Source organism: Cornus florida, unplaced genomic scaffold (assembly GCF_030987335.1).
Source record: "Cornus florida cultivar Cherokee Brave unplaced genomic scaffold, ASM3098733v1 CherokeeBrave_3.0.0_Hap2_Chr07, whole genome shotgun sequence".
Lineage (NCBI taxonomy): Eukaryota > Viridiplantae > Streptophyta > Magnoliopsida > Cornales > Cornaceae > Cornus > Cornus florida.
The window spans coordinates 6,943,829-7,015,917 of record NW_026775577.1 but is presented as its reverse complement, the minus strand read 5'-3'; the positions used below and the strand labels follow the sequence as shown (position 1 = coordinate 7,015,917).

General features: G+C 35.2%; 3 protein-coding genes and 1 long non-coding RNA gene across 5 annotated transcripts; 2 read left to right on the top strand and 2 right to left on the bottom strand.

Annotated features, from left to right (window-relative positions):
* The first annotated feature begins 7,747 nt into the window (after positions 1-7,747).
* On the top strand, positions 7,748-12,562 carry LOC132315929 (phosphate transporter PHO1 homolog 9-like). Its single transcript, XM_059814379.1, has 13 exons — positions 7,748-8,518; positions 8,850-9,189; positions 9,289-9,337; positions 9,423-9,494; positions 9,592-9,721; positions 9,988-10,108; positions 10,266-10,524; positions 10,647-10,751; positions 10,833-10,877; positions 11,187-11,345; positions 11,497-11,775; positions 11,875-12,014; positions 12,217-12,562. The coding sequence occupies exons 1-13, from the start codon at positions 7,933-7,935 to the stop codon at positions 12,311-12,313; spliced, it is 2,382 nt and encodes a 793-aa protein (XP_059670362.1). The 5' UTR covers positions 7,748-7,932; the 3' UTR covers positions 12,314-12,562.
* Positions 12,563-52,704: 40,142 nt separating this feature from the next.
* On the bottom strand, positions 52,705-57,434 carry LOC132315928 (cystathionine gamma-synthase 1, chloroplastic-like). Its single transcript, XM_059814378.1, has 11 exons — positions 56,881-57,434; positions 56,025-56,128; positions 55,745-55,818; positions 55,482-55,650; positions 54,535-54,594; positions 54,225-54,428; positions 54,029-54,115; positions 53,675-53,782; positions 53,346-53,441; positions 53,114-53,232; positions 52,705-53,010 (listed from the first exon to the last, which is right to left on the bottom strand). Exons 1-11 carry the CDS (start codon positions 57,350-57,352, stop codon positions 52,887-52,889), a joined length of 1,617 nt encoding a protein of 538 aa, XP_059670361.1. The 5' UTR covers positions 57,353-57,434; the 3' UTR covers positions 52,705-52,886.
* A 6,896-nt stretch (positions 57,435-64,330) lies between these two features.
* LOC132315927 (uncharacterized) lies at positions 64,331-67,728 on the top strand. 2 transcript variants are annotated; one of them, XR_009483878.1, is made up of 4 exons: positions 64,331-64,423; positions 65,852-65,918; positions 66,620-66,775; positions 67,614-67,728. It is a non-coding gene; the product is annotated as an uncharacterized LOC132315927 (long non-coding RNA). The 2 variants fall into 2 exon arrangements; XR_009483879.1 differs by lacking the exon at positions 65,852-65,918.
* A 1,063-nt stretch (positions 67,729-68,791) lies between these two features.
* On the bottom strand, positions 68,792-71,220 carry LOC132315926 (transcription factor MYB16-like). Its single transcript, XM_059814377.1, has 3 exons — positions 70,938-71,220; positions 70,724-70,853; positions 68,792-69,921 (listed from the first exon to the last, which is right to left on the bottom strand). The coding sequence occupies exons 1-3, from the start codon at positions 71,068-71,070 to the stop codon at positions 68,997-68,999; spliced, it is 1,188 nt and encodes a 395-aa protein (XP_059670360.1). The 5' UTR covers positions 71,071-71,220; the 3' UTR covers positions 68,792-68,996.
* Positions 71,221-72,089: the final 869 nt, after the last annotated feature.

Sequence of the window (72,089 nt, the reverse complement as noted above, 5' to 3'; positions counted from 1 at the left end):
TTATATATTGATATATATAGGTATATGTAATCTATTTATACTAATGGTTATATATGGAAGGTAATATATATATATATATATATATATATATATATATATATATATATATTTATATTAAAATATATGTATGTATATATATTATTTAAAAGATAAATGTTATTTATTTTATATGATAATAATCCTAATGGGAAAAGGATGTAGGTTTTTGGATGTGTATAAATAGACACATAAGACTTTAGGGTTAGGAGTTTTTCCACGTTAGAAAAATAAGAGAATTAAAGAGAGAAGAAGAAGGGCTAACGAAGAGGAGGCCGGATCAAAGAACGTAAGAGGAGACCGAATTTGGAAAAGAAAAGGCAAGTTCTTTTCTACTTCTCCTCTTAGGGCTCATAAGCCTATCACCTTCATTATCAAAATTATAGTTTTATTTTATTTTGTGGAATCAAAATAAATTAGTAATCAGATTATTGGGATCACATTTATTGTTGGCATATATATAGCTTTAATCTTTTATATACATGTATGTGCTATTAGGATTTTCTAATTTTAATTTCTGAAATTTTTAAAGGTTGATTTAATGATGGGTAGCATGATTAGTTATATTATATGGTGGTTAAATTATTATATATGTTAATGTTGGCCTTAAAATATTACATATAGTATTTGAGTGCTTCTGAAATTTTCTGGATATTTTATACATATGAGTCGTATTATTTGTTTTAGTTTTTTTTCCCCTTTGATAAAATTGTTGGTAAAATATATACACTATTATGTATAATTTTTGGTTATATATATATATATACTGGCAACATACAAATCGGCGCATGCACAAAAAGGGGTTGGATTTGGTGCGGCGCAACACACAGTCTTTCTTGTGCGCCCAAATCAGGACCATCATTTGGTCCTGATAACAAGAGAATAATCCAATGTGGATGATTACATGAGAAACGGTTGCTCTCGCTAGGTTGGGCCGTTAGATGAAGATAAGGGGTGTAGGATGATTCAGTGTGTTGCGGTTGTATAAAATTTGTGTGCGCATTAAATCTGGACCATAGATGTGGTCCAGTCAACAGGAAAATGATCCAGTGCAAGCAAATACACTAGAACGCTGGCCAATAGGAACAAGCCACACACGCGCCGAGAGTGGCTCAGGCGCGTGAGGGCGCGTGCAGGCGCGTGGACGCGCCTGCCGGTAAGGGGAAGCGCGTGAAGGCGCGTGGGAGTAGTCTAGGGGTATGTGGTGGCGCGTGGAGGCGCGTGGGGATGCGTGTGAGGTCCTGGAAAGTTGCTTGAGACTCCGGTGAATTTCCAGTATTTATCTTAAGCGTGTCAGGGTTAAAATTAATCATTAAAGGGTGTGTTCTTTATGTTCGGAGAACCTCAGAGTGTTACTAAGATACCTAGTAGTATTTAGGGGTATAAATACACTTAATTAAATATTTTTGCAATGAAAGGAGGTGTATATATGTATATATATATATGTAGATATGATTTTAAATAGTTAACGATTGGTATGGAATGTATGATACACACATATATATATATTATAAAATATATGTGTATATATATTATTTAAGATTATTAAATATTATAAATCTTGTTTGGTATGACTTGATTCGTGGATGGTATGGTTGATTTAAAATCATAATAGATACACGGTTATTAGATTAAGGACATGCTTATTATATGCATGTGAAGTCTATAAGTTTAAAGTTAGTACATGGTTGAATTGTAGGCATGGATGAGTTGCCAAAGGCTTTGATATACTGCCTTATTGGTTATGAATAAATTTCATATATGGGAAGCATGGTTGAATTGCTAATTAATTGCAAAAGTAAATATACGGAAGGAAGCATGGTTGAATTGCTAATATATAAATAAATATATTTATAAAAGGCATGGTTGATTTGCCGGTGCATATTTAAATTGCTATATGTTTAGATGACTAAATTACTGTTTAGGATGGAGTTAAGGTGAGTGGGGTTTACTTTATGAGAAAATTATAAAAGGGGGGGCTTGGTCTAAGTATGTCTGATAATTAATTATCGGTGAGTGGTTTTGACAATTTAATGCCCTATTAACTGGTAGGATTCTTGCACTATATATATAAGTATTTATATATATTTGTAGCGTCGTATATTAACGTTAAAGCTTAATTAGGGATGGTTTTGGTAAAGATGATCTGTTTATTGGTTTTCAGAGGCTTGGTAGAGAGAACTTGCTCGTAGGGTTTAACCCGCGATTTATTTTTCAGGTTGTAGAAGGTTAAGTCTCAAGGTTGAGGATCCGCAGCTGGAGGACTTATCCATTCCTTCTATTTACTTAAAAGTAGGATATTAGTTTTGTTTCAGTTGATATTAGTACTTATTTGGTTGACATTCTAAATAGTAACTTTTGGTTAAGGGGTCCTTGAGTTACAGGATTCCCGAATTGTAACCATTTGGAAGTTATTAATGGATTTACTATTAATTGGTTTTCTTCAGCGTTTTATTTTATTCTTTATTTCATTTTGTAATCCGTGCTTGTTTAAATACTTTAATTGGTTTGATATCCCCTGATTTTGTGCGCGGACTTGATCAACCCGTGTTCCGAGATTAGGGGGTATTACAGTTGGTATCAGAGCACTCCAGGTTCAAGTGTCCCTAGGGTGTCTTTCGTTATGTGAATTCCGCTTTGTGTACTCGTTTCTTTAGAGCTTAAGTTTAGGATACATTGTATTCCTTTACGGTCCGTTAAAATCGTACTGATGTCTGTCGTTCTATGTTAACAGCATGGTTAACACTGGAAGAGGACAGAATCTGAACCGTCGACAGAGGAGAGCTGCACGTAGGCAGCAAGAACACCTGCAACGTCAGCAAATGGAGGAAGAGCAGCAACGACTTGGGTTTCAGGATGAGGGTCAGCTTCAGGAGGAGCAAGAGGAAGTTCAGGCTCCGGCTCAGGGCAGGGATCCAGAGTATCCTCCTCACATCAATGACCTCATTGCTCGGGCTATAGAAGCTGGGGTAGCAGCTGTACTTCGGAATCAGCCTCAGGTACAGCCGGCACCGTTACCAGCACCGGTTGTTCAGACTGATACTTGGGAGAAGGCCAGGAGTTCTTTCACAAAAGGGAGTCCACCTGAGTTCACGGGCTCCACGGATGCGAGAGCAGCTCACCAGTGGAAACAGGACATTGAGCGACATCTTCGCTTGGTTCAGTTCACGGAGGTTCAGAAGCAGATGCTTGCTACCTTCAAGCTAGTTGGGGATGCACTGCAGTGGTGGGAGTCAGTTACCACCATAGAGGAGAGGATGGCATTGACTTATGATGAGTTCAGTGCACGCTTTGAAGAAAAGTATTTCCCTTATGCAGTTAGGGCAGCCATGAAGACTGAGTTTCTTAATCTGCAGCAAGGGAACATGACAGTGGCGGAGTATGAACAGCAGTTCACACGCTTATCTCTCTTTGCACCGGAGGAGGTGGATACAGAGGAGAAGAAGCGCAACAGTTTTGTCAAGGGACTGATGTGGTCTATCAAGAGAGCTATTACTGGTAGTCCAGCCTACACTACTTATGCTCAAGTGGTGGACGCAGCTTTGCAGCTTTATCAGCTGAATGAGGATTTCAGACAGACTAGGGCTGAGAAGCGGGGTGGCAAAGACTTTGCTAATCAGCCAGCTACGAAAGTGAATGATAATGGGAACCGACAGAATGACAAGGGCAGATTCCAGGGCCAGCAGCCTTGGAAGAAGCACAAGGGTAATTCGGAAGTTCAGAGAGAGGGAGTTTCCACTCAGCAGACTGGAGCACCTCAGACTGGACTGGGACAGCTACAGGGTAATCACCAGGAGGGGCAGTCAAGTATATTTAGGGGTCATTGCTATAAGTGTGGAGATTATGGGCATTCAGCCAAACGGTGTCCTGGGTTGGCTCAGAAACAGCATGGGCAACAGGGACAGTGGCAACCATTACCTACTCCACAGATTCCACGTGTGCAGGCTCAGACATTTCCGGCCTTACCAGCACCACCGCCACCGCAGGGACAGCCTATACAGCAGTTGCATCAGGGTATGGTGTACAATGCCACACCTTGCAATGCATGCGTACCTCAGAAGAATTGAGGTATGTTTTTTTTATTTCAAGGTAGATGTAGAAATGACTTAGTAGATATAAGTGCATCATGTTCATTAGTATCTGGATGGTTTTGGCTTATGATGGTGATATATATTTATACATATATATACAAATCATTGACTGTTAGTATATTACACCACTAAGTGTTTAAGTAATTTACACAAGTGTGAGCATTTTATTATAGATATTTACATATTAAATATCTTACATGGCAAACAGTGGAATAAGGGAAAATGAAAGTTTGGGACAAATAATCAAAATTTCATTTCATGGATTCGTGAATTCCGAGGACGAAATTCCTTTTATTAGGGGGGAAGAATGTAATACCCCGATATTTTAAAAAGGATTTATTAATTAAATTAATTTATATTATATTATTATTATTATTTTTAAGTGATTTGTTTTATTTAATTAGGTGCTTGATAGTTGTGATTTGTTTTATTTAATTAAGTGCGTAGGTAAATTGTATTGTTTTAATTAAATTATATATTTTGTAATTTTATTTGTTAAATTTATATGGTGTTTGATTTGTGGAATGCTAGTTAGTGAAGTGTTTATTTAATTTGCGTGATTTTATGTTGGTGTAACTTTATTGTTAATTATTGGTAGCTATTAAATTTAATTTCATTATTTTAGGTATTTAAGTTATTTGGATTGGGATTAAAGGAAGTTGGACCAACGGATGTGGTATTGGGCTTGAAGGAAGCCTTGTTGGGTTAATTGGTAAAGGCCCGTGGTTGGGAGGATATTTAATAATTATCTTTGCATAATTATACCTATATAATTACATGTGTATATTAATTCATTATTAAATCATGAGGAGGGATATATATGTCAATATAATTATATATTGATATATATAGGTATATGTAATCTATTTATACTAATGGTTATATATGGAAGGTAATATATATATATATATATATATATATATATTTATATTAAAATATATGTATGTATATATATTATTTAAAAGATAAATGTTATTTATTTTATATGATAATAATCCTAATGGGAAAAGGATGTAGGTTTTTGGATGTGTATAAATAGACACATAAGACTTTAGGGTTAGGAGTTTTTCCACGTTAGAAAAATAAGAGAATTAAAGAGAGAAGAAGAAGGGCTAACGAAGAGGAGGCCGGATCAAAGAACGTAAGAGGAGACCGGATTTGGAAAAGAAAAGGCAAGTTCTTTTCTACTTCTCCTCTTAGGGCTCATAAGCCTATCACCTTCATTATCAAAATTATAGTTTTATTTTATTTTGTGGAATCAAAATAAATTAGTAATCAGATTATTGGGATCACATTTATTGTTGGCATATATATAGCTTTAATCTTTTATATACATGTATGTGCTATTAGGATTTTCTAATTTTAATTTCTGAAATTTTTAAAGGTTGATTTAATGATGGGTAGCATGATTAGTTATATTATATGGTGGTTAAATTATTATATATGTTAATGTTGGCCTTAAAATATTACATATAGTATTTGAGTGCTTCTGAAATTTTCTGGATATTTTATACATATGAGTCGTAATATTTGTTTTAGTTTTTTTTCCCCTTTGATAAAATTGTTGGTAAAATATATACACTATTATGTATAATTTTTGGTTATATATATATATATATATATATTTATATATACTAGCAACATACAAATCGGCGCATGCACAAAAAGGGGTTGGATTTGGTGCGGCGCAACACACAGTCTTTCTTGTGCGCCCAAATCAGGACCATCATTTGGTCCTGATAACAAGAGAATAATCCAATGTGGATGATTACATGAGAAACGGTTGCTCTCGCTAGGTTGGGCCGTTAGATGAAGATAAGGGGTGTAGGATGATTCAGTGTGTTGCGGTTGTATAAAATTTGTGTGCGCATTAAATCTGGACCATAGATGTGGTCCAGTCAACAGGAAAATGATCCAGTGCAAGCAAATACACTAGAACGCAGAAGGCTGGCCAATAGGAACAAGCCACACACGCGCCGAGAGTGGCTCAGGCGCGTGAGGGCGCGTGCAGGCGCGTGGACGCGCCTGCCGGTAAGGGGAAGCGCGTGAAGGCGCGTGGGAGTAGTCTAGGGGTATGTGGTGGCGCGTGGAGGCGCGTGGGGATGCGTGTGAGGTCCTGGAAAGTTGCTTGAGACTCCGGTGAATTTCCAGTATTTATCTTAAGCGTGTCAGGGTTAAAATTAATCATTAAAGGGTGTGTTCTTCATGTTCGGAGAGCCTCAGAGTGTTACTAAGATACCTAGTAGTATTTAGGGGTATAAATACACTTAATTAAATATTTTTGCAATGAAAGGAGGTGTATATATGTATATATATATATATATGTAGATATGATTTTAAATAGTCAACGATTGGTATGGAATGTATGATACACACATATATATATATTATAAAATATATGTGTATATATATTATTTAAGATTATTAAATATTATAAATCTTGTTTGGTATGACTTGATTCGTGGATGGTATGGTTGATTTAAAATCGTAATAGATACACGGTTATTAAATTAAGGACATGCTTATTATATGCATGTGAAGTCTATAAGTTTAAAGTTAGTACATGGTTGAATTGTAGGCATGGATGAGTTGCCAAAGGCTTTGATATACTGCCTTATTGGTTATGAATAAATTTCATATATGGGAAGCATGGTTGAATTGCTAATTAATTGCAAAAGTAAATATACGGAAGGAAGCATGGTTGAATTGCTAATATATAAATAAATATATTTATAAAAGGCATGGTTGATTTGCCGGTGCATATTTAAATTGCTATATGTTTAGATGACTAAATTACTGTTTAGGATGGAGTTAAGGTGAGTGGGGTTTACTTTATGAGAAAATTATAAAAGGGGGGGCTTGGTCTAGGTATGTCTGATAATTAATTATCGGTGAGTGGTTTTGACAATTTAATGCCCTATTAACTGGTAGGATTCTTGCACTATATATATAAGTATTTATATATATTTGTAGCGTCGTATATTAACGTTAAAGCTTAATTAGGGATGGTTTTGGTAAAGATGATCTGTTTATTGGTTTTCAGAGGCTTGGTAGAGAGAACTTGCTCGTAGGGTTTAACCCGCGATTTATTTTTCAGGTTGTAGAAGGTCAAGTCTCAAGGTTGAGGATCCGCAGCTGGAGGACTTATCCATTCCTTCTATTTACTTAAAAGTAGGATATTAGTTTTGTTTCAGTTGATATTAGTACTTATTTGGTTGACATTCTAAATAGTAACTTTTGGTTAAGGGGTCCTTGAGTTACAGGATTCCCGAATTGTAACCATTTGGAAGTTATTAATGGATTTACTATTAATTGGTTTTCTTCAGCGTTTTATTTTATTCTTTATTTCATTTTGTAATCCGTGCTTGTTTAAATACTTTAATTGGTTTGATATTCCCTGATTTTGTGCGCGAACTTGATCAACCCGTGTTCCGAAATTATGGGGTATTACAGTTTCTATCATTGTGAATCATATAATTTCGTTTTTATCTTCAGTGGATGTATATATTTGTATACGTATATATATACCTATACCTATACTCGTGAGTGGAAAGTTAATGTCCCTACATGGTATTTGGTAGTTGAACTGTTCGAAGAAATTAATAAATGATACTAGCGGTCTAAAAAGATGAAAGGGAAAAAGCACAGATGGTCTTACAAAATGCTAAAGCTTACAAAACATAATTGAGTTTCAATCACTACAAAAGAACCACAAACAAGTTTCATAAATTTTTTTTTTTTTTTTTTTTGTTTTGCACCAAACCAAATCTTTCATTTAGATTCCAATTTTACACAGTTGAAGAAAATGAAGTTTGGAAAGGAATTCACTTCCCAGATGGTGCAGGAATGGCAAGGAGCATACATGGACTACAACTCCCTCAAAATCCTCCTCAAAAACGTCTTACAATTCCGACAGCGAAACGCAACAACAACAGTGGCAGCCACACCAAGAGGGTCATTGGCAAGAAGGGTGTCGCTTTACAGAGCCTTCAGTGGACTAACGAGCCGATACAGAGCGTCTCCAAGGAAGGACAATGAAGATGAAGTGATACTAATGCAAGAGGAGAGGTCAGAAGGAAATTTGTACAAGACCATGTTCCTCAGGTCATCAGAGGATGGAGGAGAGTATGAGCTCGTCTTCTTTAGAAGACTTGATGATGAGTTTAATAAAGTGGTCAAGTTTTGTAAGGAGAAAGTGGAAGAAGTGATGGAAGAGGCAGAGGAGTTGGACAAACAAATGGATGCTTTGATTGCTCTGAGGGTCAAGGTTGAAAGACCTGTTTTGGGGTTGAAGGGTGCCCAAAAGATACATATTGCAACACATGGCAGTGCCTCAATATCCCCAGAATCAATTTCTCCTCAGACTCCTCCCATCAATGGAAGAAAACCAGGTATTTGGATTTTTATTTGTGTGGAATTGAAACAATCATGATGATTTTTGCAAGAAATTGAAATTGTGTGTGTGTGTAATCTTCATTCAGAGATAAATGTGAACACGTGTATCAATATTGTAGATTTGATAATAAAGTGATTGTTGGAGTAGTTGAAGGTGGTTGAGGAGTAAGTGACAGGCCCCCATGAAAATTGGGACATTTGCATAGGGCTTGCCGTGATATAGGCTCCATTTGTTTGAGCACAAAATATTTTTAGAGTTTTGAAAATATTTTTTGGAGGAAAATAATTTCAATCTTCTTAAAAATTCACTCTCTTTTAAATGTGAAGGAAAGGCACCCATGGATGCAATTCAAGAAGTTGAGATGAGCAGTGAAGGAACTTTGCAAGCCGAAAAAACACCTACCACTGAACCAAAGAGCATTGACCGTGAGACAGCCGATAAGGAAAAGACGAATATTAAGGGCTTTAGGCCAGTTTCATTACAAGTTTTGGATCATGTAAAGATCAACTTGGCACCAGAAACTCCTGTATCGACTTTGAAACATGTCCTCATGAGATCAACATCCGACTTGTCCTTCAGCAAGGTGGAGTTGAGGAAAGTTGAAGAACAAATGACACAGGCTTTTATTGAATTCCACGGAAGGCTTAGACTTCTGAAAAGTTTCTGGTAACAATTATTCACTCTTCTGTTTTCGAACTCCTAGCAATATTTATTATTTTTTACTCCAATTCGAGCATCACATGCTGTTGCTATTGTCTGCACCAGCTTCTTGAATCTATTGGCATTCTCTAAGATCATGAAGAAGTATGATAAGGTCCTGCAATTTCCTTTTCACGACTAAAATTTTGTTTCTATTTTTTTTGTTCCTTCCCAATTTCATCAATTCCTTATCAGTGCAGATCACTTCAAGAAATGCATCAAAGGCTTACCTAGAAATGGTAGACAAATCTTACCTTGGCAGCTCCGAAGAGGTTTGATATGTACTTAATATTTGAGATATGTTCCACGTCAATATGCTTAATTTTCTTCTTGACGCACAGTTTTCTGGTAATTCTTGTGTTTCCCCAGCTTAATAAACTCATAGAAAGAGTAGAGGCTACCTTCATCAGGCACTTCTCGAATGGAAATCGCAGTAAGGGAATGAATATTTTAAGGCCTAAAGCTAAAAAAGAAAAACACAGGATAACATTTTTCTTGGGTAAGACTTGTGCTGGAAATTGCAGTAGAGGATAATTGTTTTTTCTTGTAATTTAGTTACGGTTGTTTTTTGATTTCTTTTCGAGATTACCCTTTGTTGGATATTATTCATCTCTTAGAGCATTGTAAATGAATAAATGTTTTAGTTTTAATTGTTACTGAAATTTGGAAATTTTAATTGTATTGTTTTGTATTTATAAAACAAATACTTCATGCTTTTCAACAATTATTCAATATAAGCACTCTAGAACTGTTCTCCTCCTACAGGTTTCTTATCTGGCTGCTCAATAGCACTTCTAGTGGCAATTGCTATGGTTATACATGCAAAAGATGTTCTTAAGAGCCCGGAGCGTGGACAGTATATGGAAACTATGTTTCCACTATATAGGTATGCTTCCAGTTTTCACAGCCATCTGCGGCTGGAATGTTTGTTCACTCTTTTGTATGATGTTAGTTTTGAGTTTATTTTCCTTTCTCCTTGGTTTTGTTAACCAAAAAGAGAATGATTTCGGACAAAGTGATCAGTTAGCTGCAACTTTTTACAGCTTGTTTGGATTCACTGTTCTACATATGCTCATGTATGGTGGGAACATATACTTTTGGAAGTGTTATCGGATCAATTATCCCTTTATATTTGGTTTCAAGCAAGGGAGAGGTTTGGGTTACCGAGAAATCTTCCTTCTCAGTTTTGGCCTTGCAGTACTCACAATGGCTGGTGTGCTCTCAAACCTGGACATGCAAATGGACCCTAGAACAAAAAGCTTCAGAGCTGCAAGAGAATTGGTACCTTTGGGACTAGTCACTGTAAGCTATACATTTCTCCAATATGATGTTTTTAATTATACATTGTTATAGGAAAATATGAGGCAATTAACATCATGTCTAGTGAGAGTATAAAGTATAAACTAATGAGATTTAATTTGCAGGTTGTGCTTCTTATAACATTCTGTCCTTTCAACATCATTTACCGTTCAAGTCGCTTCTTCCTTATCACTTGTGTGCTTCATTGTCTTTGTGCTCCTCTTTATAAGGTAGCATGACTCTGAATGTCTATGAATACATGTATGTGAAAGTAGAATTGGATAATCATCTTATTTTCTCTGCTTTTGTAGGTTGTCCTCCCTGATTTCTTCTTGGCAGATCAGCTTACAAGCCAGGTTCGACATTATGCCTATAGTTACATATATTGAAACCTGTCACCCTCTTCGAAATTGTTCCTCTTCTCATTTATCATGGAAGTTCCTAGTTCAAATATGTTTCACTGCTCAATAGGTCATACGTTTTCTCGGATTCTTGATACATAAACTAGTTGCTCAAAACTGTTTTCTTTGATAACTTATCCCAAATGTGTAACAGTGGTTGCACCAGAACCCTAGCCTACAATTTAATTTCTTTTTCTGCCTTAATATTCCGGGATTTGTATGTCCTTTGTTAAAAGAATTAACACTTCACTGTTTATATTTCAGGTGCAGGCTTTCAGAAGTTTGGAGTTTTATATCTGTTATTATGGTTGGGGGGACTTCAAGAAGAGAGAAAATGGAGAAAATATATGCCGTGCAAATGATGTTTATAAAATATTTTATATCATTGTCGCAGTTGTTCCATATTGGATGCGCTTACTTCAGGTATGTTTATCATCTCTCTTCCCGAACTCTGTTAGGGGAAATTTTTTTGTTTTTTTTTTTTTTGTAACTTTCTTGAAAAAAAAAAACAGTATTGACACTGCTAGACTTATAGAATGTTGAAATATAAGGTGATTGCGATCTGAATTTGCAGTGTGTTCGACGCTTGCTTGAAGAGAAAGGTTGTATGCACGTGCTTAATGGGCTCAAATACTTGTCAATAATTGTTGCAGTTGTCTTGAGGACAGGGGATGATCTGAAGTGGGGAATGCTTTGGAAGATTATGGCGGCAGTGAGTTCAGCAGTTGCTACAATTGCTGCTACATACTGGGACATTGTCATAGATTGGGGTCTTCTGCAACGAAATTCGAGAAATCCTTGGTTGAGAGATAAGCTCCTTGTACCAAACAAATACGTATACTTTGTTGCCATTGTAAGTTATCAGCCGTTAAGTGTTCCTAGTAATCTGTTTTTATGTCTCTCAAAGCAACAACATTGTTATAAGTTAACCTTTGTCTGAAACAAATTGCAGGTAGTGAATGTGATACTTAGACTTGCATGGATGCAAACAGTTTTAGGCATTCGTGACACGCCTTTACTCCATGGGAAAGCCTTAGTTGCAATTGTTGCGAGTTTGGAGATCATTCGTCGTGGTATTTGGAATTTCTTCAGGTTTGATATATATATATATATATATACTCTTCTGTGTTTTTTTTTTTTTTTTTCATGCTATCAGACAACCATATGGTAATATAAAATATGTTAATTAGTGCTAATAATTGTCACAATCCCAATAATTGGATTAATAAGTTCACTATTTGTTTTCAAACACTGGTTCTAACTGATGCAATTTTGATTATGTGTAACTGAACAGGTTGGAGAATGAACACTTGAATAATGTCGGAAAATACCGGGCGTTTAAATCAGTACCCTTACCTTTCAACTATGATGATGAAGACAAGGATGTATAATTTATCTACAACAGATAAGAAAGATGATGAAGAAACAGTCGAACAGATGTTAATTTGTTTGTCAGTGAGTTTATACGAGTATAGACAACCAGGAGGACAAATGAAAAGTAAAGATGTCATTGTTGGGATTTATATACCCTAGGGAATTCTTATTTGAATTAAAGTGACATATGTTCATAATATATCTAAAATATTTATACTTTATACAAGTAGTGAATTCAATATATTATATTTCGATTCATTATGGAATTGATAGTGTCCACTTGATTACAAGTTATATTTATATATGTAATGACAATTAATACTCAGTTATAAATTAGTAATTATAAATAGTTCAAAGTCGAAAATTATGGATGGATATTTAATTAACTAAAACTTGAACTGAGTCCACGATAGGTTGAGATATATTGTGAGAGCCATTACTCTCTATCACAGTCATGACTTTTGACTCTCAAGTATGAGAGAAGTATAGACTCTTTTATTAATTAATAATTATTTTGATTTATTCGACGAATACTTCGGGATCCTTATACCGACATTTTAGGTAGTTATGTAATTAATAGTTAGAGGGTTATATTCTCAATATTTGCATCAATGCTACTTGTATTTATTTTGTATTGATTATGGTTGATTACAAATTAAATTCAAAGGTCTTCGTATGTTTTAGATAAAATGTTTTCTATATATATTTATTTAGTAAATTATTATTTTTGTTAAACAAATATTTTATTGTTATCAAGCCGGAAATAATCAAAGGTAGCAAAATAATTATATTAATTATGTTGTCGGATTGATGGTTTTATAATCCGATAAATAATTGTACATAGAGGAGTCAAAGTGCAACATTGACTTAGAAGTTGTTTACTATTTAATTGGAGTGCAATTAATTTCTTTTAGTGGAGTATAAATTAATTTATGAATTAATTGAATTGAATCCATGGTTTAATGGAACAGGCCAATTATTAATTTATAGTAGCCAAGAAAATAGTAAACCCAAATGATTCTCACCCATAGCCCAAGTTGATATTGGAATCCTATTAGAATTGAGATATGTGAATTAGAGATTGAGAAGGATATATTGTCTCATTTCCTTATCTTTATTTTGCCTATATATACATGGGTCCATCTATATTTTAGGAGGAATTTTGGTAAAAAAAAAAGAAGATATTTTCTCTCTAGTTTTTTAGGGTTTGTTTTCTCTTCTAAAGAAGGCTATGTAATGTTACTGATTTTCTTCCATTTTTCTTTTTCTGGAGTTTTCTGATTTTTCGAGGGTATTTTTGTCTTTTCTCGTTTTGCATGCTGGACACTGTGGGGTGTGCCGGGTGTGTGCGAGAGTTGGTTGGAGCATTACATTGAGTTCAGAACTCTTGGAAATGCATCGGTTGCCATTTTGGCATTTTTTCGTTTTTCGAACAGAACAGTCCCATGTGGGACCCGCTACCGGAATTGTTACGTATGGGGTCTATTTGCATTTCATTTATTTTTTATTTAATGTGTTTATGTGGTATTTTATGTGGTTAGTGTATACATATGTTTGTGGTGGGGAAATAAACTGTAATGTTTCAATTATATATATATATATATATATATATATATATATATATATATATATAAAATGTTAATTAAAGAAAAAGATTTTTTTTTTTTATAAATGGTGGGACCCACTTGATATTAAAACACATATAATGGCTTTATAGCCAATACTTCAGCATACCTCATTCTCTCTCTCGGCCAGTCTTCTCTCTCACCAGCTGCTTGTTTTTCTTTCTTTTTCTTTTACAAATTTCAACCTTTGCTTAATTCCTCATCTCTTAATATTTTTAAGTGCCGTTTGCAGCAAATTGAAGCCCACAATGAGGTCTACGAGTTGATCGGAGCCAATCTTCATTTGGCTATCATTTGGGGGATCTCTAATTGTAGGGTTTGAGGTGAAAATTGGGGCTTTTGGCTTATTTAGAGGTAGGGATCTCTAATTAGCATTTTCTTATTCCTTTGTGAATCAATTTTTGCTATTTGATGGCAACATGCTTAATTGAAATTAATTACCTCTAGAATGATTTTTCTTGTGGGTATAGAGTTCATGATTATATGTGTAATTATTGATTTGTATACTAAAAACATGCTTCATTATTAATTTTTTTATGTTATTGTGTTGACAAAATTGCTAGAAATGATACATGGAAGCTTATGAAATTTTTCTTAGAATTATTGTAGAGCTTGCTTAATTTTGGAAGTATTATGGAAATTTTTCTTATTACCTTAGCATTGAATACATGAGACATACGTGCAAATCATAGGGCATGAAGGACGAGAAATGTTTTGAAAATGAATAAAAAGAGGAATTGGGATACCTTTTTGAGAAAATGATTTTTGTGAAAACCCGGACGCCAAGGGGGTACCGAGGGTCCGTGGCGTTAATGTATCCTAGAGGGAATAAGGGAAATCGCCCTAGCGTGGTTGAGCCAACTGGGCCCCAAATGACGCCGCGGGGTTACCAAGGGTCAGGGACAGTGGCTAATCCTTCTCTCGTGTCGCCAAGGGGTTAACGAAGGACATGTTACGTTAACGGTTTGAAAGTGAAGTTTTTGAAGTGAATCTGAAAATGGGGAGTGACATGCATAACATTGAATTCATGGCACGACATTCATTTATTTAGAATTTGCAGATTTACATTGTATTTTCCCCGGTTTAGCATAACCCCGCTCCCTATTATCCAATTCATTATTTGGGTTCACATGGTCACAAGAGGCGCGTCTTAGGCACCACCTACTGGGCTTTTTGCTCATCCCTTTATTTAACATTTTTCAGGGCCAGGAAAAGATGTAATGGATGCCGATCCCTCTCAAGCTTGAAGAGGACTAGAGAACTATTTTGATACCTTTTGTGTGTATTAATTAATCTTTTATGAAGTCTCAAACTATGTAAAAGAGTATTCATTTTTGCAAATCATAGCCTTGTGATATAACTAAGTTACTTGATTATTTTTGTTGTAAACTAAGACTATGTAAATGTTTAAGTTGAATGGGATAACGATGATGGGCCTAACTTGTTGTTGATGTTGTAGTATTGGAGAATGTATTATAAATTTTTTTTTTTATTGTGTCTTGGGGCAGGTTGGATAGGTCTTGAAAGGCCATTGTATTTTTTTCATTTGAGCAGGTTGTTATTGTAGGACCATTTTTAGCAGAAGTCATGCCAATTTTTTTTTTTAAATGGTTTCAGTTTAGGGTCATTACATAAAGTTAAAAGGAAAAAGGAAAAGATATTTTGGTGGTAGGACCCACCACTTTCATTTGTTTTAATAGCCATAAGGCCATTTTGGCCTCAAAATTCTCTCTCTCTCGTAAGCTTTCTCTCTCTCCCTTTTCTTGTTCATTTTTTTTTTTCTTTGCAAGCAAATTTCAATCTTCAATTACTCTCCAACCATTTGAAATTTTTTAGTGCCATTTGTGGCAAAACGGAGAGTTCGGCGAGATTTACGCATTGATAGGAGCAATTGCTTGTTTGTCCACCTATAGGATTTTTGAATTCTAAGGTTTTGGGCTTGGAAATTGGGGCTTTTGCATCCATTAAGGTAGGGGAAGTCTAAATTATGAATCTTATTGTTTTAATGAGTTTTTTTGCATTTGTTACGTAAAAATCTTGATAATGTTAAGTATGCTATTTTTACATGATGAAATGTGAAAGTATGATGCGTATGATTGACTTTATGATTTGGATGTTTTAATAATATGATTATGATGCATATCATGATTTGTATATTAATAATTGGTTGTATGACATACATATTCTTGACAAGGGGGTTAGTTGAGAAGATGAAGGTTGATGGGGAAAAATGGTTCGGAAGTGAGATGAAGGGTTGTGTCGTAAGTCAAGGTGATGGTCATGAAGGTTTTTAGTGGGGTTGGGATGGAAAGAAGAAGGGAGCATTTGCATTTCATGTGTGATGGAATGTTTTTCTTTTATGAAATTGTGAAATTCATATATGTTAAGATGATTTAAAATCCCATCATGCCTTTTCTTGATCTTCTTTTCTTTGGTTGTGGCTCACGGGATTTTTAGGAATGTGGTGTAAGATTTTTTTACTGAGCTGTTGAGCTCACATTATTATCATTAACATTTTTCAGGAAATTCGGAGGCGAGACGGTGAATGATTTGCATCCATGGTTATTAATGAAGTTCAGAAGTTTGTAATTCAAAGTCCATGTATTTATAATCAATGTAATTGAAATTATCTTGATGTACTACGATGTAATTAAATCTCATTATGATGTACGAGTATTATTTTATCAATACAAGCATGTTTATGGGTGTGGTTGGAACAGGTTTAGAACATTTCTTAAAGTCCCTATCCAAAGCCTCTCTTTATTTTTACGTTTTCAGCATTTCCAATAGCTGAAACCCAGTTTGCAGAGCCATTTCGGCCGGCCGAAATGCATGTTTCGGCCGGCCGGTTATTTAAGTAACTTCTTCACTGTTGAAATCACAACCAGCCAACCGAAATGCCTGTTTCGGTCAACCGGTATAGGAGGGGATTCACTTTGGCCGACCGAAGCTCCACTTCGGTTGACCGAAATATTGTTGTTTAGTCTACTTTGCTCCTTTTTCCAGTATAATCCATCCTAAGCCTTGGGAATTTGCATTGAGCCTTTGTAAAGCATAATTATGACCTAAGAATGATACATTGACACTATATATGAAGGGATTGACTTAGGTAACCTCGGGTTCGGGTAAGGACCCAGTCAATGGTTCGGACCGACGGGTTCGGGTCGTTATAGGCTACCACAAGCCTTGCCTCCAAGGTCATTCATCGAGGTATATTGGTGATTCCTAAAGGGAAGATCACTATCAAGAAGAAGGAGAAAAGATCTTGCTAAGGAATCTACACTAAGTGAGAACTATGACGACCCGAACCCGTAGGTCCGAACCGTTAACCGGGTCCTTACCCGAACCCGAGGTTACCTAAGTCTTTCCCGTCATTTCTAATGTCAAAACATCATTTTTAAGTCATGGTTATACTCTACAACGGCTTAATTCAAATCACCAAGGCTTAGGATAGATTACGTCGAAGAAAAGAATATGAAGAATAGAACAGATGCACTTCGGTCGACCGAAATGGGGCTTCGATCGGCAGAAGCAATCTCCTCTGTACCGGTCGACTGAAACAGGCATTTCGGTCGGTCGATTGTGACTTCAACAGTGACTGAAGTCTCTGGATGAACCGGCCGGCTGACCGAAATGCCTCTGCGTGCAACTCCTACTATTGAAAATACTGAAATCCTGAAAATGAATAATGGTCTATAGAAAACTTTACAAATCTGCTTCAAACTTGTTCTAAAAACACTTTAAACAATAAAACTACATACCATGGTTACGATTATCAACATTTTGATATGATACAACATCAATAAACCCATTCAATAAGAAATAATACCTAGGCTTTACAATTTATCCAAATTTACATCAAAATAGGGCTAAAGCTCATAAGTGAATTATAAGGCCATGCTAGCAAGCTTAAATACATTCCAAAATAAAGCTTTTACAAAAGAATGGCTCAAAAGCACAAAAGATAGCAAAAATGGACTCCTAAACACTCATCAAGTTGCGGTGGATTGTCATCCGCTACCTCATTTCCATGACCTGAAAAATGTTAAATATAAGGGGTGAGCAAATTACTCAGTAGGTGGTGCCTAAGACACACCTCTTATGACCCCGTGAATCCATACGATGAATAGACCAATAGGGAACAGGATCATGCTATGTTGGGGAAAATACAACAAATTACTAGGCCAAAATAGACAATGTGATGCTATGTCATGCTATGTCGCTCCCCGTTTTCAAAATCACTTCCATGTTCTACTTTTTAAACCGTTAACATAACCCAGTCCTCAGTGACTCCTCGGCGACACGAGAGAATAATTGGCTACTGTCCCTGACCCTTGGTAATCCCACAGCATCATTTGGGGCCAGATAGCTCAACCAGGCTAGGATGATTTCCTTAGTTCCCTCTAGGTTACATTAACGCCACGGACCCTCGGTACCTCCTTGGCATCCGGGTTTTCTCAATAACCCTTTGTCAAAACTTTTTCCCAAAGCCCCTTTTTCATTTCAAGTCAAATTACTCCCATTTCCTTCCCAATGCTTATGCATGAATGCATCATGCCATGTCAATAATCATCATTCTACAACTAATTCAAACTTAAACTACATAACATACTTTACAAGAAATTCCAATAAAATTACAACATGTTTTCATATAGCGATTCTAGCAAGTTTACAACACAATAGGCATAGAAAATCAACACTTGGGCATGCTTTTCATATAAATCAACTAATACACATTGTTACACATGTCATATACAATATCCAAGAAATTTTTTCAAGATTCTATACAAATTAATCATGCTAGATAACAATATAACGAGAAATAATTCACAAAATAACAAGAAATCATGTATTAGGAACCTTTACCTCAATTTTGTAGAAAAACCCCCAAATTGGTCAAAAAAATTTAAAATCCTAGGGTGCACTAAATGATGAATTGCTTGTACTCACACGTAGATCTCACTGAGCTCTCTGATTTGCTGTAAACGGCACCCAAAAATTCAAAGTGGTTGGAAATGAATCAAAACTTGAAGTTTTGATGCAAAAAGAAAAAGAAAAAAGAAGAGAAAATAAGGGAGATAATGATATTACGGGGAGAGAGAAAATGAGAGGCCAAAATGGCCTTTTAGCCACACCAAATACATTAGTGGTGGGTCCCACCACTAAAATCCCACCTTTTCTTTTTCTTTTAATTATTTTACTACCATTGCACATATATACACACAAACCATATAAAATAGCACACAACCATTTTAAATACACACAAATCATATAAAATAGCACACAACCATTTTAAACTCAATGAAATGCACCAATCAACTCTCAGACACGCTCGGTACACTCCACGGTCTCCGCTATGGAAAACGAGAAAAGACAAAAATGCTCTTACAATGACAAAAATTTTAGAAAATGGAAAATGATGAAAAATGGAAACATTACAAGAACATTCACTTTAGAGGAAATATTTAAAGATTTATTTAAACCTTTGATATAAGTATTCAATCTATTAATTGAATGATCCATCATCTTTTATTTTATTTTTGCATAAAACTTGTCTCTATGTGATGAATCAAGATCTATGTATGAAAATCCCTCAAAAAGTTTTTAAAACTTGTACGTTTCCCAATAGTGGTATCAGAGCATGGTTTGATTCATTACTAGAGATCGTATTTTTTAAATAAAAAAAAAAAATCATCATTCATAGATCCAAATTATATATATATATATATATATATATTTATTAATGTATGTTGATGTATGATTTAATATGTTTATATATATTGATACATGATGAGATGTATTTTTTGGGCTATGGATGAAGCTTATAGGTTTGATGTAATTTTATCTTTGGATGAATGTAATTAAGGCTTTCATTTAGTCATTAGAAAGTTCAATTATGAATTTTAATTATTTTTCATTGTATTTCATATGTATAATTAATTTCAAAGCCATGTAATCTTCATCAATGGGTACTATAAAGCTTCAAGAAGGTCTAAGAGTATTAAGAAGGTCTAAGAGTATACTTAATTTCAAAGCCATGTAATCTTCATCCTTGGAATTTTCTAGAATTTTTTTGAATTTTTCTAGAATTTTTCCAGAATTTTTAGGGCTATATTTAATTTTTTTTCGTATTTTTTGCAATTTTCGACGCAATTCCAGTGACCGGAGATTCGCCGCCGACAATGGATGCACCGGAGGAGGGCTACTGGATCTGGTGCGGCGTGGAACACCTTAGTACCGTGCACCCGGATCCAGAATCGTTGGATCAAGGGAATGGATCCGGTGCGACGCACCTACACATTAGGCACATGGGAACACGCGCTGGATTATGATTGACGCGCCTTCCAGGCGTGTGGAGGCTCGCGCTTACACGTGGAGACACGTGTCACGCGCTACAGCCCGTGCCAGTGCGTATAGGGTCCTCCAGGCGCATTCCAAGCGCTGTTCTGCTTCGCGTACCAGCTTCCTACAGGTGTTTATAAGCCGTTGGCGGACGCCTATACAATAAGAATAGTATTTAAATGTTAAAAACTGATTCCATTGGCCATTTTATTTGTTTTTTTCTATTATTTAATTATTTATGTGATGTATGGAATAATTAATTGCTAATTATTATTGTTTATGCATTGGATCCATGATTTTTATCTAAATGACTTGATTTATATTAATTAAATTATGAAAATTAATTGAATTTGATTACTAATTAATTAGAGGGCACTTATTGGGAAACGAAAAATTATTTCTGTAAACTATTTTTAAAGTATGCCTCAAATTAAATATTAGTGAATTATTTAAACGTCCAAATATTTTCTAAATTTAATTGGATTAAAATCAAGGCGTTTTGCATGCATTAAATCATGAATTGAAAACCCTAATTATAAATAATTAAAAATTGAGTGGGAGCAGGAATTTTTATACATTACCCCATGGCCTTTGTTATTATAACTTTGTAATTAGATCTTCAAAAATAAGGCTCCACGCATGATTTGAAGAGTCTAAAAATTACAAGAATGGTTGTATCATGAAAATAAAAATATTAAATGTTCATTGTAATTATATCTTTAAAAATAAGGCTATACGCATGATTTAAAGAGTTTAGATTATAATGACAAAATATTTATTGTTTTATATTTCGTTGGAGCATTAATAACGTTATACACTCAATCTATAATCAATAGTGTTAGCTCCCCAACGGAGTGGTCTACACTAGGTGATTTTAGAAAAGCTAAATATAATCGAGAATCATTTCATATATATAGACAAGGCATTGTCTTAAGAGATACGGAAATGATGGAATTTTCCCGCCAATAACAATAATGAACTTCGCCAACTGAATAAGTTATTGGAGTATTGGTTATCCAATTTTTCATATGGTGGTTTAAGAACCCACATATTATTTTAATGGAAGTGCTTGCCTAATAGTAAATGAATCTCAACAATAGTAACAATGAACTCCTCCATCAGGATAAGTTATTAACGTATTGATTATGTGATTTATTATGCTACAAAGTTGAGGGATCCATATTAATTAAAAGGGATTGTTTATCAATAGTGATAATGGTTTCTTATACTATTGAGATTTATTATACTCTGTGGTTGACAAACTTATTTTTATTTTAAATATGCATGATAGTATTAATAATTCACCATGCATATTGTATGAATGTATTTGTATTCAGATTAATTATGTTTAATCCATCTAATCTGCTTGCTAACATATTCAATGTGATTGGACCTAATTTATACAGACTAGAAAAAGGAATTTAAATATTTTATTCACAACTTAAGGGTACAAAATGTATTTACTACTCCCATACCTAATTCCCTTTTACTTTAAGATACCCAAGAGAACATTAATACTTTTAATAAGTGAAATAAGGCAAATGATATGGTTCGGTGCTACATTCTAGAGTTTATCTCGAATACGTTCAAAAGCTAATATTTGTATTATTTTATTTTCTTCAAGCATCATGTTAAATGTCAATGAGATGTTTTGGTAAGATTAGATAGAGTGTATGCCTTAGTACTGTGTCAGACTTGAATACCATTGAAATAGCCTAAAGAACTCCAGTAAAAGATCGTGTTTTGAAAATGATTGTTTATTATTTAAAAATTAACTGGAGATCAATAAGGCTGACTTGGGTGGTAAGTTTCAAGTTGACATGATTATTACCTTGTTACCAAACTCGTTCGGTTCTTTTAGAGTAAACTAAATAAGGAACCAGTTTGAGTTCACACTCGATAATATTCTTATAGAGTTTGTAACATATGAAGGAATAATCAATAAGTATAAGCATTCCTATCAATCTAACCTAGTCTATACCATCTTCTTCTAGACTTAAATGGATGGGCAAAGGAAAAGAAGAAGGATGATAATAGGACTAGGCTAGCACAAAACATGGGTATCCAAAAGGTTAAGGAAATAAGACAGTGCATGTTGAGGGTGACAGAAATTGTTTCTTTTGCGGCCAACTAAGACACTTATTTAAGGACGAACTGTCTAAGTAATGATGTGACATAGGAAAATATATATTTAATCATTAAGCCATGTTTTGTGGTTGTATCTATTAATTCCTGATTGATAGATTCTAGAGCCACTAAACATATTTACAATTCGTTGCAAGGATTTCAGGAATCCAGAAGCCTCAATGATATGGATATATATTTGTCTTTTGACCTGATGCCAAGGTTGTAGCTAAGTCAGTGGAAGTATTACATCTGAAATTAGAGAGTATGCAGATATTAGTATTAGAGAACTATCTTTATGCACAGATGTTAGATGCAATCTCATTCTTGTTTCACTTTTGGTTTATAAAAATTGTGTTGTTACTTTTGGTAAAACTGCTTTTATAAAATTAAATAGATATGCGATTGCTTCTAGTGCATTGAAAGATGGTTAATATACTATAAACACTAGCTCTTGATATTTGCATGATGAAGAAACTAATGTTGCAACTTCTAGATTGAATGTTAAAAGAATATTTGTTACTCTTGACTCATTATATTTTTAGTGTCTATTATTGGGTTATAATCAGTTAAAATGAGATTCAAATATTGATCAAAGAAGGTTTATTACCTAGTGAGGCAGGGGAGCCTAAACCAAACTTGTGAATCCTATTTCAAAGGATAAATAACCCTAAGGGTTTTAATCAACCATATGAAATAGACATAAAGAACAATCAGTACACACTGACATGTGTGGTTTTATGAACATCCAAGCAAGATTACTCACGTTTTGTATACATTACCTAATGTGACATAAGTCTTAAAGTTTTGGAATATTCTGATAGTGTCAAGACTGATGTGGAGCACAGATTAGGTAAATTTATCAAAACACTTCGATCTGATCGTAGATATGAGTATTTCTTGGGATAGTGCAATGACTATATGGTTAATAAGGGTGTTGTGTACTAGTTTTCCACAATTGACGCTTAATGAAATGAGGTGTCAAATAGGAATAACAGAATTCTACTTAACATGGTTAGATCTACGATCAGTTATGCTACATTATCTCTTTCATTTTAGAGTTTAGCCTTAACGATATCGATGCACATTCTGAACTGCATTCCATCTTAGTCTGTCTCGAGGATACTTTTTGAGCTGTGTTTTTTACAAAATCTTAGTTTAAATCATATGCACATATGGGGTAGTTTTGCATATGTCCTCTTGATATGGATAAGTAAGTTGGAAGCAGATCATAGGCATGCTTGATTTGATGGCTACTCTAAAGGCACTAACATGGATTATTTTATAATCTCAATGATAAAAGTTGATTGCTTACACTCACTGTTTATCTATCAGAGGATCATATTCAAAATCACATACCTAGTAGCATAATGTTAGAGAATATAGTATGAGTACCAGTTGTACCATATATGAACACACTTATTATAGATATTTAGAATTATAGATGAATTCCCTATTTATGCGTAAGCATCATCCACTACACAGAATTTCTACATCGGTACATTGATGTAGTGGGAGGATTATCATCCAATCTGACAGAATCATGTTTTTAGGTGTAATACCCCGATATTTTAAAAAGGATTTATTAATTAAATTAATTTATATTATATTATTATTATTATTATTTTTAAGTGATTTGTTTTATTTAATTAGGTGCTTGATAGTTGTGATTTGTTTTATTTAATTAAGTGCGTAGGTAAATTGTATTGTTTTAATTAAATTATATATTTTGTAATTTTATTTGTTAAATTTATATGGTGTTTGATTTGTGGAATGCTAGTTAGTGAAGTGTTTATTTGATTTGCGTGATTTTATGTTGGTGTAACTTTATTGTTAATTATTGGTAGCTATTAAATTTAATTTCATTATTTTAGGTATTTAAGTTATTTGGATTGGGATTAAAGGAAGTTGGACCAACGGATGTGGTATTGGGCTTGAAGGAAGCCCTGTTGGGTTAATTGGTAAAGGCCCGTGGTTGGGAGGATATTTAATAATTATCTTTGCATAATTATACCTATATAATTACATGTGTATATTAATTCATTATTAAATCATGAGGAGGGATATATATGTCAATATAATTATATATTGATATATATAGGTATATATAATCTATTTATACTAATGGTTATATATGGAAGGTAATATATATATATATATATATATATATATATTTATATTAAAATATATGTATGTATATATATTATTTAAAAGATAAATGTTATTTATTTTATATGATAATAATCCTAATGGGAAAAGGATGTAGGTTTTTGGATGTGTATAAATAGACACATAAGACTTTAGGGTTAGGAGTTTTTCCACGTTAGAAAAATAAGAGAATTAAAGAGAGAAGAAGAAGGGCTAACGAAGAGGAGGCCGGATCAAAGAACGTAAGAGGAGACCGGATTTGGAAAAGAAAAGGCAAGTTCTTTTCTACTTCTCCTCTTAGGGCTCATAAGCCTATCACCTTCATTATCAAAATTATAGTTTTATTTTATTTTGTGGAATCAAAATAAATTAGTAATCAGATTATTGGGATCACATTTATTGTTGGCATATATATAGCTTTAATCTTTTATATACATGTATGTGCTATTAGGATTTTCTAATTTTAATTTCTGAAATTTTTAAAGGTTGATTTAATGATGGGTAGCATGATTAGTTATATTATATGGTGGTTAAATTATTATATATGTTAATGTTGGCCTTAAAATATTACATATAGTATTTGAGTGCTTCTGAAATTTTCTGGATATTTTATACATATGAGTCGTATTATTTGTTTTAGTTTTTTTTCCCCTTTGATAAAATTGTTGGTAAAATATATACACTATTATGTATAATTTTTGGTTATATATATATATATATATATATATATATATATATATATATATATATTTATATATACTGGCAACATACAAATCGGCGCATGCACAAAAAGGGGTTGGATTTGGTGCGGCGCAACACACAGTCTTTCTTGTGCGCCCAAATCAGGACCATTATTTGGTCCTGATAACAAGAGAATAATCCAATGTGGATGATTACATGAGAAACGGTTGCTCTCGCTAGGTTGGGCCGTTAGATGAAGATAAGGGGTGTAGGATGATTCAGTGTGTTGCGGTTGTATAAAATTTGTGTGCGCATTAAATCTGGACCATAGATGTGGTCCAGTCAATAGGAAAATGATCCAGTGCAAGCAAATACACTAGAACGCAGAAGGCTGGCCAATAGGAACAAGCCACACATGCGCCGAGAGTGGCTCAGGCGCGTGAGGGCGCGTGCAGGCGCGTCCAGGGAAGCGCGTGAAGGCGCGTGGGAGTAGTCTAGGGGTATGTGGTGGCGCGTGGAGGCGCGTGGGGATGCGTGTGAGGTCCTGGAAAGTTGCTTGAGACTCCGGTGAATTTCCAGTATTTATCTTAAGCGTGTCAGGGTTAAAATTAATCATTAAAGGGTGTGTTCTTGATGTTCGGAGAGCCTCAGAGTGTTACTAAGATACCTAGTAGTATTTAGGGGTATAAATACACTTAATTAAATATTTTTGCAATGAAAGGAGGTGTATATATGTATATATATATATGTAGATATGATTTTAAATAGTCAACGATTGGTATGGAATGTATGATACACACATATATATATATATATTATAAAATATATGTGTATATATATTATTTAAGATTATTAAATATTATAAATCTTGTTTGGTATGACTTGATTCGTGGATGGTATGGTTGATTTAAAATCGTAATAGATACACGGTTATTAAATTAAGGACATACTTATTATATGCATGTGAAGTCTATAAGTTTAAAGTTAATACATGGTTGAATTGTAGGCATGGATGAGTTGCCAAAGGCTTTGATATACTGCCTTATTGGTTATGAATAAATTTCATATATGGGAAGCATGGTTGAATTGCTAATTAATTGCAAAAGTAAATATACGGAAGGAAGCATGGTTGAATTGCTAATATATAAATAAATATATTTATAAAAGGCATGGTTGATTTGCCGGTGCATATTTAAATTGCTATATGTTTAGATGACTGAATTACTGTTTAGGATGGAGTTAAGGTGAGTGGGGTTTACTTTATGAGAAAATTATAAAAGGGGGGGCTTGGTCTAGGTATGTCTAATAATTAATTATCGGTGAGTGGTTTTGACAATTTAATGCCCTATTAACTGGTAGGATTCTTGCACTATATATATAAGTATTTATATATATTTGCAGCGTCGTATATTAACGTTAAAGCTTAATTAGGGATGGTTTTGGTAAAGATGATCTGTTTATTGGTTTTCAGAGGCTTGGTAGAGAGAACTTGCTCGTAGGGTTTAACCCGCGATTTATTTTTCAGGTTGTAGAAGGTCAAGTCTCAAGGTTGAGGATCCGCAGCTGGAGGACTTATCCATTCCTTCTATTTATTTCAAAGTAGGATATTAGTTTTGTTTCAGTTGATATTAGTACTTATTTGGTTGACATTCTAAATAGTAACTTTTGGTTAAGGGGTCCTTGAGTTACAGGATTCCCGAATTGTAACCATTTGGAAGTTATTAATGGATTTACTATTAATTGGTTTTCTTCAGCGTTTTATTTTATTCTTTATTTCATTTTATAATCCGTGCTTGTTTAAATACTTTAATTGGTTTGATATCCCCTGATTTTGTGCGCGGACTTGATCAACCCGTGTTCCGAGATTAGGGGGTATTACAGTTGGTATCAGAGCACTCCAGGTTCAAGTGTCCCTAGGGTGTCTTTCGTTATGTGAATTCCGCTTTGTGTACTCGTTTCTTTAGAGCTTAAGTTTAGGATACATTGTATTCCTTTACGGTCCGTTAAAATCGTACTGATGTCTGTCGTTCTATGTTAACAGCATGGTTAACACTGGAAGAGGACAGAATCTGAACCGTCGATAGAGTAGAGCTGCACGTAGGCAGCAAGAACACCTGCAACGTCAGCAAATGGAGGAAGAGCAGCAACGACTTGGGTTTCAGGATGAGGGTCAGCTTCAGGAGGAGCAAGAGGAAGTTCAGGCTCCGGCTCAGGGCAGGGATCCAGAGTATCCTCCTCACATCAATGACCTCATTGCTCGGGCTATAGAAGCTGGGGTAGCAGTTGTACTTCGGAATCAGCCTCAGGTACAGCCGGCACCGTTACCAGCACCGGTTGTTCAGACTGATACTTGGGAGAAGGCCAGGAGTTCTTTCACAAAAGGGAGTCCACCTGAGTTCACGGGCTCCACGGATGCGAGAGCAGCTCACTAGTGGAAACAGGACATTGAGCGACATCTTCGCTTGGTTCAGTGCACGGAGGTTCAGAAGCAGATGCTTGCTACCTTCAAGCTAGTTGGGGATGCACTGCAGTGGTGGGAGTCAGTTACCACCATAGAGGAGAGGATGGCATTGACTTATGATGAGTTCAGTGCACGCTTTGAAGAAAAGTATTTCCCTTATGCAGTTGGGGCAGCCATGAAGACTGAGTTTCTTAATCTGCAGCAAGGGAACATGACAGTGGCGGAATATGAACAGCAGTTCACACGCTTATCTCTCTTTGCACCGGAGGAGGTGGATACAGAGGAGAAGAAGCGCAACAGTTTTGTCAAGGGACTGATGTGGTCTATCAAGAGAGCTATTACTGGTAGTCCAGCCTACACTACTTATGCTCAAGTGGTGGACGCAGCTTTGCGGCTTTATCAGCTGAATGAGGATTTCAGACAGACTAGGGCTGAGAAGCGGGGTGGCAAAGACTTTGTTAATCAGCCAGCTACAAAAGTGAATGATAATGGGAACCGACAGAATGACAAGGGCAGATTCCAGGGCCAGCAGCCTTGGAAGAAGCACAAGGGTAATTCGGAAGTTCAGAGAGAGGGAGTTTCCACTCAGCAAACTGGAGCACCTCAGACTGGACTGGGACAGCTACAGGGTAATCACCAGGAGGGGCAGTCAAGTATATTTAGGGGTCATTGCTATAAGTGTGGAAATTATGGGCATTCAGCCAAACGGTGTCCTGGGTTGGCTCAGAAACAGCATGGGCAACAGGGACAGTGGCAACCATTACCTACTCCACAGATTCCGTGTGTGCAGGCTCAGACATTTCCGGCCTTACCAGCACCACCGCCACCGCAGGGACAGCCTATACAGCAGTTGCATCAGGGTATGGTGTACAATGCCACACCTTGCAATGCATGGGTACCTCAGAAGAATTGAGGTATGTTTTTTTTATTTCAAGGTAGATGTAGAAATGACTTAGTAGATATAAGTGCATCATGTTCATTAGTATCTGGATGGTTTTGGCTTATGATGGTGATATATATTTATACATATATATACAAATCATTGACTGTTAGTATATTACACCACTAAGTGTTTAAGTAATTTACACAAGTGTGAGCATTTTATTATAGATATTTACATATTAAATATCTTACATGGCAAACAGTGGAATAAGGGAAAATGAAAGTTTGGGACAAATAATCAAAATTTCATTTCATGGATTCGTGAATTCCGAGGACGAAATTCCTTTTATTAGGGGGGAAGAATGTAATACCCCGATATTTTAAAAAGGATTTATTAATTAAATTAATTTATATTATATTATTATTATTATTTTTAAGTGATTTGTTTTATTTAATTAGGTGCTTGATAGTTGTGATTTGTTTTATTTAATTAAGTGCGTAGGTAAATTGTATTGTTTTAATTAAATTATATATTTTGTAATTTTATTTGTTAAATTTATATGGTGTTTGATTTGTGGAATGCTAGTTAGTGAAGTGTTTATTTGATTTGCGTGATTTTATGTTGGTGTAACTTTATTGTTAATTATTGGTAGCTATTAAATTTAATTTCATTATTTTAGGTATTTAAGTTATTTGGATTGGGATTAAAGGAAGTTGGACCAACGGATGTGGTATTGGGCTTGAAGGAAGCCCTGTTGGGTTAATTGGTAAAGGCCCGTGGTTGGGAGGATATTTAATAATTATCTTTGCATAATTATACCTATATAATTACATGTGTATATTAATTCATTATTAAATCATGAGGAGGGATATATATGTCAATATAATTATATATTGATATATATAGGTATATATAATCTATTTATACTAATGGTTATATATGGAAGGTAATATATATATATATATATATATATATATATATATATATATATATATTTATATTAAAATATATGTATGTATATATATTATTTAAAAGATAAATGTTATTTATTTTATATGATAATAATCCTAATGGGAAAAGGATGTAGGTTTTTGGATGTGTATAAATAGACACATAAGACTTTAGGGTTAGGAGTTTTTCCACGTTAGAAAAATAAGAGAATTAAAGAGAGAAGAAGAAGGGCTAACGAAGAGGAGGCCGGATCAAAGAACGTAAGAGGAGACCGGATTTGGAAAAGAAAAGGCAAGTTCTTTTCTACTTCTCCTCTTAGGGCTCATAAGCCTATCACCTTCATTATCAAAATTATAGTTTTATTTTATTTTGTGGAATCAAAATAAATTAGTAATCAGATTATTGGGATCACATTTATTGTTGGCATATATATAGCTTTAATCTTTTATATACATGTATGTGCTATTAGGATTTTCTAATTTGAATTTCTGAAATTTTTAAAGGTTGATTTAATGATGGGTAGCATGATTAGTTATATTATATGGTGGTTAAATTATTATATATGTTAATGTTGGCCTTAAAATATTACATATAGTATTTGAGTGCTTCTGAAATTTTCTGGATATTTTATACATATGAGTCGTATTATTTGTTTTAGTTTTTTTTCCCCTTTGATAAAATTGTTGGTAAAATATATACACTATTATGTATAATTTTTGGTTTTATATATATATATATATATATATATATATATATATATATATATATATATATATATACTGGCAACATACAAATCGGCGCATGCACAAAAAGGGGTTGGATTTGGTGCGGCGCAACACACAGTCTTTCTTGTGCGCCCAAATCAGGACCATTATTTGGTCCTGATAACAAGAGAATAATCCAATGTGGATGATTACATGAGAAACGGTTGCTCTCGCTAGGTTGGGCCGTTAGATGAAGATAAGGGGTGTAGGATGATTCAGTGTGTTGCGGTTGTATAAAATTTGTGTGCGCATTAAATCTGGACCATAGATGTGTTCCAGTCAACAGGAAAATGATCCAGTGCAAGCAAATACACTAGAACGCAGAAGGCTGGCCAATAGGAACAAGCCACACACGCGCCGAGAGTGGCTCAGGCGCGTGAGGGCGCGTGCAGGCGCGTCCAGGGAAGCGCGTGAAGGCGCGTGGGAGTAGTCTAGGGGTATGTGGTGGCGCGTGGAGGCGCGTGGGGATGCGTGTGAGGTCCTGGAAAGTTGCTTGAGACTCCGGTGAATTTCCAGTATTTATCTTAAGCGTGTCAGGGTTAAAATTAATCATTAAAGGGTGTGTTCTTGATGTTCGGAGAGCCTCAGAGTGTTACTAAGATACCTAGTAGTATTTAGGGGTATAAATACACTTAATTAAATATTTTTGCAATGAAAGGAGGTGTATATATGTATATATATATATGTAGATATGATTTTAAATAGTCAACGATTGGTATGGAATGTATGATACACACATATATATATATATATTATAAAATATATGTGTATATATATTATTTAAGATTATTAAATATTATAAATCTTGTTTGGTATGACTTGATTCGTGGATGGTATGGTTGATTTAAAATCGTAATAGATACACGGTTATTAAATTAAGGACATACTTATTATATGCATGTGAAGTCTATAAGTTTAAAGTTAATACATGGTTGAATTGTAGGCATGGATGAGTTGCCAAAGGCTTTGATATACTGCCTTATTGGTTATGAATAAATTTCATATATGGGAAGCATGGTTGAATTGCTAATTAATTGCAAAAGTAAATATACGGAAGGAAGCATGGTTGAATTGCTAATATATAAATAAATATATTTATAAAAGGCATGGTTGATTTGCCGGTGCATATTTAAATTGCTATATGTTTAGATGACTGAATTACTGTTTAGGATGGAGTTAAGGTGAGTGGGGTTTACTTTATGAGAAAATTATAAAAGGGGGGGCTTGGTCTAGGTATGTCTAATAATTAATTATCGGTGAGTGGTTTTGACAATTTAATGCCCTATTAACTGGTAGGATTCTTGCACTATATATATAAGTATTTATATATATTTGCAGCGTCGTATATTAACGTTAAAGCTTAATTAGGGATGGTTTTGGTAAAGATGATCTGTTTATTGGTTTTCAGAGGCTTGGTAGAGAGAACTTGCTCGTAGGGTTTAACCCGCGATTTATTTTTCAGGTTGTAGAAGGTCAAGTCTCAAGGTTGAGGATCCGCAGCTGGAGGACTTATCCATTCCTTCTATTTATTTCAAAGTAGGATATTAGTTTTGTTTCAGTTGATATTAGTACTTATTTGGTTGACATTCTAAATAGTAACTTTTGGTTAAGGGGTCCTTGAGTTACAGGATTCCCGAATTGTAACCATTTGGAAGTTATTAATGGATTTACTATTAATTGGTTTTCTTCAGCGTTTTATTTTATTCTTTATTTCATTTTATAATCCGTGCTTGTTTAAATACTTTAATTGGTTTGATATCCCCTGATTTTGTGCGCGGACTTGATCAACCCGTGTTCCGAGATTAGGGGGTATTACATTAGGTGAGACCTTTATGGATATCCCTGTTAAACATGAGTTGAACCCTGTAATCTACACAGTAGCATGAACCAATATGGTTACAAATTATTTTGGCAAGTTGCTATGAAATCAGAGTTGAAATCTATGTATTCTAATAAAATCTGTGATCTTGTAGAACTTTCTAGTAAGGTGATACCTATGGAAGGCAAGTTAATCTATAAGAGATACCAGAAGATTTCTTAGTGAATGAACCATGTGTGTACAAGGTAATGTCATTATTTTTCTAATTCTATATATTAATGATATCCAACTTATTTATAATGATGTGGAAGTTTCGTCATCAGTAAAGAGGTAGTTGTTCAATTATTTTGAAATGAAGGATCTTGAAGATGTAAGCTATATTCCTAGGATCAAGCTTTTGCAAGATCAGGTTAAAAGAAAAATGGGCTTATCTTAATCCTACATTGATAAAGTTTTGACTATGTTTGGTATGCAAAACTCAAAGAATGAGTTCTTACTTTATTGATATGGATTGCTCTCTCTAGTAAGTAGTTTTTCAAGACTAGCAGAAGAGATTAAGCAAATGAGACTGGAATAATATGCTTCGGCATGTTGGAGTCTCATAAATGCTATAGTCTATATTAGACAGGACATCCACTACGATGTAGGGATAGTCAGTGCATATCAATCCAATCCCGGACTTAATAACTGGTCTGTTGTGAAAAATATCATTCAGTATCTTAGGATAACCAATGATCTCATACTCATTTATGGATGTGATAATATGGTTCTAGTCAGGTATGCTAATTCTGATTTTAAATCAGATATAGATACTATAAGGTCCATGACTTAGTGTATGTTCACTCAATGGAAAGGAAATCAGTTGGTAGAGTGTTAAGCAGATTTCAACTACTAACTCAAACCTGAAAATAATATTTCTAATTTTCTCTATTTTTTATTTTTCTAAAATTTTGTTGGTGTAAGGGTATTTTCGTCTTTTCATATTTTGCGTATCGGACACTGTAGGGTGTGCCGGGTGTGTCGATGAGTTGTTTGGAGCATTCCAGTGAGTTGAGGGCTCTTGGAAATGCAAGGTTGGTCATTTTTGTATTTTTTCAATTTTCGGACCGGACGGACCCATGTGGGACCCGTTACCGGGAATTATCGAGTACGGGGATTTTAGTTGGGTCCATTTGCATATCATATAATTTATTGTATGTGCATCATGTGTTATATATGGTTAGTGTATAATTGTTGCATATTTACATGTGTGGTGGAAAAAGAAAAGTCAAAATTCGAAATGTTGGTGGTAGGACCCACCACTCACATAAATAGTGGCCTAGAGACCACAATTGGTCTCTCACTTTCTCTCTCCCCGGCTAGCTCTCTCTCACCCATTTCTTTGCAAATTGTTCTTTCATTTTCTTAAACGAACTTCAAGTCTTGATTCCTCCTTCATTACTTAAATTTTTAAAAACCGTTTGCGGCAATTCGAAGAGCACGGCGAGATCTTTACATCCATATAAGCAATTTCAATTTTAGTGCACTCTAGGGATTCTGGTTTTGAGACCTATTTTGCAGGTTTTTCATCCTTCTTAAGATAGGGGTTTCTAATCCATGCATTCTTGTGCTTATGTGAGTTATACTCTTGTTACTTGTTGTTAATATGCTAGATTGTGTTGATTTTGTTTTAAAATGGCTTAAATGTGTATATGAAGCATGTAACTATGTACATTACTTGATTTGGATGGAAATCATGTTTAAGTATTAGTTTTCTATACTCATTATGTTGTTAACTTACTAGAAATATTATGTGAGAACATGTGAAATTTTCTTGTGTAGTTTAAGTTGAAATTATGGAAGAATGATGAATAAATATGTATAGCATGATACATTCATGCATAATCATTGGGAGGAAAATGGGAATGATTGTTTTGAAATGAAAAAGGGGAATTTCGGGAAGAAGTTTTGATTAAAGTGTTTTTATGAAAACCCGGTCGCCGCGGAGTCACCAAAGGGCCGGTATGTTAATGTAACCTAGATCGAACAAGGGGAAACACCCTACTGTGGTTGAGTTATCTGGGTCCCAAATGATGCCGCGAAGGTACCAAGAGTCAGGGACAGTAGCCAATCCTTCTCTCGTGTTACTACGGAGTCACCAATGAACGGATTGTATTAACAGTTTGAAAAGTGATTGATGGTTTTGAAAATGGGTAGTGACATAGCACGCATTGCATTTCATAGCACCATATTGTTCATTTTGAGCTTGAAAGAGATGTTGTATTTTCCCGAAGTAGTATGATCCCGTTCCCTATTGTCCTATTCCTTGTTTTGATTCACGAGGTTACAAGAGGTGTGTCTTAGGCACCACCTACTGAGCAATTTGCTCACCCCTTTTATATTTAATATTTTTCAGGTCATGGGAAGGAAGTGACGGATGATAATCCACCGTAAGCTTAAGGGTTGCTAGAAGTCCATTTTGTTATCTCTTGTAACCTAGAGCCATTCTTTTGTAATGCATATTTTGGAAAGTAATTAAACTTGCTATCATAGCTTCGTAACCCAACTATGTACTTTAGCACCATTTCGATTCAAATTCAATTAAATGTAATGACTATGAATGAATCCTTATTTAAAAGCACTTTAATGATGTTGTGTCTTGTTTGAATGTTGATGATCATGACGATGGTATATGGTTTTAGCACTTAAAACATTTTGAGAACAAGTCTAGAGCATTTTAAAAAGGGTCCCTTCATCATTATCCCATTTCAGCATTTTCCAGTAGCAGGTGTGGCATGTAGAACCATTTCGGTCGATCGGTTCGTCCAGAGACTTCAGTAGCTATCGAAGTTTCATTTTGGCCGACTGAAATGCCTATTTCGGTTGACTGGTTCAAGGGAGTTGCTTCGGCCGACCAAAGCTCTATTTCGGTTGACCAAAGTGCATCTGGCATTCTGTCCTGTGCATTTTGTTCTCCTTTTCAGTGTAATTAATCTTAAGCCTTGGAGATTTGTTTTGAGCCGTTATGAAAGCCTAGGGATGTCCTTAAAGGTAATAGTTTGACATAGATGACCTCGGGTTCGAGTAAGGACCCAGCTAACGATTCGGACCTCCGGGTTCGGGTCGTTACATTAAAGTGAAGTACATTACAGCCTTAAAGGCAGTAAAGGAAGTCTTTTGGTTTGATCTCACTGATTTAGAGGTTGTGGAGCATACTAGCTTGCCTATCGAGCTATATTGCGATAATAGTGCAGAAGTAGTCCAAACCAATGACCCAAGGTTCCATAGAGGAAGAAGGTACACTGAAAAGAAGTATCATGTCCTACATGATATTGTCCGGTAAGAAAATGTACTCACGGCTAGAACATTGCATTAGAACACAACTTTGTTGATCCATTAAAAAAGGTGTCATCGATCAATAATTTTGATCGTCACCTAGATAGCATCGGAGTTAGATGCAATTAGAATTGGTTATGAGGACAAGTGGGAGCTGTTGGAATTTATATGCCTTGGCATAACGAATTCCTATTTGGATTAAAGTGACATATGTTCCTAACATATCTAAAATATTTATGCTTTATACAATTGGTGAATTTAATGTATTATGTTTCAATTCATTATGGAATTGATAGTGTCTACTTGATTACAAGATATATTTATATATGTATGTAATGGAAATTAATACTTAGTTATAAATTAGTAATCATAAATAATTCAAAGTCGATAATTATGGATGGACATTTAATTAACTAAGACTTGGATCGAGTCCACGATAGGTTGAGATATATTGCAAGAGTCATCGTATGCAATTGCTCTCTATCACAGTCATGGTTTTTGACTCTCAAGCATGAGAGAAGTATGAACTCTTTTATTAATTAATAATTAATTTGATTTGTTCGGCGGATACTTCAGGATCCTTAGACTGACACTTTAGGTAGTTATGTAATTAATAGTTACAGGGTTATATTCTCAATATTTGCATCAATGCTACTTGTATTTATTTTGTATTGATTATGGTTGATCACAAATTAAATTCGAAGACCTTCGTATGTTTTAGACAAAATGTTTTCTATATATATATTTAGTAAATTATTATTTTTGTCAAACAAATATTTTATTTTGATCAAGCAGGAAATAATCAAAGGTAACAAAATAATTATATTAATTATGTTATCGGATTGATGGTTTTATAATCCGATAAAGAATTATGCATAGAGGGGTCAAAGTGCAATATTGACTTAGAGGTTATTTACTATTTAATTAGAGTGCAATTAATTTCTTTTAGTGGAGTAGAAATTAATTTATGAATTAATTGAATTGGGTCCATGGTTTAATGGACCAGACTAATTATTAATTTATAGTAACCAAGAAAATAGTAAGCCCAAATGATTCTCACCCATAGCCCAAACTGATATTGGAGTCCTATTAGAATTGAGATATGTGAATTAGAGATTGAGAAGGATATATTGTTTCATTTCCTTATCTTTATTTTGCCTATATATACATGGGTCCATGTATATTTTAGGAGGGACTTTGGTAAGAAAAAGGAAGATATTTTCTCTCTCTAGTTTTTTAGGGTTTGTTTTCTCTTTTAAAGGAGGCTACTACAAGCCTTGCCTCCAAGGTCATTCATCGAGATATATATTGGTGATTCCTAAAGGGAAGATCACTATCAAGAAGAAGGAGAAATGATCTTGCTAAGGGATCTACAATAAGTGAAAATATTCACTTTAGAGGAAAGATTTAAAGGTTTACTCATACATTTTATGTAAGTATTCAATCTATTAATCGAATAATACACCATCTTTTATTTTATTTTTCCCTAAAACTTGTCTCTATGTGATGAATCAAGATCTATGCATGAAATCCCTCAAAAAGTTTTTAAAACTTGTACGTTTCCCAACAGTCATACCATCTAATTCTTGTAACTTCACTCATATTTCTGTAATGAACAAATAAATATGTACACGAGACTGTTATTTTTTTCTAAAAGATGTTTCTAAGTGTAGACATAACTCAATTTGGTTAAGTTTAGAGAGTAGTTTGAAACCAAATATATTCTAATCATTCCCTAAAATTGGAACCAAATTAATGGAACCGAATAAACTGAACTAATCCGCCCCAACCTGTGTAGATTTTGTCTTTTTTGCACTCTATTTCTCTCGGTACTCACAAATTCCCCTCAAAATGCATGTATACAGTTAGGGAATGTCTACACATATAAGTGTCATCAAACCTCTTCCCCAGATGACGTGGGATGTTGTAATACCCCTAATTATACTAGAAATTGGCGTATGCTTGTGGGTTGAACTAGAAGCAACAGAGGTCAGTAAAAGTAGTTAAGGTCGCCGGAGTTGCTAGAAAAGACGATTTAAGATTTCTAAACTGAAATCAGAGGCAAGTTTCTATTCTAACTCCTTCCCTTAAACATGTATTTTGTGCATGCCTAGGTAGACTCCAAGGGTTTAATTAATGCTAAAACATATCTGTGATGCATGTTTAAACTACAATTAGCTTCGTTGAATTAAACTAATTTGAAAATTCTTAAAGCTTTTAATTGTATCCTGCTGTATATGTTTTTAAGCCTTGTTTAATTGAGATCGTTGATGCATGTCAATGTCTTTAAAATAATCTGGGACACTGAATGAACATTTAAACAAGTGTTTTAAATATTACAGAGGCCCTAGGAATCGCCGGAGGCGAGGAAGACGAAGCAGAACCGAGAAACGGCTTCAGAGAGTGAGAGAGCAGGGTCCCAAAAGGAGGGAACCAGCTCCCTCATTGATGGAGCCGGCTCCAAAGAGTGTGGAGCCGACTCCTAGCTCCACAGAGCTGGCTCCCAAGTTAATGGAGCAGGCTCTCAATTTGTGAGAGCAGGCTCTCAAGCATATTAAACTGTTTTTAGGCTGCGTTTGGACTATACAAGGTATTTCTACTTCGTTTAAACTACTTTAAATGATGTATATGATTGCCATAGACCTGTAAAATTATGGGGAAACATTAATTCATAATTGGACTAAAGAATGGAGCAAGATGAATTTAAGGAAAAACTTGTAGGTTGCACACTGTTTGGTTAATTAAATTACTTACTAGAACTTGGAGCTTTTGTTATATATAATTTTATACTGTTTAATCATATTTAAACAGAGTTATAAGTATAGTGAATTATTTGCAATTAACTATGCTTGGTTTGGAATAAATTGGCATTTAACTTGCTTTTAACTATATCAATTTATGGACAATTTGGAGGATTTAAATGCTTTGATTTATTTTAGCAATTTAAATAGTTGGAACATGATTTTTAGGTTTTATAATGAATGCCTAATATCGTTGTATATGTATTAATTTATATTTATGCATATTTTGAAGAATGGTTAATGAATACCTAGTGTTGTTTTATCAATTATGCTAATTGGAGGATTGTATGCACCGATATGGGACGGTGGCATATCAGGGATGGATTAGTTCAAATATTAAGTCCTACCTAATCTGGATTGAGGTATGGATTAACCATAAAGGTTAAGTCCTACTCATATTTGTGTCATGTCAATAAAATAATTGAATGACCTACTTTGGTTTCTGGATGGATTGTTATACATATATCAGGCCACTAGGATGGATAACTGGACATAGGTGTTGTTCCCTGGTAGGTCTAGGTGCACATGACCACGCTATGTGCGATTTGCATGGTATCTCTACTCAGGCTGAAACAGACCTATTGGGCTAATGAGTGTCCTTTAGTGTGTATTTATACATTTATGAACTATTCTAGTTATTGTTGAGCTATCTAGGATGTATCTGCGTATCGGGTTTCTGTATGGATCGTAGTAGGATAGGACTTGCATGTGGGCCTGACCCACTCTCTTATTTTTTAGGTGTTCGTCAGTTCCAGGGTTAGAGCTTGATCGCGCAGAGCAGATACAGTGATTCACTCCTCCGACTACGTAGGATGCTTTCTATATTTAGTATTGGATTTTTATTACAGTTTTTTCCTTTCTAGTTTGGGGATTTTATTAGGGGTCCACTTGATAGATTCCCGAGTTGTTAAATCAATGGAGTTATTTTGGATTATTGGATTTTAACAATAGTAACCTTTGAGGATTTTATAATTAGAATTTTTTTTAACTTATTATTTTATTATTATTTCATTTTTGTATTATGTGCTTATTTACATATTAATTGTTTGGTATCCCTCGGATCTGTGCTTGGATTTGATCACCCGTGGCTCTAGATGGGAGGGGTATCACAGTTGGTATCAGAGTACTCCAGGTTCAGTGTCTCTAGGATTCTATTGTATAAGACTTCCGCGTAACGTTTTCTCTTGATTAAAGCTTAAGTTTAGGATTCGTTGCATTCCTTTACGGTTCGGTTAGAATATACTGATGTCAATCTTATTCTGTAATTTTAGAATGTTTGGCACTAGAAAAAGGATGTAGTCCGCGATAAAAGCAAAGAAGGACCCAAGGAAAAAAAAAAGTTACTCCGATGATTCCCTTGCGACGGCCGACCAAAAAGGCCAAATTGGAGACCAAGGAATTAGTTCCCATAGGTGTTGTTTCGGAGTACAAGTCAAGGAAGGTTTCTGGTGTGCGAGATTGGCCACCATACTATGGACCTAACACAACTTCGGTGGTGCTCGAAGCTGAGCCAAGTGGAGAGGAAGACCCGGAAGAAGATCCGGATGGAGGAGATACCGAAGCGTCCAAGCTGGAGGGTATCGGAGTTCAAGGATGAATGCTCTTTTAAGAGTAATTTTTATTACTAGTAGTAGTGGAGGTAGTGTAGTACGGATTTAATCACGTATACTAGTACTATATTAAAGAATATTTTACGATTTTCTTTTGGACAGATTTTGGTTTAAAGAAGTTCTTAATAAAGTGAACTAGTGGTTTTGGTTTTTCTCTTGTGTTTTATGAGAACATTTTAGTGATGATTACACATATGGTTTTATTAAATTGTATTGGAATGTGTATGTTGCGATAATAAAGGATTACCACAGTGGAGTGATTGGTTTTTGACAGGCTAAACAAATATTTGCTTATATGAACGTTGTGTTAAGATGGGATGATTACCAAGAAGTTTATAAACGAACTTGTGTAAATCAATATGGTAAGTCTGATTTCGAAGGAAGAATTCCCAGGATAGAGCGATAATCTAAAAGTGAGTAGATTTCGGAGTATTTTGTTTACCTTACGTGTTTTGCTCTACGGAGTATTCTGAACATTTGGGATATAGTTTAGTGGTGACATAATTATGCGATAGACCTCAGGGTATATCTACACCTTTAGGTGATACTGCCATTTTTCATGAGAATGATGGGCCTAAGACACTAGATATTGGTATACTCAGATTTCTAACCAATCTATTGGTCCTGAACATGCACATTTATGATGTGATACTTGGGATTGATTGGTTATCACACTACCATGCCCAAGTTAATTATTGTGATAGGTCTATTGTGTTCACCATACCTAGTCAGGATGTGTACGTCGGTGCTATGCCACGTTCTAACGGGGTCACTAGCACTTCTTTGTTCCATATGGAGGAGGAAACGGAGAAGGAGATTTCTGTAGCATTGGATAACATACCAATTGTACAGGACTTTTTGAATGTTTTTCAAGAGATTCCAAGGTTGCCACCTAGTCGCGAGATAGACTTTATGATTGACTTAGCTCTAGGCAGTACGCCTATTGTTAGGGCACCATACATGATGGCACTAGTGGAGATGCGAGAGCTGAGGGATCAGATTCAGCAATTACTTAGCCAGGGTTTTATTCATAGGAGTACTTCACCCTAGAGAGCACCACTTCTGTTTGTGAAGAAAAAGGATGGTTCGTTTTGCCTGTGTATAGATTATAAGAAGTTGAACAAGGTTACTATTCGTAACAAGTACCCTTTGCCCAGGATTGATGATCTTTTTGATCAATTGATGGGAGCTACATACTTCTCTAAGATTGATTTGCGTTCTGGATATCCTCAACTTCGGGTTCGGAAAAAGGATGTTTCGAGGACAACATTTCTCACTAGATATGGTTCTTATGAGTTTCATGTCATGCCTTTCGGACTGACTAACGCACCTACGGTTTTCATGGACTTAATGAACAGAGTTTTCAGGGCTTATTTAGATCAATTTGTGATTATCTTTATAGATGATATTTTGATTTATTCAAAGTCAGAGTACGATCATGCTAGATATCTTCGCATAGTCTTGCAGACGCATCGTGAGCACCAGTTATATGCCAAGTTCGAGAAGTGTGAATTTTGGCAGCGGGAAGTGAAGTTTCTAGGTCACGTGGTGTTAGAAAGGGGAATAGTGGTGGATCCGGCAAAAGTGTCAGCAGTGGTAGAATGGGGATAGCCTATTTCACCTACTGAGATTCGGAGTTTCCTCGGATTGACAGGATATTATCGTAGGTTCATCTAGGGGTTTTCAAAGATAGCGGGACCACTCACCTACCTAACTAAAAAGGGTGTACGGTTTGTGTGGGATGAACACTGTCAGAAAGCTTTTGATGAGCTAAAACGTAAGTTGACTTCTGCACCTGTTTTGTCTACTCCACAGAGCAGGATAGAGTATCTTGTCTGCATAGATATTTCTTTGCAAGGTCTTGGATGTGTTTTGATGCAGGAGGAATGACCAGTTTCATATGGATCTCGAAAGCTTAAGCCTCACGAGCTTAATTATCCAACACATAATTTGGAGTTGGCAGCTATGGTCTTTGCCTTACGCATTTAAAGGCATTATCTGTTGGGAGAATCCTTCAAATTATTTAGTGATCACAAGAGTCTACAGTATTTGTTTACTCAGCGGGAGCTGAATATGAGATAGCGCCGATGGTTAGAGTTTGTGAAAGACTATCATTTCTCTATACAGTACCATCCCGGGAAAGCGAATGTGGTGGCAGATGCACTCAATCGCCAACCCGCTGCTAGTCTTTCTGCTCTATTCACTACCGAGTGGAATACTTTGAAGACGGTGGCTAAGTTGTCGGATGTTTTTATGGCTTGCATGGTAGTTACACCTTCGATTATTCATGAAGTTTTGAAGGCACAACTTACAAATCAACAGTGCATTAACAAAATTGCAGAAATAACTTCTAGGGAGGTCCTATTTTACTAAGTTGGGACTGATGGAAGTTTGAGGTACAAGGGACAGTTAGTGGTACCTTCTACTGATGATTTGAGGAAGGATGTGATGACTGAGACTCACCACTCTGAGTTTTCTATTCATCTAAGAGGAGACAAGATGTATTAGGATATGAAGGGGTAGTTTTGGTGGGCAGGTATGAAAAAAGACATTGTTATTTTTGTCTCTCAGTGTAGTACTTATCAGATGGTCAAGATTGATCATCAGCGGCCGCCAGGAGTTCTACAACCACTACCTATACTAGAGTGGAAATGGGAGAGCATTTCTTTGGATTTTGTGGAGGAATTAAAGATCACAATTCCATTTGGGTTATCGTTGATAGATTGACTAAATCAGCTCATTTCTTGCATATTCGCACTGACTTCACTTTAGAGCAGTTAGCGAGACTTTACATTTCAGAGATTGTGAAGCTGCATGGCATTCCATTGTCTATTATATCGGACAGGGATTCAAGCTTTGTGTCAGGATATTGGAAAAGTTTTCAGCAGGCTTTGGGTACAGAGTTATATCTTAGCACTGTTTATCATTCTTAGACTGATGGACAGACTGAGAGGGTTAATCAGATATGGAGGATATGTTTCGTTCGTGTGTTCTTGATTTCAAGGGCCACTGGGAGAATTATTTGCCACTTGTGAAGTTTGCATTTAGTAATAGTTTTTAGAAGACTATTGGTATGGCACCATTTGAGGCATTGTACGGCCGACCGTGTCGATCGCCTGTTTGTTGGATAGAGGTTGACAAGAGTAGATTTTTGGGTCCTGAGTTCATTAAGGATACCTCTGAGAAGATTGCTCTTATTAGGGATCGCACGCACACTGCCCAGAGTCAGCAGAAGAGTTACACAGATCGTTGTACTCCTGCATTGGAGTTTCAGATTGGGGATCAAGTTTTACTCAAGGTATCTCCTATGAAAGGAGTAATGCGCTTTGGGAAGAAAGGGAAGTTGTCACCGCGGTTTGTCGGTCCATTCATGATTACGGATTAAGTTGGCGTTGTAGCTTATCGGTTGGCACTTCCAGATAATTTAGATCGGGTGCACAATGTGTTCCATGTCCCATGTTGCGGAAATTTCTGCGAGATGAAGATCGGTATCAGCATATCGATGTTGGAGAGATTGAGTTGCAGCCGGATGCAACATATTTGGAGCCACCGTGTCGTATTGTCGACTGTCGGGATCAAATCCTTCGTAATAAGGTTATCCCTTTGGTGCGTGTTCAGTGGAGTCATCACAATAAGGCTGAGTCTACTTAGGAATGAGAGGATGCCATTCGTTCGCAGTTTCTTGAAATATTGGATGAAGGTAATAGCGAATTCCGAGGACGAAATTCCTTTTGTTAGGGGGGAAGAATGTAATACCCCTAATTTTAAAAGGATAGTCTTGGTATTTTAATTAATTATTTAATTGCATTTTTAATTATTTATTTGTTTGTTTATTTAAATTTAATTATTTATTTGCTTGTTTATTTGAATTAATTGTGAATTATGTTATTTAAATGAATTATTTTATTTAATTGCTTATTTAATTGTATTTTTGTTTTTTCTTTAATTGACTTAATTATATGCTTATGTGGATTAATGAATTAAATGTTTTAATAGTTTTAGGGTTTTATTTTCTTCACGGATGTAGCCGACTTGGTTATGTAATTAGGTTAGGGTTTTTTTTCCCTTTTCTCAATATAATTAGAATTAGGATTGGTATTTGTATAAGCCTATATATATACCTTTATACGTCTACCAAGGGTTTGTTAACCCTATTCACGTATACGGAGAGGCAGAGAGCAATAACAGGGAGCTTTGAGAGAGAGCGGAGAGAGAAAAGTTAGGGTTTGGTTAGGGTCAAGGGCTACACCATGGAGGAGAAATTGGTGTATGCTCGTGGGTTGAACTAGAAGCAACAGAGGTCAATAAAAGCAGTTAAGGTCGCCGGAGTTGCTAGAGAAGACGGTTTAAGATTTCTAAACTGAAATCAGAAGCAAGTCTCTATTCTAACTCCTTCCCTTAAACCTGTGTTCTGTGCATGCCTACGTAGACTCCAGGGGTTTAATTAATGCTAAAACATATCTGTGATGTATGTTTAAACTGTAATTAGCTTCGTTGAATTAAACTGATTTGAAAATTCTTAAAGCTTTTAATTGTATCCTACTATATATGTTTTTAAGCCTTGTTTAATTGAGATCGTTGATGCATGTCGATGTCTTTAAAATAATTTGGGACACTGAATGAACATTAGAACAAGTGTTTAAAATATTACAGAGGCCCTGGGAATCGCCGGAGGCGAGGAAGACGAAGCAGAACCGAGAAACGGCTTCAGGGAATGAGAGAGTAGGGTACCAAAAGGAGGGAGCCAGCTCCCTTATTGATGGAGCCGGCTCCAAGGAGTGTGGAGCCGCCTCCTAGCTCCACAGAGCTGGCTCCCAAGTTAATAGAGCAGGCTCTCAATTTATGAGAGCCTGCTCTCGCCCAGAATTGCGTATTAAACTGTTTTTAGGCTGCGTTTGGACTGTACAGGGTATTTTTACTTCGTTTAAACTGCTTTTAAATGATGTATATGATTGCCATAGACCTGTAAAATTATGGGGAAACATTAATTCATAATTGGACAAAAGAATAGGGCAAGATGAATTTAAGGAAAAACCTGTAGGTTGCACATTGTTTGGTTAATTAAATTACTTGTTGGAACTTGGAGCTTCTAATATATATAATTTTATACTGTTTAATCATATTTAAACAGAGTTATAAGTATAGTGAATTACTTGCAATTAACTATGCTTGGTTTGGAATAAATTAGTATTTAACTTGTTTTTAACTGTATCAATTTATGGACGATTTGGAGGATTTAAATGCTTTGATTTATTTTAGCAATTTAAATAGTTGGAATATGATTTTTAGGTTTTATAATGAATGCCTAATATCGTTGTATATGTATTAATTTATATTGATGCATATTTTGGAGAATGGTTGATGAATACCTAATGTTGTTTTATCAATTATGTTAATTGGATGATTGTATGCACCGATATGGGACGGTGGCATACTAGGGATGGATCAGTTCAAATACTAAGTCCTACCTAATCTGGATTGAGGTATGGATTAATCATATAGGTTAAGTCCTACTCATATTTGTGTCATGTCAATAAAATAATTGAATGACCTACTTTGGTTTGTTATACATATATCAGGCCACTATACCAGATGGATGATATTTTGTATTAGGAGTATATGGACTTTATATATTTATATTATGGTGCCATGGTATTAGCTTGAGTCTCAAGACCATGGTTAGAGTGCGTATATCACCTAGGATGGATAACTTGACATAGGTGTTGTTCCCTGGTAGGTTTAGGTACACATGACCACGCTATGTACGATTTGCATGGTATCTCTACTGAGGCTGAGACATATCTATTGGGCTAGTGAGCATCCTATAGTGTATATTTATATATGTATATGGACTATTCTAGTTATTGTTGAGCTATGTAGGATGTATCTGCGTATCGGGTTTCTGTATGGATTGTCCTATAGTGTGTATTTTCAGGTGTTCATCAGTTTCAGGGTTAGAGCTTGGTCGTGCAGAGCAAATAAAGTGACTCACTCCTCCGACTACATAACACTGCTTTCTATATTTAGCGTTGAATTTTTATTACAGTTTTTTCCTTTCCAGTTTAGGGATTTTATTAGGGGTCCACTTGATGGATTCCTGAGTTGTTAAATCAATAGAGTTATTTTGGATTATTGGATTTTAACAATAGTAACCTTTGAGGATTTTATAATTAGAATTCTTTTCAGCTTATTATTTTATTCTTATTTTATTTTTGTATTATGTGCTTATTTACATATTAATTGTTTTGTATCCCTCGGATCTGTGCTCGGACTTGATCACCCGTGGCTTTAAATGCAAAGGGTGTCACAGATGTCTCAAGCAAACATGGGATAAAGTTGTTTCGATGAAGGAGTATTTGATGCATAAGCTTAATTGGAATCAGATGTGACAACAGCACAGTGTTCCTCTTATTTCGGAGAAAATACAGGGGCCCTTCCCTTAGATTTATTCTCTAGTTCCAAAATTTCTAATCACCCTTAAATACCATAGGAGGTTGGTGTTAGTGACTTGGGTCACGGTTTAGTACGGAGGTTCTTATCGAACCAGTCGTGGTATATGTGACAGAGATTGTTTAAGTCACGAATGTAGCCTAGGAGTTGTAGATGTGTATCTTTTGGTATGGTCTAAGGAAGCGTGTTGGTTCTGACTATCGTGGGGACTTGTTAAACTCTGCAGGTCTATGGTGATTTATGATCAGTTGCAGGATGTAGATCATTTCATGGTTTTGTAGGAGTTTGTTCTAGAGGTTGGTTTGTCGAGAAGTGATTTTCATTTAGGATTGTTACGGGAGCGTGTTGCGGGTAATCGACTTTCGGTGAGTCGGTTGCATGGCTCAGTTGATGAACGGGGTTTTGGGTTGGCACGCCTATCTAGAAGGTCTCGAGGTGAGGTGTAGTGGTCAGTTTTAGCTGTGAAGGGCAGGGTTGCACTATAAGGCAGGTAGTATGGGTCATTGGAGTGCTTGGTTATTTATAGATAAAGTGATAGCTGGTGAGTATGGTGTTATCAAATGAATTATGTTTTAGAATTTGGAAGCTGTGGATTCGGGTTGTAATTCAATTGTGTCTAACGTATCAGGAGATAGTGCTTGTTGTTTGAGGATCCGAAAAGGTAGACTGATGATAAGAATGAGTGGAACGAGGTTGATCTTGTAGACTTAGTTGGTAGGCCATTTGATTTTTTTTTTTTTTTTTTTTGTCGGGGCCAATAGTGTTCTAAGGAACAGTGAAGAAAGGATGTAGTGACGTTGAACCTGGAGTATGAAGTTTTCTCATTTTAGCACGTAGATCGGCTTAGAATGAGTGGATTAAGTTGTCGGTTAAGCGTTAATGATTGATGGCATCATTAATGATATTGAGGTGACAGTTGAATGTTGAGCATTCTGGGCTTTATGCTCATTTTTGTTTGAGAATTTATCGGCATGGTATTGTCGTATTGAGGTTCTTTTCTAGTAATATGCAGTGATCATTATGGGGAATATCGACAGCAATGCTTGTTCTTTTGTTACGATGATATTATCTTAAGGATATTCGAGGAAAAATCCTTTAATAGTGGTTTGACGATCCGGTAGGATGATAGGATAGAACTGGGGTTGGAATGAGTGGCAATAAAGGTGTTATGGTGTTGTAATATGATGCTTAGTGTTGATGAGCATAATGGTTTAAGGTATGATCCAAATGCGGTTTAGAAATAACGAGTTGTTTGTTGTGTGTTATCAAGTAAGTGATAGATGGCGTGCCAGTTGAAGCGATTGTGGGCGGTGTAGTCATTAGAGTCAATAAGGACGATGTTGCCCGATAGGCACCCTTTTCTTTTTGCAAGTCAGTGGGTCATGGTGATTGAGGTCACAGGTCTTGTGTGCACGGTGATCAAGGCAGTGTCGCCTTTAAAGGGTAGAGGTAGAACAAGTGATCATGTGTCGTTGTATTTCATAAAGTTTCTCATTGGGAGATTATTAGGCAGGATAGGACGTGATATCCAACATGCACTGATGGTTCCTAGTGTTAGTACGTTGAGGGTGTTGGTACTTTTATCTGATTGGTTTCGGTTAGCATAGTGTTGCAAAGAAGTGTGTGCGAGGTTTTTGTATTGATTGTGTAGGACGGTCGGTTAGTGGCGAGGTCGCTTAGATTGGTGTTCGTGGTCTCGTATATGTTTCCAAGTTGGTTCTTCTCCTTATGTATAAGGAGTTCAATTCATCTCAGGAGAGATTCGGTGTCCATGGTTGGACGAACGATGAGTAGCGTGTGATAGGTTGTTGGATGCATTTAGGTGTGAGTCGTCGGACTCTTGTGAGGGTGGGGTTTATTACCCTTTCCGTTGTTCTAGTCCTGGCAAGGACGTCGTTTGTCATGAGTCTTGTTCTCCATTTAGGAGTTGTGCGCGTCCGTGGGTGGACGGACCTGTGTGTGGTTTGTTATATTATTAGAGTTCACCGGTAAGGTTTGGTTGTATAGGTCGACTCACTCCCACAGAGGGAGGTGGAGTTTTAAGTTTTGTAGTGCTTGTTCTAAGAATGGTTTTGACTGGTGAAATAAGAGGCACGGGTTACTAAATAGGGATTTTGTTTCGGGTGTATGATACTATCGGTGATGGCTAGGAAATGTATTGTGAACGGTAGTTTAAGGATGACTAGGAGATGTGATGTAAGTTGTGTATCCGGATGCTTTTATTGATGTCTGAATTGAGCAGTGCCTTGAGGACACGTGTTGGTATTGTTTGAGTGCTAACCAGCTAAAGAGAAAGAATGTGTGATTTCATTGAGGAATAATAGGAGTGATTGACTTTTGTTTTGAGGTTTCAGGCATGAGACGGGTGTATTGTGTGTTCTGAAGAGGTAAGAATTGAATCGAATGATGTTGTGAAGTCGATTATCTGGTGTGGGTGTTATGAGGAAATTAGAGATCTTTTGTACGGGTTGATGGTTGTGATGTTTAGTATCGTGTTGCTTTTAACTTGTTATGATTATGTGATTAAGGCATGATTGAGATTCTTAGAGCTGGTATGTGATTGCTTAGTTGTTGAGGTTACGTATAATGATGGATGGATAGTGAGTAGATCTCATTGTTGTTTTGTGGACTGTGTAAGATTGTATTTGAGGTGTGGACCTGAAAACAAGAACGATGTCTGTGTTGAGACCGGATCGAGGATGAGAATGGCCTGGCCTACCATTTCTCCTGAATCAATCCCTCTTTAGCACGATGTTGGGTCAAAGGTCAATGATTGTTTTGAGTTGTCACGAATAGTGAGAGTATGGTATTGGGTGTGTGTTAGTGTGGTGGTGTGGATTCAGGAAGTTGTCTCGGGTGACGAGGTGTGTTGAATGGGACCCAGTGCCCGATCCGTTTGATTATTAAAGATCTTATTTTGAGGAATTGTGTCTTGGGTACAGGATAGTACGCTTATTGATTTGGTGACTAATATTTATACGGTTATTGGGGGACTCATTGTTTAATCATTATGAAGTTGTTAAGTGTAATGATTGTCGTATAGTGTAATTAGTAATCGTTGGTACGGTTATGTGGTGGTGTAGTTACGTACTAGATAGTAAGTGTTTGGTCCGTCAGGGACGTGTAGATTAGAGTTGTGATTGATTGAGAGATGGACGGGATTCCCTGTTTGGGGTTTAGTGTGTCCTTCGAAGGATGAGTGGAGGTTGGATGTTGTTACGCTCTGGGGTCTTGTAACCGTTTTCCTTTTGAGTCAGGTGTAGAGCCTAGTTGGTCTTATGTTATGATGAGGTGAGAGATGAGTACCCGTATTAGGTTTTAGTGGCAGTGGTGCGTGATTGCCTAGTGACGTCCGGTGTCAAAGGTAATAATGCTGGTGAGTTCATGGTTTTGGGGTTTTGTGAAATGTTCTCGGAAAGAAGTGTGGCTGTGGGCCTTCTTCATAAGGAGAGTAGATTTCGAGGACGAAATCTTTTTAAAGAGGGTAGATTGTAATATTTTCATTTTTCATCATTTTCCATTTTTCCAAAATTTTTGTAGTTGCAAGGGCATTTTCGTCTTTTACCGTTTTGCGTACCGGACACTGCGGAGTGTGCCAGTTGTGTCCGAAAGTTATTTGAAGCATTTCATTGAGTCCAAGATTCTTTGAAATGCAAGGGTAACCATTTTGGCATTTTTTTTTTATTTTTGTTTTTCGGGCCCGACGGTCCCGTGTGGGATCCGCTACCGAAATTATTACACACGGGAATTTTAGTGGGGTCCATTTGCATCATGTTTATTTTATTTAATGTATTACATATGGTTATGATTTAATGTGTATATATAGGTATATGTGTGGTGGAAATTAAAAACAAAGAAAAAAGAGAAAATAAAAGAAAATTAAGTGGGACCCATTCTCTCTTATCACCCGCTAGTTCTTCTCTCTCACTCTATTATTTTTCTTTTTTCTTTTTCTTTTGCTCCAATCTTTGAATCTAGATCTCTCCTTCAATACTTAGTGTTTTTAAGTGCCGTTTGCGGCAAATTGAAGCCCACGACAAGATCTACAAGTTGATCGAAGCCAATCTTCATTTGACCACCATTTGGGGGATCTCTAAATCCTAGGGTTTAAGAAGAAATTGGGGCTTTTTGGCTTAGATTGAGGTAGGGGTCTCTAATACTCAAATTCTTATTCCTTTGTAAGTTTTTCTACTTTTATTGTTGTTAAGCATGATTAAATTGAATTGATTGCTCCTTAGATGATTTAATTGAGTATATGAAGAATGAAATTATGTGTATTTGTTGATTTACTTGGAAAGTATGCTTAATGTGTTAATTTTCTATGCCTATGATGCTTAATAATTTATTAGAAATTTTATGTGGAAGCATGTTAATTGTGTGATAATAATTCTCTCCACTTTCATGGTATTAAAAAGACATGTGATATGCATACAAGCATTAGGCATGAAAGAAAAGGGAAAGTGTTTTGAAATGAAATTAAAAAATGGATTTTGGGGAGAAATTTGAGAAAATGGTTTTGAGAAAACCCGGTCGCCGCGGAGTCACCGAAGGGCCGGTGTGTTGTGTTAATATAGCCTAGAGGGAACTAAAGAAATTGCCCTAGCGTGGTTGAGCTATCTGGGCCCAAAATGACGCCGCGGGGGTACCAAGGGTCAGGGACAGTAGCCAATCATTCTCTCGTGTCGCTGCGGAGTCACCAAAGGACGGGTTATATTAATAGTTTGTGAAGTGATTGATGTTTTCTGAAAATGGGGAGTAACATACATGACATTGCATTCATGGCACGACATTTACTTGTTTTGAACTTAGAATTGATATTGTATTTTCCCCGGCTTAGCATGACCCCGTTCTTTATTGTCCTATTCATTATTTGGATTCACTGGGCTACAAAAGGTGTGTCTTAGGCACCATTTACTGAGCAATTTTGTTCACCCCTTATATTTAATATTTTTCAGGAAACGGAAAAGAAGTGGCGGATGACATTCTACCACAGGCTTAATTTAGATTAGAAGATCATTTTGCTGTTTTTGTTTCTAAGTCCCATAATTTTTTGTAAAACCTTAATTTGTTATATTCGGTATAAAGATTTGTGGACTCTTGTTATTGTAATTATATTTATGGGTTGTAACTTTATTATAAGTTATCTAAACGTTGTAAGACATGGACTTTAGATCTTAACCATATATTTTGGGACTGTAATTATGATAATTTGGATTAAATGGTATGCGGATGTTCCAGCATGAGATGAACCATGTTGAGGCATAATGAATGGATGAAAGGGATACTGGATTATATTATTTGTATTGTGTGTTGGGACAGGTTGAATAAGTCTTGAATGTCCATGAGAGGACATTGCATATTTTTTTTGTATTTAAGCAGGTTGTTATGGGACCCTTTTTAGCAGAGGTCATGCCAAATTTTTTTTATATATATATTTGGTTTTCAATTTAGGGTCGTTACAAAGATAGTCGTAGCTGGTTGTCAAATCCAACCAAGATGGAGAAGAACGGTGATTCAACCCAAGGTGAAGGAGATCGAAGTTAATTGAGACCGATGTGGTTTTCAAATTTGTAGTTCTCATATGTCTCTCTCCGTATACAAATCTCACTATATATACACACTGTATTTTTTGGTTTTCGTTCTATGGTACTACTCTCTATCCACATACAAATATATATATGTTATACATATATTTTTTTTGGGTCAAATTTTATTATGAGTAGTGATAGGAAAATCGAAAAAGAATCCCCAAATTAACATCGAATTTGACGTGATTGACTATTCTTATCACGTGTTAAACAATTATTTTTTAAAAACTATTTAAATAAATGAGGTGAACAAAAACACGTCATATTCAGTACTTATTCGAAATTAATTCTTCGATCTCCCTATCATTATTCTTTTATTATTTGTTATCCCAACAGCCAAGGGATCAAGTCCTAAATCGTTGATAATTTGCTTCGTTTGTTTGGGTCTTTATCTGAAAATGCGTGCCACTTTCGCTTTTTAAAATTGTAATGATAGCTTCTAGGATTTACTATCCCAATAGCCAAGGATTGAGCTAAATATATATATATATATATATCACTAACGGGAGTGGAGCGGCGACAGGTGCAGTCATTTCCCAACAGGGCAGGGATGAATTGAGAAAACTCAACCCGTCACGGGTACAGGGCAGGGATGGGTTTAGGCAAACCCGCCCCGTTGCCATCCCTAAACAAGACCCTACATTCCACTTAAGCCTTGGATTGTCAATGAATTCTTTGACGGCACGACTTGCTGCCATACTTGACCCCAGAATGATGCATTTTTCTTGAATAAAATAAATATACCGCGGTTTTGCGGCAAGATATGAGTTCCAATGTTCCATCACCTCACCATCCATTTTAACTGCTCATTTTATGCCTCTAATCACAAAATTCAAGAACCAGAAATGACAAGGACAAACGTACCAATCTTATCAAATGGGATCAAATTTCTTCAACTACGGCGAAGGACAACGTTTGGTGGCCTAACACCAATTAGAACCAGAAAACACGGAAAAATGGAGGGAACAAAAAAACAAACAAACAAACAAAAAGAGAGAAGAAAACAATGGGAAGGTGAGTCGCGCGCCTTAAATAGTTGCCAGAGCCTGAAGGATATCAGCCTTCAAGTCCTCGAAGTCTTCAACGCCAAAGCTGAACCGAATCAAGTTGTCCATGATCCCATAGTTGGCCCTCTCTGATTGAGTAAGATCCCTGTTTCCAAATGCATGACAAATCACATCATCTTCTAGTACCATGCATGATAACAATTGTGAATATATACAACAATTAGATGACGAGGAAATGTAAGGAATACCAGTAAGACATTATTGCTGGCTGATCCACGATGCTCTCACAGCCTCCAAAGGATGGGGCGATATATGGGATTTTCAATGCATCCACAAACTTTGCAGTGGTCAATAAATCTCCATCAACCTAAATGATCATATACCAATAAACTCAAAATGTTGCAGGCGAAGGCGGCCAAAATCTAAACTGATGACCACCAGACACTGTGCATTAAACTCAATGTAGTTATCAGCACTGACCTCAAAACTGACCACACCACCAAAACCAGTCATTTGCCGCTTGGCAATTTCATGTTCTGGATGACTTGGCAAGCCTGGGTAATATACGCACTTCACCTGCGAATCATTGTAGCCAGTTTTTACAAACGTTAAGAGCGTGTCTCGATTACGCCATCCAAAAAAGTGTGTAATGTTTTCCCATATGATTTTTTCTACTTCTTTCAATAAGAACATCAACTGTTAGTAGTAGTAGTTGTTGTTAAGTTTCTCTTATAGGAAATCTCAATATATATCTGCCACACACTAAAACACAGGAATCGAGTAAGAAAGTTTCAGGGCGGTTGAATTACCTTAGGATGCGCCTCTAAAATCTTGGCCATCCTCAATGCTGTTGAATTTTGCTGCTGTACACGAAGATGCAGTGTCTTCATGCCTCGGATGATCAGATATGCGGCATTCTAATAACCGAGAGAAAATGGAACCAACATTAGTTATGATGCAAACTTAAGTTGCATAGTAAGAATCCAACCTAAAATGATGTTCCCTGGCATGAAGCAAGCTTATGGTTTACACAGACATCCCAATAATTGCAATCTATTTAAGTGTCTGATGCACAATGTAACATCTAATATGCTAGGGGAAGAAGATAAGGAGGTATAAAGCAACAATATCACACCATGAGACTGTTAGTCAAGATAACTTACCGGGTTGAGAGCACCACCGATAATATGATGCAAATTACGCACTGTTGAAACCAACTTCTCAGAACCACTAATGCAACCTGCAAGGACCTGAAACAGGAATTGTGCTTCTTTAATATTTAACAGAATTATATATTGATACAGCTTCAAAGTTAGCAAGTTATCAACCGACTCATTTCAACAATGAAAGCAAACATACATCATTGTGGCCCCCAATGAATTTTGTTGCAGAGTGTAGAACAAGATCAGCACCAAGAGCAAGGGCCTTCTGATTGAGAGGTGATGCAAATGTTCCATCTATGCAGACAAGTGCCCCTTTCGCATGACAAAGCTTTGAAACCAACTCAATGTCCACACATCTCAGGAATGGATTGGTTGGAGACTCAGTGAAGAAAAGACTAACCTGCATGGAATAACAACAATACTCAATTCAGGCTAACCTATTATTTTGATGGTAATACTTGAAGAATACTTCAAGTAACAATTTAACCACTTTCTACAATACCGACTTTGTTATTCTCAAGTGCAGATTCAAGGCCTTGAATATCTGCAGGGTCAATAACAGTGGCCTGCATTTGATGGTGAAAATAATCAAGAACAGAACTTCAAAACATATAGGAAGTACAACAAAGCATCCAGTCCCCAAATACAGCGAAGTCACGAAAAGCAGGCAGGTTATGATAATGCACACCATACATGAAATAACACTTGGCACTTAAAATATGTGAAAGTAGCCATGTGTATGTATAAGAAATACAACAAAACTTGCAGAATATAGCACTAGACCTTCTAGTATCATATAAAACAATACAAATGCAATCATCCCAATTTCTAAGGAGATTTTAGATGCAGACACCAAATTCTCATCAATTTTTTTATTGATGAGCACAATGTTTGTAGTTCTGTTTAAGAATAATAATCTCTTTCAATATTTCCTCTCTGTTCCATCTCCCTATAATTCCCCATTTATTTGGACAATATGCTCTCTCAAGCAAGCAGCAAGTTATCAAAGTATGCTCCTTTTCATGAAAATCCTAGTTCTAATACACATAATATCTCATATAATATTTATTACATATATATTTTCCTTTCTTCTTCAGAATCGTCTACTTGAGGATAGCTTCTATTTTAAAAACCATATTTTTTTTACATTGATAAACCAGTAAGCTGCATGGGGGCATAGACTGATAATGAATGGGCCATCCTTCACCCACACACTAACCCCGCACAACCCGAATAAAATTGAATTTGGTCCTAGGGCTCTATTAACAGTTACCGAGAGAGTTTTACCAACTAAACTAGCTAGCACCTCCAATATAAATTTTTATTATATATGATCAAACTTTCAAAATAAAGGAACAGAAACTCAAAATTTTTATCCAGTAAGACTGCCAAAAATTGTTCCTTAAACCTTGAGATGTGCAACCAACAGCATGCAAATGAGGGAAAACCATACCTTGATACCCATTTTGGGAAGAATGGTTTCAATAAATATACGCGTCTTCCTATAGCAATCTGTGGTTGTCACGATATGACCTCCAGCTGGAACCAATGCCATTAACATGACAGTACTAGCACACATTCCAGATGCCAATAACAGGGTTGATTCAGCTCCCTCAAGCGCACTGATTTAGTTAGAAAGATCATGCATCCTCAATACGTATTCAATCATGTAATCACTACAGGGAAGAAAAACAAAAAACGAAACGGAAGACAGACCTTATCTTCTCCTCAGCAACCACCGTAGTTGGATTTCCATAGCGACCATATTCAAAACTTGTATGGCGTTTCTCCTACCATCAGAAATATATTAATCTACCATAATAATCTGAACTAATCATAGCATGCTCCCAATCAAATGGTTCCTAGAAAGTGGCAGCCATGGTCCTTTAATTGGAAACTTCTTTTAAGGGATTCATTAGTGCAAGCCAATCTTCATACTTGTGTGAGGAACAAAAACACTGAACGCTCAACTGGCAAATGTGAATATGAGGCATACCTTGAAATCAATGAGCTCAGAAGTTTTTTTGAAGAAGTAAGCAGATGTATTAACTACTGGGGTAGTTATTGCATCAGTAACTATGCCACGACCTAATCTTTCACCTGAGAAATTCAAAGGTAAAATGACTTAATTGCTAATCACAAAATAACTATTCATTGAAAATACATGATATGGAATCAATGCAATTGTTAGACTTATATAAGAAATCCACCAAGGAGGTGGCTAATAAAAGGAAAGTCACTATTGCAATCACAATATTTGCCATTAATGAGAAAATGGTCGCAATAAAGCAAATTTGTTGGCATAATTCAAACTAGTGCCAGCATTAAAAAATATACTTCAAGTGGGCATTTCAAAACTGTCTGGTCAACACATAGAACATTTACATTACACACACATATTAATCCTTTCTGTTCAGAGGATCAACCAGAATGGTCTGGTCAACACATAGAACATACTAATCGGATATAATTATAAAGTTAAAATATAACAACGAAATAAGCACAAATTTCCTAATAAATTCATTTGGAAAGTCCAGTCCAGTCCAGATGCTAATGAACAAACAACCGCAAATACTCATAATCTTCCCACGCCTTTTTTTACAAGAGCACCAAAAGTTTTTTGCTCAAATAATTAAAAACTGAACATTTGAAATGGGATTCATCCGTCCTAGTATCAAATCTCTCTACACATAGTATATGCATATATAGAACACCTGAACCAACTGTATAAAACATAGCACAATACAGATTAGGAAACGAAATCAATGCAACAGCAAACTAGACATACCAAAAATAAGCTCAAATAATATATATGCATATATATGTGTGTATATGTAGGTAGAGAAATATACCGGCATGAACTGCGACGCTCCCATCGGAGCTCAAAAATGAGGACAAACCCTCAAACTGTACACCGTTGCCATTACAGCAACCATTATCAACCACCACAACCTCCTCATCACCGGTCGCAATCTCAACCGGCGCGAGGGCGGCGGCGGCGGCCGCGGTGGCGTCGACGGCTTTCGCCGCCGGCGCCACGCCAGAAGACGCCGCCTGGCTGTTCGACCACGACGCCGCGACCACCTGTGCGACGCCGATGTTGCTGCAGTTCCTCCGAGCCTTGTTGCTCAGCTGCCTCACGAAGTTGGGCGGAAACCTAAAGATCAGGGACGACATCCCGAACGGTCCCCGACTCAGAGCCGAGTCGAGTCTGCCGGAGAATCTTCCCGGGCCCGGAGCATCTGACCGTGGGACGCCGGAGAAATCCGGATCTGAACGGCATTGGAAAGACGTGAAAACCCTAGCACAGCTGGACACGGCCATTTCTTGATCAGACGGTCAAAAACTTATCACTGACAATACAAAAAAATGACTTCAGGGATTGAGTTCGAAGTCTGAAAACGCGGGTTGGATCGTCATTTTATAGTGGTGGCCATTAGAAAATAGATTAGGTGAGCTGGTTAGGTTTATATTTAACCACGGTTAGATCATTTTAACTATAGTTTAGGTAATTTGGATTTGTTCAGAGGAGAGATATTTGCGGTTCAACGGTCGTTTGATGAGACGAGTATGTTATTACGATCCTACCCGATTCGGAATCAACACATTTTATTACTTTAATTAAATGAAAGCCAACAAAGTGCAAGCTGACTCAGCTTCCCCATTACTGAAAAGTGAGCTAGTGATCCGTCGGGTCCCCGAGACCATTTTTTAAATTTTATTTTTCTTTTCGTGTGTGATTCTCTTATAACACTATAAAAAAATGACATTTATTTTATTTAACTTTTTAAAATAGACGTTTAATTTGTGACATTCTAAAAGTAAAAAATGAACTACTAATATGGAACAGAGGAACTATATGATCCATATTAATCACTACTTAAAATTTGTTAATTTTAAATTTTTATTTATATGTAGAGTTGTAAATTTGTAATTCATCGGAATTATATAATTTGAAATGTTGTAATAAAAGTGCAGTAATCAAAATTTAAATGGAGAACTTTGAAAAATCATAGACATTTCTAGAAAGCAAAAATCTTAAAAAACGCATATTGCAACATTTCACAAAATTATTATTCTTCCATCTCAAATTAAATGTCACTTTCAGCATGATGATGGATTTTAATATTTTTTTATTGTATTAGTAGTGAATAAATTATCAAATATATCCATAATGAGCTCAGTTCACATCATATTAAATTGATAATATTACAAAAAATAATACTTTAACTTTTCAAATGAAAGCATCTCCAACAATTGTGTGTGCGTGTGTGTGTGTATATATACATATATTTGTAAATATGTATTATGGTAGATTTACAAAAAAAAAAAAAAATTGGATTACTCATTTTTAGCTCCAGCCATTATTTTATACCTTTGTGTAAAAATGTATCTGTCAATAACAACCAACTATTTGTCATATCCCAAGACCTCAGCCAATAACAATCAACCACGTGTCATATTCCAAAATCCCAAACAACTTTTACAAACTTACTTACTATAGGTTGATTAGTTAATAAAGAGAGAGGAGAAATGAAATATATGAATTGTATAAAATACACAATAATTTTACAATTTACACATTGATGGAGTGGTAATATATCTTCACACACTGCTGGAAATAAAAATAAAAAATAAAAATTTACACATAGTCTATATTTTACACAAAATAATTTTTTAATACACTCCTTAGATGCTCTTAGATATTTATTTTGAGAGAGCCAAAAATAGAAAGATAGATATTTAATTTGAGACCAAAAAAAAAAATACAAAGTCAGGGCCAGGTCAGAGGTCCCTTCCCGTAGCTAGAGCATTCAAGTTCCTGAGAATAAATTTCACAAGTTGTGGCCGCCTACTTGACCATATGGAATGGACAACTTTATGTGTACGTCATACAAATGGACCAGACCATAGATGTGCTTGTCGAAGACTTTATAGCGAAGCCACTTGTTTTTGTGGGCTATACAAAGACCAATTTATAACCGGAGATCCTCGGCATATTTGAATAAGATGTTGACAGGTTCGGTCCAAAAAAATTTCAGAAGAGTCGAAAAAGACATTACAATAAGATGTTTATGTAATTTCGTATAAAATTATTATTCATGACACATAATCAGAATTATTAGTGTGAGTGGTGGTTCAGGCATTTACGTAAATTATAACTATTAAAGTGGCAATAAAATTAAGAGTCACACCAAAAAATCCTAATAAAGTGAATGATTAGATTAATACCATCCCAAAATGATTGATCAATTGCCGACTTAATAATTTTGAACCGTACTTCTAAATGTTACTAAACAACATGTGCATGCACCTAAATCTATTTTCTAATCTTGATTTACACATGAATATCTTGTTCATCCAATATGTCATGTCACTGTCGTTTTTGTTTTGTTTTTTTATTTTTGTTTTTTATTTTTTATTTTTTTGTTTTCTTTTTGCATCGTGTCACCATCTACCCAACTCACATTTTTGTTTGTCCTATTAATGCCCACCATATACACAAATTTTTTGCATGCAGACAAATAAATTGTACTAAAATAATCAAGTTCTTAGAAGGTATCAATGAACTTAAGACCAGCCTAAATCATATCTACACTACTACTATTATTATTATAATTATTATTAAAATGTAAGAAAATCAAGCCTAGACCACAATAAAAAAATTGAGAAAGGCGACCTTGACCACAATAAGATCAAATATTATATATATATATATATATATATATATATATATATATATATATATATATAATATTTGCATGCAGACAAATAAATTGTACTACAATAATCAAGTTCTTAGAAGGTATCAATGAACTTAAGACCAGCCTAAATCATATCTACACTACTACTATTATTATTATAATTATTATTAAAATGTAAGAAAATCAAGCCTATACCACAATTAAAAAAATTGAGAAAGGCGACCTTGACCACAATAAGATCAAATATATATATATATATATATATATATATATATATATATATCATAATAAATAAAATAACTTTAACATTAATTGACATTTTAATTTAAAAAATATCCATATTTTCAATTTCCCCCTAAATTCATAATTTTATTTCAATATATTTTTTAGGTAAATACTTCCATTTCAGATTTTATAGAACTTATGGATATTCCAAATTTTATGATAAATATAGAACTGAAATGGAACTTATGATATTCCAAATTTTATGATAAATACTTTCATTTCAGATTTTTTTTTTCCCCATTAATTTTTTTTAAAAAAAATCTAAGTTTTATAGAACTTGTAAGGGGAAAATGGATATGAAGTTTATCGATGGCACTCACTAGAGAATACTCTTGGTTTGATCATTCGTTTCTCTGATAAAAACTTAAATTTCTTGGTGTCAAAATATTGCATATGGCACTTTCATAGAGAAGGGGAAAAAAAAAATACTAAATTCATAACAAGATAAAATTAACTTTGCAGAAAATATTTGGGCTTTGGTCAGCGTGGACCATATTGTAAACTCTCCCGAATACATGTGCAATAAAATAAAGAATAAATAATTTTTATGTAAGGAAATAAAAAGAAAAAGCAATTTCTATATAATGTAAGAAAATAAAAAGAAAAGGTTAAATAAATACATAGAGGTGATGATAAAGATCGTGAAATTCAATTCATGATGTTTATCGTTTCTCTTATTAGAATGCCCTATCTCAACTTTGAAAAAAATAAATTTGAATTATTATCTTTTTCTTCTTCTTTCTTTCTTTATTTTTTGGTAGACCCGTCAACTAGCTAGAGTTTGAATTTAGTCCTTGCTAGTTAATCGACTAAGTTAATAGACTGATTTATTTTTAGAATAAAATTAAAATTTATCCTTTTTCTCTTCTTTTTTTAGCCTCAAATTGAATTAAACATGAATTGCCTATCATTTAAAATGGACTCGTCAATTCAATATATAAGTTACGATATATCTTTTGAATTCGAAAGATGTCAACTGAAAATAATATATGTAGTGGGATCACCCCCGCATACCCCTCAATCGGCATCTCCAAAGTCATTCGATGATGTATCTGCTTCCTTCAAACATATTTCTCCAAAAAGATTTTGGTAATTAATGTCAGAGTACTGGTCTACTAATACATGTACTAAAATGCTATACACAACACAATTTGACAAAACGTGAGAACAATCTTTGTGGGTATTTCTAGATGGTCTCTTAAAATCAAAACTGTGATGTTGCATCACGAGACCTCGTACTGTTTAAGGTCAAGTTTATATTATAAACTATGATTCATAGTCTTTCATGTGATCCTAAATTAATACAAATCTTATCAGTGAGTACATGAACATGGTCATTTATGTTAGCCGTCACGACTGAAATGATCTCACTGTCGTTTACTAGTGAAAATGCACGCCTTTGAATGACTTTAAACATTCTACTTTATTGTTTTCAATATTTGATCATTCAATTATTCAAACCACGTTTTTACTTCTTTACATTCTTCATAATAAAATGTTATCGATATGTAAGACTGACTTTTACTAAATTAAAAATAGACTTGACTCACGTTTTGGAGGTCTCAAAATATAAATATTTTATTTTTAGGGTGTGTTGGGCATAAAATTAGAGTTTTAGAATTAAAATGGATAGAATTTGAAAAAAAATTGGTTTAATTTTTTTAGTTATTTTTTTCAAATTCTATCAATTTAAATTATAAGATTTCAATTTCATACAACCGAATACACATCAGATAATTAGTATATTACCTTATTAATATGCAAAACTTTGTGAGTGATTGATGTGTTTATGGTAGTTTTATATTGTTGATTTTTCTATGTTGCTTAAAGGACTCTAAAATTAAAATTCAATGCAATTCCAATTATTTTTTATTTTATTGGTTTAACATGAAATTTTTTTAGGAACTTGGGCTCTTACAATATTTTTTTTTTTTTTTTGAATGACGTGGGAACCCTGTCACGACCTCCCTTCAGGCTGAAGCTACAAGGTAAACCCCGGGCTGACGATACCGACCCCACATTATAAGCAGCAAGGTAAGTCAGGGGGAATAATGGGGATGGACGAGTTAGAACATGGGACATTTTGGTTCTCAGGTTACCTTACCAACTCTACCAAGCCCTTGGGAGAAACTTGGGTTCTTACAATTAAAACTCGAAATTGAACCATTTCGACTTAAAATCGATTCGAAGTTTATTTTAACAGGTTTGAATTTTAATTTTGAACATGAATTTAATAACAAATTGAATATGAATTCTCACTTAAAAATATAAATATGGATTTGAATTGACATGAATTTGTCGCTCTAAATAAGTTTCCTTTTTAAGTTGGTTGGATATTATACATGAGATAAGCCAGACTATTATAATAATAATAATAATAATAATAATAATATGAGTAATAATAAAAATAAAGACAAAAAGAGAAGGAAAAAGAATCGACTGGAAAACAAGACAATTATGACACTATCTGTGTTAATTATGAAAAATTATTAGATTGTTTTGATTAATTGACATTTTTGTTTTGACCTAGAATATGTTTCTTAAAAAAGAGATTTTTAGAAAAAAATATATAATATTTTATTTTTATTTTTCGATGTTTTGCAAAAGTATAGGTTAAGATTGAAGTCGAATTCATCGGATATGATGGGTATAAAAATACCTTATTAAAAATTGATGAATAAATTATTTTTGTTAAATTTTAATATTTTTTCGGTAAATATTTTACGACAACCAAATAATGTAAAACATCGAGCCTTAATGAATTAATGTTGAGATTATTTTGTAATATATTAATACACTCTTATGAAATCATTTTCTCAATTTGAGAGTCTAAATTTAACTGATTCACCAAATATCAATGAATCAGAATAATATAATAATTTCTCGTTAATTTTTGAAAAAAAGTTGTTACATTGGCCGTCCGAGACTACACAATTCTGACCAATTAGAATTCTAAATATACGCAATAATATAAATTTTATTTAACTTTTTATATTTCATGCCAAAATATGATGCACGTGTTAATTTTATTTAACTTTTTATTTACATGTCAAGTTGTGTTTGGCATGACCATCTTATTTCATGCCAAGATGTGATGTACCTGTTAATTTTATTTAACTTTTTATTTATATGTCAAGTTGTGTTTGCCGGATCATATAATTCCAAAAATATAATTCCAAAAGGTGAAAAACGCATCCCATGTTTGTTGCGTGTTGGGAACCTTCTGGGAACCATGAAACAAACCTTAGCTTCACCTTTTAGTCAGTGAGGTGGGCCTATGTTAGAAAAAAGAAAGAAAAGTTTTATAATCCAAATTTTATTATCCTATGCACAAAAAAAAAAATAGCAATGATATTTAAGTTGAACAAGTCCAATTCAATTACCTATCCAGTCCAAAAATATATTATCATTTCCAAAGCATTGTTGTATTCGGTGTTTATTTGCATTGCTTATTGCAGAGACTAAAAACAACACTTTTAATTTGAAAATTCTTTTTTAAATGTGTTTGGAAAAAAAAAAAAAATTCTTAATGCCTTAATGGTAGGTATTTTGGCTTAGTAAAGAGCTTTAAGCAAAACTAAAAATTGGAATTATTTATAAGTAAAGGCAAAAAAAAAAAAAAAAAAAAAAAAAAAAAAAAGAAATATATATTTTTTTCCTAGTTGGTAGTCATACACACATATCTTCATGGAGGCTCGAATCTCTGACCTCTCTTTGAGAAGTAGGAGTTTGATACGGCTAGGCCACACGCTTGTTGGTTTGAAAAAGGAATATATATATATATATATATATATAATAGTTTACATATTACATTATTCAACACTATACTTTTTCATGTCTTAGAGACAACACTTTTTTGACATTTTCATACAAAAAAGTGTGTTTTACACAAGTTACAGCAAAGCCATAGACCAAGCACAATGTTTCATGAATGCTAAATGCACGTAACAAAAACAAATATCACCCCACGTTTTGAAAGTTTAAGAGTTCGAATTTCTTTGGAATCACTTTTAATAATGTTTTTGAATAATTGTACTTTGCACGTGGGATGAAAAATTGTATGTACTCGGTTGTGAATAATTAGTTGTGCCCGACACCACCACCATTGAAAAAAAACAAAAACCGAATACCAGATGGGCTCGTCATTTGACTTGATTGGGCCTGCCTCTGTGTGGACGCATCTTAATTTTTTAATCTTCAAATGGTTTGCCACAAGCCCACATAGTCAATGGGCCGTCTCGAGCCCAATTAATCGCTCCAATAAAATTTCATCTCCCTTCTCTTCTAATCTCTACATTAATCATTTCTTGGAAGCCCTAATTTCAGAATCTCAGATTGCGAACCTCTCAGCTCTCCATGACTTCTCTTCAATATTCAGAAGCCCCAAGCTGCAATCTGAGAGAAGGTATCTTCTCATTTATACTTTTTCTTTCTTCAGTACATATATATACACACACATATATGTATGCACACACACAGATTACTGTAGTATACTTTATCAGATTTAGTGCTTTGATTTTGAATGTTTGTTGTAGGATTTTGGTATGAATGTCTATATCTATTACTGTTTCGTGTTCGTTCATTGAATCATTGTTGCATTTTTTGCTAGATTGCATTTGTATGGACTGTGGAGTGTAATTTCATTGCAGAATTTGAATTCGCGACATTTGTAATGCTACAATGACATATAGAAGTGCTTCAAAAATTAAGCCTTTTACATTCATTTGATTTTAAAAGGGTTTCGATTTGATTAGAGTAAGTTAGTGACTACATTGCACAAGTACTGAGGCTCTGGTGATCATCAATATTACCGGATGCCTAATTTCAATGTGCAACAATAAATAGTGGGATCCGCTTTGCAGCTTGACCTTAGCATGTTTCTGCTGCCTGTAATGCCCTCACATTGTTAAAAGCAGTTTCGATCTTCGGTAACAAAAAACCAATAATTGGTGAATTTTGTTCATAGAAGAGTTAGGTGTATATCGAGTTCGACTTCATGGTTGTTGTCACGAGCTGTTCTCCAAATAGTGACATCTTGAACATGGAAAATAATGCACGGGCCACATTGTCCTATTGGTCCTTTTAAAATGGTCCTGCTATAAAATAAAAAAAGAAGAAGATCAGATCTAATTACTTCAAAATGAGATCATATGAGCTGGTGAAAGACAAGAATTTAATTTGGTCAAAGACAAGTGAATTTTGAAGTATAAATTTTTTGTCACATCATCCTTTTTTTTCTTTTTCCTTTTTCTTTTTTCCTTCCCCCTTTATTAAACAGCCTGGCATGTAATGATCGGAACCAAAAAGTAGAAATTTCATGGGTGCATCATACACTGCAGTTTATTGTTTTATTCATTTCTACATTATGCATGTTAATGTGATTTCCCCATCTTGATTGGGACAACTCGTGACCTTTCTTCTTCTCTTTAAAATTTTCAAATAAATGACAAGAGTCGATAGATAAATATTGGATCATCGTTCTCTTTAGTCGATACTTTATCAAATAGTTATGAATCACATTAATGTTGAGGCTCCACTAGTATTGTTGCTACAGAATCTGGTTTCCCAATCTTATTGTGGAGAAAAAACTTGTGGACTTCCATGCTCCAACAGTCTAAAGTATAAACATGATTTTTCTTTCTATAATGTTCCTGTGTCCTTGCCTTGTATAGAAGTTTGAAGCTTTAATTTAATAATGTGGTGACATTTCATAGAGAAATATCGGCAAGGTCTAGTGGAAGTGCAACCAGTATTTAAAACATGAGTTTTCTGTCTGCAATGCCCCTATTCCTTTGCCTTGAATTATTTACTTGAAATAAAAATTTATTTACAGGATTATAGTTAATTCTTCTCGGGGAAGGAAATTGACAAGTAGAATATATGGTGGTGATGGTTTACAGGTATTGTATGGTTCGTCCTGTTTTTGTCATCAACACTTCATTCAGAGTTTTTGGTTAACTTACCTGCATATATTTTATAGGTTAGTTGGAAAAGTTGGTTTATCTAATAGTGTAAAGGATTAGTTTAGAAGATTGTTAAACTTTTTGTCCTATCTAGGCAGTGAAAAAGTTTAATTGTACTATTAAATTAGCCTAGAAGATCATTAACATTGTAGCAGTTTTTACTCTATTAGGATTAATAACAGTTTTTTTTTTCCTGAAAATTATGTCTTTGTATGATGTATCTTTTCAGTGAGTGATGACTTAATCCTTCACAACTTTTTTGTTGTTTGCATCATTGATAATTCATTTGTCAAGTGATGTTCTGTTGGCATACACCAATTGTGCAAAATTGGTTTCTTGTTTGTACAAGCCTGTCTTTTAGTCTATACGGTAAGTGGAAAAGGCGATTGTCATTGTCTTGGTAGGCTTTACTTTTCTTTTCTTTTTTTCTCTCTGTCTCTTTCTCCCCCTCTCACTCAGACACATATGTTTGTATCGTAATGTAAAGTACGTTGTGTATAATGAGATACTAAAAACACTTGTAATGATATTTTTCTGAATAAAATTTGAATTATGAATTATTTGAAAATTTTCTGCATTCTGAATCTGTTACCGATGTATGGATTATGGAATAAGAGAAAACACTTTTGGACCTGTAGGTTGAACAAGAAGGAAGAAGGATCAAGTTCTCTAGTTATGTTGTTGGATGAGACGATCGAGGTTACATCAAATTGGGTTTGGTGGCCGAGATAACAATTCCCAACTACACTTGCTTTGATGCTTTACTGTGAATATCATGTGTTACTCCTAAATAGGTAATATTTCTGTAATGCTTGTATTTCAATCAGAACTGAGAAAAAATATAGTAACTTTATCATTGATAAAAAATTCCAAAAAGAATAAAATATGAAACGAATATCTCAACAATAGATACTAAGTTAGTGTTTAAATACTGTCATCCGGTACTTTTAGTTTAGAAGAATTTCAGAACCAGAGGTCAGTGAACAACTCAAGGTGCAATGTGATGAATGATCTAACATGCTGTGAACTTGTACAATAACTGTGGTGATAGGAAAATGATTGAGTAGCCGAAACTAAGGGCCGAAAGAATAGTTTCCCTTTGATGCTTGCAGGGAGACCCATGCAATGAATCTAACGGACCTTGTTCTTTCGGGTTCGGCTATTCTAGCATTACTTGTTCTGATATATGTACATTCATTTTATTGTAGGTTGAAACTACTATGAATGCCAACTACTTTGGATTTAATATGCTCCGTTGGCCAAAGACACTATTCATAAAGACCCATGTGATATTATATGGACACCGAAATGACTGCTAGTATACGTAAATTATAAAAGAATATACTTATCTATATATATGTATAGGAATATGTGTATATGAATAATTCATGTAGTGTGATTCATGTGGTTAGGAAGAGAAATGGATATATACATATAAATTTATATTTTACATCAGATTGGGCATGTTGGAGGTCGTCTCTCTGAGCGTTGGAGGACCACAGATGTGTGGGCACGCATGGATTAAATGCTTGAATTTATGATTTTTTTTTTCCCCTAGTGAAATTGACTTTGGATGAGAGGAAGAGTTGTAAATTTACAAAATCTGACAGTTTATCTCTGTTCATTATGCAGTCATCATCAGTCTTTATCGTATGCCATTAAGACAGTCAACTTTCCTTGCTTCTCAGGGAACTGCTCAGTGAACTAAGTTAAGAGGCCTTATTCACAAGAAGTGCATTATCAATCAGGTATGGAATCCAGTTTTGATATCCAATTCATATTCTATCTCCAATCCATATCAAATGACTCAATTTAAGACGGATTTTGCGTTAAATAGATCAATTTTTATGCACATTTTTGTGATTTAAGATGAATCGTTTAAAGAAAATTCATATTGGGACCATTTTAAGATCCATATATAATTATAGTCCACATAAAACTGACCCTCTCCGGACCTGTAATTTCTGGAGCTTTGTGCACTGGGCTATCCCTTTATAATTATAGTCCAAACATAGCTAACGCCCTTTTTCTCACATGATACCATTCGGAGTTGTCCGACTTCGCTCTTTCCTTAATTTATTGAGGCAGCATGCAAGATTACATATCATTTCATATGAGATTACCGTTAAAGTTCATTAAGTTGCATCATGCCTTATTAGAGACAACTTTAAAAGTAAATCATTCCAAGTTTGTTCAGTGTTTGAGAATTAAAATAATTTGGTAGGAAATTTTGTTCTAGAAGATAGTATAAACATGGTCTTAAATGATATAAAAACACTAATTGTCAGACCAGACTAAGATCTCTAGGCATGATTTAATTGGTTATTATTCAAAGTAATATTAAATTGAGGTCTTAATTGTCAGAATCAAAAAGTATTAAGAAACAAGAAAACTATGCATATTAATATTCAAATAAATATATAGATTCTCTCTCTTTAATTTGCCGTCTCTTTGTTCCATATTTTTATAAGAGATCAAATTAACTTTTCTGATTACATTTGATGCTTTTCATTTCCTTCTGTATAGTTTCCTTTTCTTTCAAATTTTCCTGACAGCCAAGCAGGAAGAAAAACTAGTACTACTCTTCAAACCAAGAATGCGACATCAAACTAACAGCAGTAAAGTCGCCATTAAAGCATCTCATCATGTCATGTCTATGCATACAGAGATTTAATGCATAGATAGAAGATAGGCAGACAAGTCATTCACTCCTTGCTGTACTGTGTTAGATTATATCCTTCTTATAGTCCGAATTTTAGATCAATCCGAGAACAAAGAGAAAAATCCAAAACAAGGAGAGAGTAGAAAAATAAACAAAGAAAAACTATGACACATAATATATACGTAAACATTCACTGAGTTGGCTCAAACGAGTTGAATTATTGCCTGCAGAGGAGAATGAAATAGTACCACTTCACCTCATTGATACGAAACATTGCATTAACTATTAATAATTCACATGAGAGAGAGAGAGAGAGAGAGAGAGTTCTACATAAAATTGATTATGAGACAGTTTTAGAACATGGGTGAATCAGGAGGGGAGGAATTGACCAAATTAAGAATGCTATTCCAGTAATTCTTGTTATCTTCATAGTAGTCACTACCACCACCGTCACCGCTGCCATCGCCGCCACTATCAGATCCTCCGCTGCCATCGGACAAACTCCGGTCGCCGGAATTGTTTAGCAAAAGGTCCGTGAACTTCTCCACAAAAGTTCCACTGTGAACATGCTCATGTTCATAATTAGTACCTGCCTTAAGAGACTCATGTGTCCATGCACTTTCCATGCACGTCGTCATATCATTAAGTCCCGACGTAAAAGACACATTATTTCCAAACCCTTTCCACTCCTCTTCACCTTCTTCTTTCATGATTGGACCCTCACAAGAACTCGAATTCCCCACAAACTCAATAAAAGCCGTTGAGCTTTCTCCGATTCCAGTGGCTGGCATCGCCGTTGCATTTTCTGAGTAACTAAGTGTTGACGTCGGCGACTCGAGGTCGCCACCGAGCCCGGGAATCAAGGCACCACCATGAGCACCACCACCACTACCACTAGCTTGATCACTTGGTTTCCACACATCATTCCAAGCTTTTAGTATGTCAAGACACCGGGGTGGCACCGGTGGTGCTCCCGTCTTGTTCACCGGGGTTGAAGCCGATGTGAAGCCGAGCGAGCCAAGCGGATTTGAACGTAGCTTAGATTGTCTCACTAGTCTTTCTTCGGCTTCGAGCCGAGCGCTCTCCCACTGAGCCATGTGGCTAAGGTTGGCCGCATTCTTGGACTGACCATCACTGGACAAAAGAGTTTCATTCTTGGGCTTGTGGGTTACTGGATCAATACCCATCTTGGCCAGCCTTTTCTTGAGATGGGTATTCCAATAGTTCTTGATCTCATTGTCTGTTCTTTTGGGCAAGTGAGTGGCTATAGCCGACCACCTGAGAATAAGACAACCAACACACGAGACATAAGACATAATATAACGACAATCTCTTCATAAACTATGCCCAAAAACAAATCCCTAGGAGATAGCAAACAACTAGAGACATTTTTCATTTTTGTAATCATCTAAAGACAAAACACACATCAACATTCAAGAAACAAGCCTCATATTATATGTATATGTTATGTTGAATAAATTAGAATATGCTTTGTATTAATTACGACACCCGAGTTAGTGACAAATGGGTTGTGGAGGATTTGATGATTACATTCAACTTAGGAAATAAATTGAATGTGACATATAGTTAATATGAAGTATGGCAGAGACGCATTAATTTTATAGTTTTAGGTCAGAAAATTAGTTGGTGATTTGTGGAAGGTTAAACGCGACAGCGTACAGTTGAAACTGACAGACAGTAAATGCAGTACCATATGGAAAACAAGCCTAGTATCTGATATGATCTAGCTAATTCAAACACAAACAGACACGTTTATGTTTTTTTTTTCAATGAGATAACAATTAATGTAACAACAAATTTAAAGCATCATGAAATTCTAAAAATCATACCGAACTATTATTAAATTCATTTCAATTCTTCGAAAAAATAATGAATTATTAGTAGTACTCCTTAAAAGATGAACAACGTATCAATGGCTAATAGCCGAGATGATATGTCTACTTTTAAAAAAGGTTAGCCCAGTTCACGAAACTCCCACTAGATGTACAGAGTCTTACCTCTGCACTGGGAGGCTGTTTCCGGCTAGGTCTACTTTATATGTGTGTGTATCATATTCTACCTGTTTCCTAAGAGAGCATGGAGTTGAATGATGGTTTGTTCTTCCTGTAAACTGAACTTTCCTCTCTTAATATCAGGTCTGAGATAATTAGTCCACCTTAGTCTGCAACTCTTGCCACATCTCTGAAGTCCTATGAATGAGCAAAAAAAACATATGATATATATGCATATATGTGTGTGTGTATATATTCGGGAGAGAGATTGAGTGTACTCACCAGCTTTTACAGGCAAAGCTCGCCAACTTCCATGGCCATGTTCTTCGATGTAAGCTAACAGTTTCTGATCTTCTTCCGGTGTCCACGGCCCTTTCTTCAAACCAACCTTATCACAACACGGTGATCGACCCATCTGCAACAAAGATCAGCTAAGAAGATTGTGGCTTTTGCTACTTATAGTTCAAGAGAGTAGAGAAGCCTAGAGAGAGAGAGAGAGGGGAGGGAGATAATAAAGAGAGTGATGGACGGAGAAGAAAGGTCAGCGACTTATATGGGATAAAGATATAAATTTTGCTGTGTGTGTGAATTTATAGGACAATAGTGCCCTTAATTGACTCTCAATAACTGAAGCTATATTTTACTACACTTCACTTTGAAGATAACTGGTACATCCCATAAGGCCATAAATATCAGAATGAAGTCATTGACAATTGTGTATGAAATTTATATTACAACAAAGTACCACTAACTCAATCTACTAAATGCAAGAGTAGATTGAATTGAGAGTTGTTGTGTTCAATTGCTATTTCTTTCCACCAACTGAAAGATACGAGAAAAAACTCCTATATATACAGAATTAGCAAAGTGACAATTACCCAAGTCCCAACTCTATTCAATTTGGTCTTTTTGTATGTTAGATGGTATATATATATATATATATATATATATATATATATATATATATATATCATGAATTTTTTGTAAACAATCCACTCGCTAATCACTTTGAACTCTCGGAATTGCAAATTTTTTTTCTCCCGAGCCACATGCCAAATCCTCTTTTTCAAACACTTGACTCTGAATACACGAAATTACTTGCATTATTTAAATTCACACCTTACATCTAATGAGTCTCTCCCGAAAACTCAAGGGAGTATCTCAAAAACCTTACCAGTTTGAAAAGCTTAGCCGATTAAAAAAGTAAGAGACTATCGTGTATAAATGTATAAAATTAAATTGAGACTATCGTGTATAAATGTATAAAATTAAATTGATTTATTCAATAATTCTATTTATCATTTTCACTGCACAAGTGTTACATGGCAATATACTAGAGTTCGGGTTGGAGTGTGACCAGCTGAGTGAAGAGTTCATTGGTACGGTGTCGGCAAGTATATTAAGAGTAGTTTATTCACCGCAACAATTTTAGTG

Coding starts and splice junctions, on each gene's coding strand:
- LOC132315929 (XM_059814379.1), top strand. CDS start 7,933: ATGAAGTTTGGAAAGGAATTCACTTCCCAGATGGTGCAGGAATGGCAA. Junction 9,190..9,288: donor AGACTTCTGAAAAGTTTCTG/GTAACAATTATT, acceptor TGTCTGCACCAG/CTTCTTGAATCTATTGGCAT. Junction 10,525..10,646: donor TACCTTTGGGACTAGTCACT/GTAAGCTATACA, acceptor TTTAATTTGCAG/GTTGTGCTTCTTATAACATT.
- LOC132315928 (XM_059814378.1), bottom strand. CDS start 57,352: ATGGCCGTGTCCAGCTGTGCTAGGGTTTTCACGTCTTTCCAATGCCGT. Junction 55,651..55,744: donor GTTGCTGAGGAGAAGATAAG/GTCTGTCTTCCG, acceptor TAACTAAATCAG/TGCGCTTGAGGGAGCTGAAT. Junction 54,595..55,481: donor TTCCCAAAATGGGTATCAAG/GTATGGTTTTCC, acceptor CATCAAATGCAG/GCCACTGTTATTGACCCTGC.
- LOC132315926 (XM_059814377.1), bottom strand. CDS start 71,070: ATGGGTCGATCACCGTGTTGTGATAAGGTTGGTTTGAAGAAAGGGCCG. Junction 70,854..70,937: donor AGCTTTGCCTGTAAAAGCTG/GTGAGTACACTC, acceptor GCTCATTCATAG/GACTTCAGAGATGTGGCAAG. Junction 69,922..70,723: donor CATGCTCTCTTAGGAAACAG/GTAGAATATGAT, acceptor TCTTATTCTCAG/GTGGTCGGCTATAGCCACTC.